The sequence below is a fragment of the Malaclemys terrapin genome, chromosome 2, assembly GCF_027887155.1.
Source record: "Malaclemys terrapin pileata isolate rMalTer1 chromosome 2, rMalTer1.hap1, whole genome shotgun sequence".
Classification (NCBI taxonomy): domain Eukaryota; kingdom Metazoa; phylum Chordata; order Testudines; family Emydidae; genus Malaclemys; species Malaclemys terrapin.
The window spans coordinates 270494339-270566427 of record NC_071506.1 but is presented as its reverse complement, the minus strand read 5'-3'; positions in this window follow the sequence as shown (position 1 = coordinate 270566427).

Below are 72089 nucleotides of genomic sequence, written 5' to 3'. Positions count from 1 at the left end.
TATCTTTGAGGAATGTGCTGGTATCAAGGTGTTCTGGTACCACCTTTCTGGAATGTGTTTGTGTATATATTCTTATGCTTAGCACAACTTAGGAATGTGTGTTTCTGCAATATCAGCCCTGTTCTTGCCAGATTCTGTGAGCAAGAGGCAGGCCCTGCTCACAATTTAACTTTGCTTTATATTAGCAAGTTTTGACCATTACTTTAGCTCAGGTCTCATGCCTCATACCAGGCTCTGATACAAGGGCTTATGTTTCAGGCCCTCTTCCTACTACAGTAGAGACATCAAATAATGTTTTAAACGGCAATTCAGTGTCCATCGCATGAGGATGCCACTTGTGACCCACAACTGTTGTAGTGTAGCGGAATAGGGTAGTATCCTTTTAAGTAGTTTGTGAGGCTTCTCCTGGTGCTTGCCATGTTCTATATTTTAGAAGCTGCCAGAAACCAGCCCGCACAGCAGCATGTATGTAGGTAGGCCTTGCAATGTGTGTATATTGTGTGGTATCAAAATGTGAACTTTCATCCTGATGCCCACCCCAAATCAATGCAGAAGAAGGAAAGAGAGAAGCTCTGTCTGGAGGAGAAAGGGAGCAGTGATCTGAAAGTTGCATCAACCTGTTCCCTGATGAATTGGACTGTTAGCTGCATCTGCTGACTTGTCATTCTTCGCCATACAGTCAGGGCTTAGAAACCTTCTCCCCTGCAGCTCCCTTTCTTCTCTGTCATTGTGCAGACAGCTCTTGACATCAGTATCTCTTTGGCCACTGGTGTGATTCGAAAGCCTAAACAAAGGCAGGAAACTTGCCTGTAAGATGTGTTGCCTTAGTGAGAAGAAATGTGCTGCCCTTTACAATTGAAAATGCCTCTCTGTGTATTGGAGAGTTTCTCCGTGTTTCTGTAGCTTAGGCAATGCTGTGGCTGAGTCTGCAGGGAAATGAGTCTGCATCTGCTAATGTATTTGTAACACACTGGCAGGTTCTCCCGAGTATAACAGTCTACTACTGCTACCTCCTAATGCTTTAGTTCAAGTTGCTGGACTACTGAACGAAAGGAGTGAACTAAATTTCAAGTGGTTGAGGCCTGTGCTGTAGTACTGGTGCAAAAACTCCAAGGTTTGTACCCGGCTGGCAATCCTGTATGGGGCTAGGGAAAGAGGTATTGTAAAATGGGAGTTGACCCTACCCTAGGGTTACCATATCTCATAAATAAAAAAAGAGGACCCTCCACGGGCCATGGCCCCGCCCATTTCCCCACCCCTCGCCCCGCCCCAACTCCGCCCCTTCCCCCACCCTAACTCCGCCCCCTCCTCCCTCCCACTCCCAGCCAGGGGGAAAGGGCTGCCCCAGTGCTACCAGCATCACGGTTTCCCGGGCAGCCCCCAGACCCTGCGCCCCCAGCCGGCGCTTCCCCAGCGCAGCTGGTGCCCGGGAGGGGAAGCGCCCAGCCGGGGGCGCAGGGTCTGGGGGCTGCCCAGCAAACCGTGAAGCCGGTAGCTCTCGGGCAGCCCGGTTCTTAAACAGAGCCTCCAGCGGCTGGGGCTGTGTGTAACTGACACTGGGTCAGTTACACAGAGCCCCGGGGGCTGTAGGCTCCAGCCGCCCCCGCTCTGTTTAAGAGCTGGGCTGCCCAAGCGCTACCGGCTTCGGGCAGCCCCGTGCCTCCAGACCCTGCGCCCCCAGCCGGGCACTTCCCCTCCCGGGCTCCGGCGGCGCAGGGTCCGGAGGCACGGGGCTGCCCGAAGCCGGTAGCGCTTGGGCAGCCCAGCTCTTAAATAGAGACGCGGGGACTGGAGCCTCCAGCCGCCGGGGCTGTGTGTAACTGACACAGTGTCAGTTACACAGAGCCGGGCTGCCCGAGAGCTACGGGCTTCGGGCAGCCCCGTGCCTGGAGACCCTGCGCCGCTGGAGCCCGGGAGGGGAAGTGCCCGGCTGGGGGCGCAGGGTCTCCAGGCACGGGGCTGCCCGAAGCCGGTAGCGCTCGGGCAGCCCGGCTCTTAAACAGAGCCTCCAGCGGCTGGGGCTCTGTGTAACTGACACTGTGTCAGTTACACACAGCCCCGGCGGCTGGAGGCTCCAGTCCCCGCGGCTCTATTTAAGAGCCGGGCTGCCGGAGGGCTACCGGCTTCGGGCAGCCCCGTGCCTCCAGACCCTGCGCCCCCAGCCGGGCACTTCCCCTCCCGGGCTCCGGCGGCGCAGGGTCTCCAGGCACAGGGCTGCCCGAAGCCGGTAGCGCTCGGGCAGCCGGGCTCTTAAACAGAGCCGCCATTTTCCCGGACATGTTCTGCTTTTTGGCAATTCCCCCCGGACGGGGGTTTGACTGCCGAAAAGCCGGACATGTCCGGGAAAAAGAGGACGTATGGTAACCCTACCCTACCCCACCCTCAGTTATCTTGGTGGGATGAGAAGAAAGCCATCTCTTCCTAACCCTGGTGTTATGCAGAAGAACAGGCTGTGTGTGGCTCCCCTCTCATGGGGAGGGGTGGGACACTAATAACTGCAGAGGACTTCCTTTCCCCGATCTGCCTAGTGAGGTTACTCTAGCAGGGCCTTTCCTACTGATTCCCCAGAACACTCTGGGCTTGGGTTTGTGGTTGCAACCCAATTACCCCCCTATTGAGGGACTTCACAGCTGCTGATGAGACTCCGGGACTGAGTCTGAACACTGGAGAAACAGGTGAGGCAGCATTTTGTGCTGTTGCTTTTCAGGTGTACATGTGTGAAACACATTACACGCACTACGCTCAAATGACCTTGCTGTTCGTGTAGTATGACATGGGAGCCATGTCTGCTTAACTGTTAAGTTACAGTGGTGAATTTTGAACTGAAGACTCAAAGTGATAACTATTTGAAGAAAAGCGATTCTGGGGCCTCCACATCTACTTTCAGTGCTGAAGCTGAACAGGAACATAAAGTCAAAGTGGTGAGCTGACATTACTGTGACAGTTATTTGCGGTTTGGATTTTCATTTACAGGTGAACCATCATTTACTCTCATCGACAAGGTTGGGGAGAAACTCTCAACCAGTACAGTGGTGCCAAGTAAATTAAAACGACGCCTTACAAGCAAACATCCGTCCCTTGCCTTCAAGGGCAATTTTTTTTTTTTTTTTTTTTTTTTTTTTTTGGAGCATTTGAAGGATCAAAATGAAAAACAAGTGCAAATGATGATAGACTGTGTAACAGCTTCTGATAAACCACTGGAAGCAAGCTACTTGGTCGCTGACCTTATAGCGAAGGCGAAAAAGTGGCATACAGTCACAGAAACATTGATTTTTACCAGCACGCAAAGAAAGGATGAGAGTTATGTTAGGTGCAAATGCAATGAAATCACCAAAATTCCCATTTCAGATAATGTGATAAGTCACCACATTGATGATGTCAGCTGACATTGAGACTGTGCTCTGAGGAAAAAATCAAATCAAGCAGAAAATTTGCACTGCAGCTTGATGAATCAGCAGATATCAGTAGTCATCCTCAACTCTTGGCCTAATGTCAGGTATTTTGAGGGAAATAGTCTAAAAGAATTTTTTTTTATTTTGCAGACAACTGCCAGATCACACAACTGAAGAGGAAATCTTCAGGATGACAATGGCCTACCCTGAGGAGGGAGAATTGCACTGGAAAAATTAGTGTTTGCACAGATGGGACTGCCTCCACGACTGGCAAAGTGAAGGGGTTTGTAAGCAAGGTCAAAGAACAAAACCCAGATGTGCTTGTGAGCCACTGTTTCCTGCACCATGAAGCTCTCATGGCCAAAAGACTGCTAGAACTTTCTTTAGTGTTATATGGAGCAGTAAAGATAGTGAACTTAATAAAAGCATGGTCCTTAAAACGTTGCCTTTTCTCACTGTTGTGTGAGGAAATGGGAGCAGAACACCAGAGTTTACTTGCACACAGAAATACGCTGGCTCTTCCATGGAAAAGCCTTCTCATGCTTGTATTTCGACTGGGTCTGGGATCCTTGGATTTCCTCTGCAATGGAAAGTGCTAAGAATCTAACACGAATGACTCAAGAGCAACTTGCTGGATTAGGGATGGACCACTCTTTGAAAATTGGTTGGCGACATGTCATTGGACTCATTCTGGTTGACAGTGGCAGACGAATACACAGCAATCTCAGACTGTGCTATATCCTTCTTCTTGCCATTTTCAACAACGTATCTATGCAAGTTAAGATTTTTCAAGCCTGACTTACATCAAAAAGAAACAGAGCATTTGAGATTGGTGGAGCAAGAGGTCCGAGCTGCACTGTCAACATTTCCTGCCAGGATTAAATGACTCTGCATATCAAGGCAAGCTCAAATCTCTCATTAAAAGTAAGTTTTGTTATAATTTAGTGTGGAAGAAGGGTGTGCTGCAGAAATCTTTTATTGAAGTAAGTGTGCCTTACAGCGGAAAAGGTTGGAAAATACTGCCTTATATTACTTCCTACACTCAGATGAAAAGACATCATAAACTAATTACTCTCTCTCTATACCTATATAAATACAAACCCACCCACCTCCCACTTAAGCAATAGCAGTCTCTTCTGTGGGGTGGTGAAACTCGGCTCTTTGGTTTGATAGCCCCAGAAGGGGTGTGTGGTGAGGTTAATGCCTCTCCCACCAGGTTATGGCTTCACTCGGGGCTCCACACAAATTATCACAGCAGAGTCTAGACCATTCTTATTTCTTTTTATTGCAAGCCCAAAAGCTTCCCCTGGAGACCATGATTCGAAAGGTCACTAGATGTTGTTCCACACGAGGTTTGAGAAGACAACCCATCTCCCAAGTGGGTGAATCCACCAGCCAAGTACTCACCTGGGGGAGTGATCCACTCACCCCCTCCTGTAGTCATGGTTGACTGAAAAGGAGAGAAAAAGAGAAAAGAAAAAAACGTCTGTGACATTGCACCCCATATTCTTCATAGCTGTATGATTTTGCACAAGCTATGTTTTGTCAGGTGTCTGGAAAAGTTATGATTTGCTGAATACGATTATCTTATTTGTGTGTAGGTATCACTTTTGCAACTGAAGTTATGAATATTGACTATATATCTGTATTTGAAATGTGGTTATGCCTGGGTAATACCCACTAGGCAAAAGGCTGCCAGTCTAGACAACTGATTGGAAAGGGCCTATCCAGGGCAATGGGCCATTAGGGGAAACAACAGGCCTTAGGAAAAGCTCATCTCCCACCTGGTGAGCCTTCCTGGGAACGCTCCAGACAGCCTGTAAGTAATGGCTGCTATGACTCAGAAAGGACATGTGACCAGATCATATGACACTGAACCCATTTTGATACCTGTATTTTTCCGCAAACTGGCTGGGAACTGATTTTGGGACAAAGGGTTCCCGCCATATGTTAAAGCTATATAAGTTGGGGTGTGACATCATCTAAGGGCCTCACTCCCCACCAAGAGAACTCCTGGAAACACCTGAGGAACAAAGACTGAACTGGGGGGGGAAGTGCTGGTCCCAGGCTAAAGGGATTTCCAGCCTATGTATGGAAACCTGGTGTACGGCTTGTATCACCAGCCAGGGTGAAAAATTGCTAATTCATATCCAATCTTTCTAGTATTTTAGGCTTAGTTTGTGATTTTGTTTATTTACTAGGTAATCTGCTTTGATCTGTTTGCTATCACTTAAAGTCTATCTTTTTGTAGTTAATAAACTTGTTTTTTGCTTTATCTAGATCAGTGTGCCTTTAAGTGAAGTGTCTGGGAAAAATCTCAGCTTGGTTAACACAAGTTTGTTGCATATTCCTCTCCACATGGAGGGAGGGGCGAACTTACATTGTTCAAGCAAGTAACTATGAACTAACTTACATTGCACAGATCCCTGTGCAGGGCAAGACAATATAATTTTGAGTTTATATTCCGGGGGGGTGCATGCCTGGAGAGCAGGGGGTTATTTTGTCTGTAGCCTCTCTATTGTTGGTTCATTCAGTGACTGGCCAAAGCCTGCATGCAACTGCAGCTGGGTGTGTCCCTATCTGTGTGAATGCTGGTGGAAGTGTAGACTAGGAGCGGTCCACAGTTTGTCACAGCAACACAGTGCTGAGAGGGAGCCCGGGCTGGTGAGTCAGAGGGTTCAGTGATACCCCAGTTCCAGGTGGCACACCGGGGGGAACCCGTCACACCATCCTCCAGTGAGCTCCCCTGCCTGCTGTGAGTGGGGACACCATTGCCCAGGCTGTGTACAGCTCACACAGGTTTCTGCCTCTGGACTGGACTGGACAAGCCTCCACACACCTGGCTGCAGTTACCCCACAGGACTTGCCACCTTCTCCTGGGCTCAGGGGCTGCCAGGACCCACCCCCCAGCTGGTGCTAGTCACCACTCCCTGCACGGCTGGTCTCAGGGCATACGGCAGGGGGAAGTTACTGGGCTCCCTCAACTCGCCCCCCCGCTGCCCCACTTCCTCCCCTTCACCAGGGTCTCTGCACCAGGAGAGCATACACCAAAGGCAGAACGAAAGAAATGTGAGTTTTGAGTTGAGTTGGCTGAATTTATTTGCTGTGAATAATATTCCTTATGAATTTTTGTTCCAGAATAAATGTTTTCATTATTTGATCAAATCTGAGGTGAGCTTCAAAGAGGCTCATAAAGAATTCGAGATAAAAAAATAATTAAATTGTTAAACTGGCATATAAAAGAGTATAAAAAGACTGTACTAATACCTAGCTCTCATACAGTGCTTTTCACCAGGAGATCTTAAAGCACTTTACTAAGGACATCATAGTGCACCATCCACTAGAGCAGGCAGCTATCTCCAGTAAACACACTGAGCTTTGTGGGCTAATCTGGGGGCTGGGTGAATCATGGCCTGGCCATCTCCCCTATTCTCTGAAGCACACGAAAGGAGAAGGTCAGGTGCTTGGATGCAATTGTCTCTAGCCATAGTTCAAGGAGTAAAAAGAGCCCTCCCCCTCTAATCTGCGCTCTCTCACAAGGGCGGGGACAATCGGGCCTTTTGTGGGATTTCAGGAGAAAGACCATTTGTTTCATTTATAATTCATGTGCTGAGATGACATCCAGGACTGCAGGCCAGTGCCTGGATTTTGGTTTGGAATACAGAATGCTTTGTGTTTGAAATAGCACCATTTACACTTTCCGGAAACGTCCTGCATGTGAACTCCCTCCCTGTTCCAGCCCACTGGATTTTGTCCAGGATGCTGGAGCTTATGACCCTCTCTACTCTGGGGGGAAAATTGCATTGGGATTTTAATGGGAATCTCTACTCTGCAATAAGAGACCCGTGGCTGGCCTGGGTCAGCTGATTCTGGCTCACAGGGCTCGGGCTGTGAGGCTATAAAATTGCAGGGCTGGAGCCCAGACTCTGGGTATGTCTACACTGCAATTAAACACCCACAGCTGCTCCATGTCAGCTGACTTGGGCTCGCGGGGCTGAGGCTACGGGGTTGTCTAATTGCAGTGTAGACACTTGGGGTCAGGCTGGAGCCTGGGTTCGGGGACCCAACGAGGAGGTGAAGGCCCCAGAACCCAGGCTCCTACCCAAGCCCAAATGTCTACACCACAATTAAGCAGTCCCGTAGCCTCAGCCCCGCGAGCCCGAGTCAGCTGACATGGAGCAGCTGTGGGTGTTTAATTGCAGTGTAGACACACCCAGAGTCTGGGCTCCAGCCCTGCAATTTTATAGCCTCACAGCCCGAGCCCTGTGAGCCAGAATCAGCTGACCCAGGCCAGCCACGGGTCTCTTATTGCAGAGTAGAGATTCCCATTAAAATCCCAATGCAATTTTCCCCCCAGAGTAGAGAGGGTCATAAGCTCCAGCATCCTGGACAAAATCCAGTGGGCTGGAACAGGGAGGGAGTTCACATGCAGGACGTTTCCGGAAAGTGTAAATGGTGCTATTTCAAACACAAAGCATTCTGTATTCCAAACCAAAATCCAGGCACTGGCCTGCAGTCCTGGATGTCATCTCAGCACATGAATTATAAATGAAACCAAATGGTCTTTCTCCTGAAATCCCACAAAAGGCCCGATTGTCCCCGCCCTTGTGAGAGAGCGCAGATTAGAGGGGGAGGGCTCTTTTTACTCCTTGAACTATGGCTAGAGACAATTGCATCCAAGCGCCTGACCTTCTCCTTTCATGTGCCTCAGAGAATAGGGGAGATGGCCAGGCCATGACTCACCCAGCCCCCAGATTAGCCCACAAAGCTCAGTGTGTTTACTGGAGATAGCTGCCTGCTCTAGTGGATGGTGCACTATGATGTCCTTAGTAAAGTGCTTTAAGATCTCCTGGTGAAAAGCACCGTATGAGAGCTAGGTATTAGTATAGTCTTTTTATACTCTTTTATATGCCAGTGGATTGTACAACATGAGGCACAATCTCTCCTAGAGTTCCCTTGGGGCTGGGTGGCTCTGCACCACCCTTAACGTGGCTTGCTGAGTCTAAGGGTATGTCTACACTTGGAGCTGAGGGTGTGATCCCCAGCTTTAGGAGACATACCCACACTAGCTCCAGGAGAGCTAGCACATTAAAGATAGAATACAGCCAGGCAGCAGGACAGTATGCGCCTAGAGTCTCGGATGGGTATGTATTTGGCTAGCCCATCCTGCCACTCACACTGCCATGGCTACATTTTATTTTTAGGTGCTATCTTGAGCAAAGCTAGTGTGTGTACATCTACCCAAGCTGGGACTCACACTTCCCAACTGCCACGTAGACATACCCTAATAGTACTTATGTGTATGCTTAAATGCTTCGCTAAATTAGGGTCTAAATGCTGCAATCTGGCCCTAAAGCAAATTGTAACATGATGCTTCCAGGTTACCAAGCAACAGTAATGCTATCAATGGCCAAGAGTCCTCCTTCAAAAACAATCAGATTATTCCCTTTACAGATGGTTCCTGAGCTTTATCAACTAGGGGCCTGATCCAAAGTCCATTTGAATCAAAGGAAACACTCCCATTGATTTCAGTGGGATTTGGATCAGTCTGTTTTCTCCCTTACACAGATATCCTAGGGGAGACACTTTCAAGATAAGTGGGATTTTTTTAAACAATTTAATTATTTTTTAATCTCGGATTCTTTATGAGCCTCTTTGAAACTCACCTCAGATTTGATCAAATAATGAAAACATTTATTCTTGAACAAAAATTCATAAGGAATATTATTCACAGCAAATAAATTCAGCCAACTCAACTCAAAACTCACATTTCTTTCGTTCTGCCTTTGGTGTATGCTCTCCTGCTGTTATGTCAAGTGTTCTTCCCAGATTTACTAGAGTCAAAGGTACGAAAAGGCTCAGCCAGCCAGTTTATTAAAATAGTCCATGGGTAATAGTTCTGCAAGAGAGAGAATTGATGCAGTTACAGACCAGTCAGAAGGATGTTACAGTAAAAAGGCTGTGTGAATAAACCTTCATCAATCGTTAGACCCACCCATGTTCTTAGAAGCATTTCATTAAATAAATCTAAATGAAAGAAGAGTGATAGAGCATGATTTCTTGGTAAAACAGCATTCCCTACATCAATAGAACGCTGTCAGCATCCATGCCTACAAATAATCCTAGGCCTCATATAGCTACAGATGTTTTTAGTTTAAGGGCCATATTCTATTCACTCCAGACCTAGAACTGCTAGTGACATCAACTCTGATCCTGCAAACACAGACCCTTACAACCCTATGGAGTCTTACTGAAGCCAATGCAGTTCCAGCTCTATACATTCAAACTGTGGTATCTATCTAGGTGGTATATTTCCCATGTGATCTGCCCTTTAAGTGGAAATGACTGACAAAGGGAAAGCTAAACCCCCCTTCCCCTGAGATCTAAGATTGTAATTTTCTCAAATGTATTCATTATTAAAAGTATTTGACATGTTTGTAAATGTTGTTTCCTCTGTGGCATGCTATTCAAACCATCTTGCTCAGTTTGGTCTTTTAACTAGGGCTGGGATTTTCAAAAATTACATGGTCTTAGCTAACAGATACAAAAGTAATAATTAAAATTTTGGATCTATTTATTTTGGCAGCATCTTCTTATAGGTTTAGGGACAGATTCTCCCATCCACTAAGGCCACCTTGCCATTCATAGTGGCCTTAAAGCACCCAAAAAATGCCATTGGAGAATTGCCCCGGTACAGGGGAACTCTCTGGTGGCAGAAATATGGCAAAGGTTGTTACGCTGCCTCCTGCACCAGCCACCCCCAGGGGAAGGAACGGGATGTGTCAGGGGCATTCCAAGGGTATGGCATGGTGAAAATGGAGCTCTGCTATGCCTGATTCTCCACTGGCACAGTGGAGATTCTCCACTCCCTGCAAGTGCTTTTATTTAGAAGCTGCCAGTTAATATATAGCGGGGCTTGGTGGCTGAGGATCACAGGGAGACACTACCATTTCCCCACAGTGCCCCCTGCTCTCCAGGCTCCATGCAGGCAGGGTGAGGAATCTGTCACGAATATTTAGGTTCTGAAACAAAGAACTAACTAAACAAATCACTAATGAAACCCGAACGCCCGGGCTAGCCAGTGGAGTATTAAATAATACTTACACAATGCATTTCTGCCCTTAAAATCAAATAAAAACAAAAACACTTGGTTAAAGATAAACACAAGTTTTAACAGAAGCGGGCTCCGTTTTGAAAGCAAAAAGCAACAACAGCTCAGCTTGCTAATTAGAAATAGCCTGTGGACAGGCCAGACTCCAAAGCACCATTCTTGAAAAACGGACCCCTTCCCATTTACCTCACAACGGGCCATCAAAGACGCTTTTGAAAAGAGATCATCAATATTTGATGCTAAGTGAAAGGAGGAGAAATGGCTGAAAACAGCATTATATACGTAGCCGTAGTTCTAAGCAAACAGCTGCCAATTAGCACCCAGCCCAAGGTAGAACATAAGGCGGCAAGTCCAGTAACTTGGGAAAACATTCTGAAATGTGCAGGGCTATACAACTTAGACACACTAATGGGCCAGATCCTCAATTGGTGTAAACCAAATGCTCAACAGCTGGTGTAGTGCTGCTGAAGTCAAGTACTGACCATAATGCCTACTTCATGGCAAAGTTATTTCTCCATTTAACTACACTGAAAACATGTAAAAGTGCAACCAAGGATCCAAATTCATTAGTATAAGAGTCCAATCCCTTAGTATTATTATGATGGAGGTTGTTGGTAGCTGCTAGCGTGGATGTCTTTGATTTTATAGGCAATCATAGATGTCAGTGATGCTGATGGGCAGGCTAGTCATCCTACCTCTGGCTAAAGGGAAGACACAGTTAAACTGCCTTATGGAGTAAGATACTTGAAACAACAGAAGCTAGAGGCCAGAGCTCTGACCACATGCAAGGCTGAAGCAAGAACTAACTCTTGACTATGGGACTGTTTAATTGTGGTGTAGACATTTGGGCTTGGGTTGGAGCCTGGGTTCTGGGGCCTTCACCCCCTTGTTGGGTCCCAGAACCCAGGCTCCAGCCTGACCTCAAGTGTCTACACTGCAATTAGACAGCCCCGTAGCCTAAGGTCCGCGAGCCTGAGTCAGCTGACACAGGTCAGCTCTGGATGTTTAATTGCAGTATAGACATACCCCCTGAGACCCTACGAGGGGGGAGGGTCCCAGAGCCTGGGCTCCAGCCCGAACCTGAACATCTACACTGACGTTTTATAGCCCTGCAGCCCGAGCCTCACAAGCCCAAGTCGGCTGACCCAGGCCAGCCCCAGTGTGCCACAGTCTTATCTCAGTGTAGATGTACCCACAATGTCTGCAACGCCTCCATTCTGAGTGGCATTAGAATGACAACATCTCTGATGGAAGGGAGCCTTGGTACCATGTTGGGGCATTCAGCCCGTTTATATGGCCCACATCACAACAGTAGCTGAGCACCTTGTGTCACCCTTGTGGCACTCTGTCCCCCTCTACTGGCACTTAGACCAGCTAGAGACTGATGTGCCTGCTACAGCCTTGGCTAATAGACATGTCTTTTAGCTCATGCAGTAGAGCAGGGGCAGGCAAACTTTTTGGCCTGAGGGCTGCATCAGGTTTCGTAAATTGTATGGAGGGCTGGGTAGGGGAGGGGGTCGTGGCCGGCCCCCACCTCCTATCTGCCCCCACCCCGGGACTCTTGCCCCATCCAGCCCCCCCATTCCCTGACGGCCCCTCTGGGACCTCTGCCCCATCCACACACCCCTGTCCCCTGACCGTCCCTGGACCCCCACTGCCCCGTCCAACCCCTCCTCTCATTCCTGACGGCCCTGCCCCATTCAACCACCCCTTCTCCCTGTCCCCTGACTGCCCCCCCCCGGGACCCCTGCCCCCATTCAACTCCCTGTTTCTCCCCCCCACCACCATCCACACCCCCGCCCCCTGACCACCACCCCGAACTCCCTGCCCTCTATCCAACCCCCCTGCTCCCTGCCCCCATACCGGGCTGCCTAGAGCACTGGTGGCTGGTGGTGCTACAGCCGTGCCGCCCGGCTGGAGCAAGGCCATGCTGCCACCGCCACCACGCAGCACAGGGACCGGGTCAGGCCGGGCTCTGTAGCTGCGCTGCCCCAGAAGCTCACAGCCCCACTGCCCAGAGCATTGTGCCAGCGGTGGAGCAAGCGAGCTGAGGCTGCGGGGGAGGGGGGACAGCAGGGGAGGGGCCAGGGGCGAGCCTCTGGGGCCAGGAGCTCGGGGGCAGGGAAGGACGGTCCTACGGGCTGGATGTGTCCCACGGGCAGTAGTTTGCCCACCCCTGCAGTAGAGGCTCATGCATTAAGCTCCAGAAGTCCCAGGTTTGATCCTGGCAGTCGATGATCAGGGTCTGTCGGTGTTACACTAGCATTGGTTCATTCCTGATTCAAAAGCAAGCATATGCTAAAAGATCTGCTCTAGGAATTATTTTGGGGAAGTTCTGTGCTGTGTGTTGTACCGGAGGTCAGACCAGATGATCACTATATTTGGTCCTGCCTCAGCACAAAGGGCTGGACTAGATAACCACCCCAGGTCCCTTGCACCCCTACATTTCTTTGATTCTATGTTTACTTGCAGGATATTATTCAGTCACCAGCTGTATGAGTGAGCATGGCTTTCCAAACTGAGTATAAACCCTGGTGAACAAAGGAGACTAAGCTGAATCCTGAGTTGTGTTGAAGCTTGTTTTTGCCTGTCATCTTACCTGTTTTACTTAATAAATGCTTCTTGTTTAAGAGTGGTATGTTTCCATATATCATAAATGTACCCTTCAGAGTGGGTGAATTTTTCGCCTGAGGAGACTGTATTTCAAAATTACATCCCAATTCCTATCCTTAATGCAACATTCTCTTTTCAGTTTGTTTAATTGCAGTGGATAGCCCAATGCATCTGTTCTACCTTGTTAAAGAAATACTCAATCCTAATGTAAGATTATACATATATGTGAAGTATTTCTTTCCTTCTGGCAGCACCACTGCATTCTTTGGTGAGACTGGATAATTTTGTGTCCCAAGAAATTAAGTATAAACATAAAAGTACAGTTCTGCTGTTATTTTAAAGAGCTGTTCTAGCATTACCCCTTAGAGTTTCCTGATGTAACATTTATTGCAGTTTTTCACACTATTTAGTACCCTCATAAAGAAGAGCAGCCACTTAACGATATTAAAATATTTATGTCAATAGTATGTTCATAAAGAGAAGATGTTTAGTCTCCTTTTATGCAAGTTTTTCCTACTGATGTGCAAACACTTCAGAAACACTGCAGCAGAGACCGACAAAATTAATTTCTTCTAAATAGAAGCTGGGAATAAAGTTAGAGATGGAAAAATAATGCTTTGGTTTAAAAAACATGGGAACAAAAACAGATGTGGGGGAAGCTGCTACCACCTAAAGTGAAATTAGTGAATTTCTAGAGTCTCTGTGCCTGCCCTTTTAGGTTCTTTCTGCTTAAGATGCAAAACTGGCATTCTGACCAAAATGTTTGCAACATCTATCCTTCATCACACCCCCAGCAGAAAAATTACATGCTAACTGGTCCTTGCAAATAACCAAATATTCTCCATACAGCCATCAACAGTGCTCCCTACTCCCCATGTCCTAGTTGCAATAATTTGTGGGAATTGATGGTCCCCAATTAGTTTTGTGGGCTACTAAAGCATTTGGAAGTGTCCTTCTGGCTGGGATGGAGCTGAAATGTGCTTATGGTGAACATGACAAGTGATTAGAGACAGGAACTGAAGGCAACAGGAATAAGTGCACTAGCCACCCGCCAGAGGCTTGAGTAGGCATTCGCTGTGCAATATCCAAAGCTTCAAACTTTGATACATTTCTTGCAGGACCAGAGGCTCCTGTAGCACACAGATTGCCTGCAGCCATATCACATTAGGCAATGGTCATGTCAGATCACACAAAGTAGGGTCTAGCCTGGCCAATGCTTGGCTGGGAGACCTATAGGTAAAACCTGTAGGTGAAACCTAGGAGCCAAGGAAAGGTTAGTCCATGATTCAGCAGTTGGCGTTCATAGATTCCAAAGCCAGAAGCGTCCCCTCATCTGACAGGTGTTTGTTCTTTAAAAACTGCAATGATGGAGATTCCACAATCTCCCTTGACGGCTTAACAAGTTAGAAATTTTTTCCTAATATCTAACATAACATAGGATTGGGAATCTTCCGTCCTCTGCTGGCCAAATGAAGACCATATTGAATGGATGCTTCTTCTGTTGCTCTCTGGGGCACTCAGTTTTAGCATTGATGGGGATGCCCTTTGGTAGTAGGGTGTGCAATTTGTGTAGTGACAATACTGCTGAGAGTGGAGATTTTGCTGACCTATGGGCAAAACATACATTATGGATGTATTTTCATTAGAAATGGGTCTGAACTGGAACCCTGAATCTCAACAACTTGAGACTTTGAGGGTTAGGATTTGATAATTTGGTCCAACTTTCTTGACTTGAATCTGTCTCTAATGAACTAACCTGGAATCCTGAATATAAAGCCCTCCAGATTTTTGAGTGTAGGGCATTATGAAATAAAGACCCCATCTTGGATCTAAATTTCATGATCAGGGACCATATGTAGCTTGGAAACCCAAAATTGACTACCCTCGAACTTTGGGTGGGTGTCAGAGGGAAAACAGGATTGTCCAAAATTGTTCTCAAGTTGACCTCTGAGGTCCATCTCTAACTTAGATCTCTCTTAAATAGCCGCAGCATTAGTCACAAAGCACTGGCTGTGTCCTCCCAACTTTTTGCTTCATTTTTGCATGAAGCTATTCAGAATGCCTGGATGTTTACAGATCATCTATGTGCACACTGTATAATCTATGAACACAGGTTACCATACACCCACCATTATGGGGCATAATTATCCACCCATTTCCCTGCCTGATTACTTCAGTTCTGGCTGGTGTGATCTGTTCCTATTATTTGCTTATCCAAACTAGCAAGAAAAGGAAACATGAGTAGAAGAAAGCTCCTCCAATAATGCAAAGAGAGTTCCGGTTCTTCAGAAACCACTTTGCTATCAATAGCCATGATAGATAAACTACACCAGAATATGGTGCCTGTCAAGTAAAATAAATTATAAGAGCTAGGAGCTGCTGAATAATAAATGCAATGCAACATTTTGGCAGCATTAAAAATGAAGTAATGTTCCGAGATGTTTAACTACCAGTGAGATGCAGTGTTTCCTTACAAGCAATAAACTACATGAATGAATCAAGTCACTTACAAGGGCAAAGGCTGGTTATGCCTCCCACATGTGACACACTTTTTGGTCATCTCCATTGTGGAATTAGTTCTCAGAGCAGCTAAACTATTGCTCATAACCATGGTTCCAACTCCAATCTCAGCTACGTTGGTATATGTCAGGAGCGACCCTTTTTATACTCAATTTGTTAGTATACCTAGCGTGTTCATCAAAAGAACTGCTGAGCAGAAACTAAGTTAAGTGTGGAGTTTTCCAGCCTGCCAAGCAGGGAATTTTCCATCAGTTAGCCAGCTCTATTTCACATAGCAATAGTTAACTATTGCCAGACTTTCCTGCTTGCACAACTGTATACTTCAGTTAAAAGCTCAAGTTAGGAGGGCACAGGGTCATGTTTACTCCTTACGGTCACTCACTTCCCCCTCCCCTCCTGGTCTGTTAGTTGTGCTAAGGCTTCAGAAACAGCCTTTCTAGCTGTTTTCAGCAGTGAGCATAACAGTTGGTATTACTGCTGTGGGCATTGGTCTAGGCATGCTACTGGGCTCTGGGCTACCAAAAATCTTCCCCTCCCACACTAGCACCATTATTTAATGCAGCAGGATGATGGCAATAAAACCAGAACCAACTGTTAGCCAATCGTGTGGCCTCACAAAGGAGCTAGACATTACATTACCCACTATAATTTGTTAACTTGTTGTTGCTGTCATAAAAGATGCTGCAGGTGGAGGATCTGAGTCTGCTTTCACTTAACCCTGGTATAAATCAAGAGTAATTGCATGGAAGTCAATGGAGGTACAGTCAAACTGGTGTGAGCACAGAATTGGGCCCAGAACTCCTGCTTTTGGTCAAATAGGTGCATAGGAATGTCAGCACCAAACTCATCAGTATAATGCCAAGCTGTTATTTCCATGCTCTGGAAAGAGATGTTGAAGTAATCCTGGTCTGCAAATGAATTACTCTTTCATTTATTAATTGATTTTTTTCTTTCTGTTCCTGACAAACAAAATGGTCTAATGGGCTCTGTGGAAAAGAAGGCCTCACTCTGAACGCTTTCTGATTACACTATAGATGTGTGTGGTTAAGATACTAAATAGATCTGCATGATGATATTCTGGTCTACCATTATGGCAAAGTTGGATGACAGTGATAAAAGCTCTCATCAGACTGACATAGCTCGTGAATGGGAAGGAGAGTTCAGATGCAAGGGAAGAGGCTGAGAGGGAAATGACCATAAGAGGGAAGGAGGGATGGGAAGGGGGAATATATCATCAGAGAATTCGGCAGGAAGGGAATGGTATTGGGACAATCACATGGGCTGGATGACAAAGAGGGTACAAATCAGTATAGTTTCATTGTAGAAGCAGAAACTCCTGCTGTTCCAAGAATTCCAAAAGATGAATTCTGCTTGCATTCCCATCATTCATCATGGACATTAGAAGAGGTGGAAGTGTTAACAACAGAGTTGCATCTTGCCCATTGTGGAGAGGCTAAATGAATTCTTTGCATCAGTCTTCACTGCAGAGGATGTGAGGGAGAGAGGATGTGACCCATTCTTTATAGGTGACAAATCTGAGGAACTGTCACAGATTGAGATATTAATAGAGGAGGTTTTGGATCAAATTGATAAATTAAACAGTAATGAGTCCAGGTGGTATTCACCCAAGTGTTATGAAGGAACTCAGATACAAAATTGCAGAACTACTAACTCTGGTATCAAGTATCAGAGGGGTAGCCGTGTTAGTCTAGATTTGTAAAAAGCAACAGAGAGTCCTGTGGCACCTTTAAGACTAACAGATGTATTGGAGCATAAGCTTTCGTGGGTGAATGCCCACTTCGTCGGATGCATGTAATGGAAATTTCCAGAGGCAGGTATAAATATGCTGGCAAGAATCACGCTGGAGATAACGAGGTTAGTTCAATCAGGGAGGGTGAGGTCCTCTGCTAGCAGTTGAAGTGTGAACACCAAGGGAGGAGAAACTGCTTCTGTAGTTGGCTAGCCATTCACAGTCTTTGTTTAATCCTGATCTGATGGTGTCAAATTTGCAAATGAACTGAAGCTCAGCATCAGAGGGGTAGCCGTGTTAGTCTGAATCTGTAAAAAAGCAACAGAGGGTCCTGTGGCACCTTTGAGACTAACAGAAGTACTGGGAGCATAAGCTTTTGTGGGTAAGAACCTCACTTCTTCAGATGCAAGTAATGGAAATCTCCAGAGGCAGGTATATATCAGTGTGGAGATAACGAGGTTAGTTCAATCAGGGAGGGTGAGGTGATCTGCTAGCAGTTGAGGTGTGAACACCAAGGGAGGAGAAACTGTTTCTGTAGTTGGATAGCCATTCACAGTCTTTGTTTAATCCTGATCTGATGGTGTCAAATTTGCAAATGAACTGGAGCTCAGCAGTTTCTCTTTGGAGTCTGGTCCTGAAGTTTTTTTGCTGTAAGATGGCTACTTTTACATCTGCTATTGTGTGGCCAGGGAGGTTGAAGTGTTCTCCTACAGGTTTTTGTATATTGCCATTCCTGATATCTGACTTGTGTCCATTTATCCTCTTGCGTAGTGACTGTCCAGTTTGGCCAATGTACATAGCAGAGGGGCATTGCTGGCATATGATGGCATATATAACATTGGTGGACGTGCAGGTGAATGAGCCGGTGATGTTGTAGCTGACCTGGTTAGGTCCAGTGATGGTGTTGCTGGTGTAAATATGTGGGCAGAGTTGGCATCGAGGTTTGTTGCATGGGTTGGTTCCTGAGTTAGAGTTGTTATGGTGCGGTGCGTGGTTGCTGGTGAGAATATGCTTAAGGTTGGCAGGTTGTCTGTGGGCGAGGACTGGCCTGCCTTCCAAGGTCTGTGAAAATGAGGGATCATTGTCCAGGATGGGTTGTAGATCACTGATGATGCATTGGAGAGGTTTAAGCTGAGGACTGTAGGTGATGGCCAGTGGAGTTCTGTTGGTTTCTCTTCTGGGCCTGTCTTGTAGCAGGAGGCTTCTGGGTACACGTCTGGCTCTGTTGATTTGTTTCTTTATTTCCTTGTGTGGGTATCGTAGTTTTGAGAATGCTTGGTGAAGATCTTGTAGGTGTTGGTCTCTGTCTGAGGGGTTGGAGCAGATGCGATTGTACCTCAGTGCTTGGCTGTAGACGATGGATCGTGTGGTGTGACCGGGGTGGAAGCTGGAGGCATGAAGGTAGGTGTAGCGGTCGGTGGGTTTTCGGTATAGGGTGGTGTTAATGTGGCCATCGCTTATTTGTATGGTGGTGTCCAGGAAGTGGACCTCCCGTGTAGATTGGTCCAGGCTGAGGTTGATGGTGGGGTGGAAGCTGTTGAAAGCATGGTGGAATTCTTCCAGGGTCTCCTTCCCATGGGTCCAGATGATGAAGATGTCATCAATATAGCGTAGGTAGAGAAGGGGCATGAGTGGACGAGAGCTGAGGAAGCGTTGTTCCAGGTCAGCCATAAAAATGTTGGCATATTGTGGTGCCATGCGGGTGCCCATAGCGGTGCCACTGGTCTGGAGGTATATATTGTCACCAAATTTGAAATAATTGTGCGTGAGGATAAAGTCACAGAGCTCAGCAATAAGTTGTGCTGTGTCATCATCAGGGATACTGTTCCTGACAGCTTGTATTCCATCTGTATGTGGGATGTTTGTGTAGAGAGCCTCTACATCCATGGTGGCTAGGATGGTGTTTTCTGGGAGGTCACCAATGCATTGTAGTTTTCTCAGGAAATCTGTGGTGTCACGGAGATAGCTGGGAATGCTGGTGGCGTAGGGTCTGAGTAGGGAGTCCACATATCCAGACAGTCCTTCAGTGAGAGTGCCAATGCCCGAGATGATGGGGCGTCCAGGATTTCCAGGTTTGTGGATCTTAGGTAGTAGATAGAATAACCCCAGTCGGGGCTCTAAGGGTATGTTGATTTGTTCCTGTGTTAGTGTAGGGAGTGTCCTGAGTAGATGGTGCAGTTTCTTAGTGTATTCCTCAGTGGGATCTGAGGAAAGCGGCCTGTAGAATTTGGTATTGGAGAGCTGTCTGGCAGCCTCCTTCTGGTAGTCAGACCTGTTCATGATGACAACAGCACCTCCTTTATCAGCCTCTTTGATGATAATGTCAGGGTTGTTTCTGAGGCTGTGGATGGCATTGTGTTCTGCACGACTTAGGTTATGAGGCAAGCGATGTTGTTTTTCCACAATTTCTGCCTGTGCACGTCGGCGGAAGCATTCTATGTATAGGTCCATACTGTCATTTCGACCCTCAGGAGGAGTCCATGTGGAGTTCTTCTTCCTGTGTTGTTGGTGGGAGGGTATCTGTGTATCAGTGCGCTGTTCAGTGTTATCATGAAAGTATTCTTTGAGTCGGAGGCGGCGAAAGTAGGCTTCCAGATCACCACAGAACTGTATCATGTTCGTGGGGGTGCTGGGGCAAAAGAAGAGTCCCCGAGATAGGACAGACTCTTCTGCTGGGTTGAGTGTGTAGCTGGATAAATTGACGATATTGCTGGGTGAGTTAGGGGTACCCCTGTTGTGGCCCCATGTGGCAGGTAGGATTTTAGACAGCTTACGGTCCTTTTTCCTTTGTAGAGGGGTGAAGTGTGTAATGTAGATCTCCTGTCTTATTTTAGTAAAGTCCATTTGTGTGGAGGGTTGGTTATTTATGAAAGTCTCCAAGTTGGAGAGCTCTTTCTTGATGTTTTTCTGTTTGCTGTATAGGATGCTGATCAGGTGGTTCCTCAGTTTCTTTGATAATGTATGGCATAATCTCTCACTGTGGTCTGTGCAGTATGTAGATAGCAATGGATTTTTCACCTTCAGTCCATTTGGTATGATGTCCATCCGTTTGCATTTGGAAAGGAAGATGATATCTGTCTGTATTTGTGCAAGTTTCTTCATGAGGTTGATAGATTTCCATTCCATACGGCTAAATGCAGTGCCTTGCATGGTGTCAAGTATCAGAGGGGTAGCCGTGTTAGTCTGAATCTGTAAAAAGCAACAGAGGGTCCTGTGGCACCTTTGAGACTAACAGAAGTACTGGGAGCATAAGCTTTCGTGGGTAAGAACCTCACTTCTTCAGATGCAAGTAATGGAAATCTCCAGAGGCAGGTATATATCAGTGTGGAGATAACGAGGTTAGTTCAATCAGGGAGGGCTCTCCAACCTGGAGACTTTCATAAATAACCAACCCTCCACACAAATAGGACACACAAACATCCCACATACAGATGGAATACAAGCTGTCAGGAACAGTATCCCTGATGATGACACAGCACAACTTATTGCTGAGCTCTGTGACTTTATCCTCACGCACAATTATTTCAAATTTGGTGACAATATATACCTCCAGACCAGTGGCACCGCTATGGGCACCCGCATGGCCCCACAATATGCCAACATTTTTATGGCTGACCTGGAACAACGCTTCCTCAGCTCTCGTCCACTCATGCCCCTTCTCTACCTACGCTATATTGATGACATCTTCATCATCTGGACCCATGGGAAGGAGACCCTGGAAGAATTCCACCATGCTTTCAACAGCTTCCACCCCACCATCAACCTCAGCCTGGACCAATCTACACGGGAGGTCCACTTCCTGGACACCACCATACAAATAAGCGATGGCCACATTAACACCACCCTATACCGAAAACCCACCGACCGCTACACCTACCTTCATGCCTCCAGCTTCCACCCCGGTCACACCACACGATCCATTGTCTACAGCCAAGCACTGAGGTACAATCGCATCTGCTCCAACCCCTCAGACAGAGACCAACACCTACAAGATCTTCACCAAGCATTCTCAAAACTACGATACCCACACAAGGAAATAAAGAAACAAATCAACAGAGCCAGACGTGTACCCAGAAGCCTCCTGCTACAAGACAGGCCCAGAAGAGAAACCAACAGAACTCCACTGGCCATCACCTACAGTCCTCAGCTTAAACCTCTCCAACGCATCATCAGTGATCTACAACCCATCCTGGACAATGATCCCTCACTTTCATAGACCTTGGGAGGCAGGCCAGTCCTCGCCCACAGACAACCTGCCAACCTTAAGCATATTCTCACCAGCAACCACGCACCGCACCATAACAACTCTAACTCAGGAACCAACCCATGCAACAAACCTCGATGCCAACTCTGCCCACATATCTACACCAGCAACACCATCACTGGACCTAACCAGGTCAGCTACAACATCACCGGCTCATTCACCTGCACGTCCACCAATGTTATATATGCCATCATATGCCAGCAATGCCCCTCTGCTATGTACATTGGCCAAACTGGACAGTCACTACGCAAGAGGATAAATGGACACAAGTCAGATATCAGGAATGGCAATATACAAAAACCTGTAGGAGAACACTTCAACCTCCCTGGCCACACAATAGCAGATGTAAAGATAGCCATCTTACAGCAAAAAAACTCTGTAACTCTGGTATGTAACCTATCGCTTAAATCAGCCTCTGTAGCAGATGACCGGAGAGTAGCTAATGTGATGCTGATTTTTAAAAAGGCTCCAGAGGTGATCCTGCCAATTACAGGCCAGTAAGGCTAACTTCAGTACCAGGCAAACTGGTTGAAACTATAGTAAAGACTAGAATTATCAGACACATAGATGAACACACTATGTTGGGGAAGAGTCAACACGGCTTTTGTATAGTGAAATCATGCTTCACCAATCAATTAAAATTCTTTGAGGGGGCCAACAAGCATGTGTACTTGGGACCACAAGCAGTTGATATAGTGTACTTGGACTTTCAGAAAGCCTTTGACAAGATCCCATACCAAAGGCTCTTAAGCAAAATAAGCAGTCATGGGATAAGAGGGAATATCCTCTCATGGTTAAAAGATAGGAAACACAGGATAGGAATAAATGGTCAGTTTTCACAATTGAAAGTAGTAAATAGTGGGGACCTCAAGGATCTGCATGGGCATCAGTGCTGTGCGACATATTCATACATGATCTGGAAAAGGGGCTGAACAGTTAAGTGACAAAGTTTGCAGATAATACAAAATTATTCAAGCTAGTTAAGTCCAAAGCTGACTGCGAAGAGTTACAATGGGAATCTCACAAAACTGGGTTGGGCAACAAAATGGCAGATGAAATCAACTATACATAAAAATGATGGAGTCTAAGTTAGCTGCTACCACTCAAGAAAGAGATCGTGGAGTCATTGTGGATAGTTCTCTGAAAACATCTGCTCAGTGTGCAGCTGCAGTTGAAAAGTTAACAATTTTAAGAATCATTAGGAAAGGGATAGATAATAAGACAGAAAATATCATAATGCCTCTATATAAATCCATGGTATGCCCATACCTTGAATATTGTGTGCAATTCTGGCTGCCCGAACTTAAAAAAGATATATTAGATTTGGCAAAGATACAGAGAAAGACAACAAAAACGATTAGGGGTATAGAACAGCTTCCATCTGAGGAGAAATTAAAAAGCCTGGGACTGTTCTGCTTAGAAAAGAAATGAGTAATGGCAGATACGATAGATTCAAATCATGAACGGTGCAGAGAAAGTGAACAGGGAAGTGTTATTTACTCCTTCATATAACGCAAGAACCGGGGATCTCTCAATGAAATTAATAGGCAGCAGGTTTAAAAGAAGCATAAGGAAGTACTTCTTTACACAATGCACAGTCAATCTTTGGAATTCATTGCCCATGGATGTTGTGAAGTCCAAAAATAAAACTGAGTTTAAAAAAAATTAGATAAGTTCATGGAGGATAGATCCATCAGTGGTTATTAGCCAAGATGATCAAGCTCACAATACATGCTCTGGATGTCCTTAAATCTCTGACTGCCAGAAGCTGGGACTGGATGACAGGGGACGGATCACTCTGTAATTGCCCTGCTCTGTTTATTCCCTCTGAAGTATCTGACACTGGCCACTGTTGGAAGACAGGATAACGGACTAGATGGACCAGTGGTCTGTTTCAGTGTGGCCATTCTTGTGTTCTTATGCCCTGGTTGTGACGTTGCACCCCATAATGCTTTATAGAAATATGCTTATGAATGTAAATATGACATAACTTGAATATGTTTTATGCTAGATATGCCATGTAACATATATTTGCAAAGGATATGATCTACTGAATATATTCATCCTATTTGTATGCGTGTATCATTTTTATGTCTGAAGTTATGAGCGTTGGCTCTATGCTTGTATTTAAAGTGTTTGCTGTAGGAAGCACATAAGGCAGATGTGGCCAATATAGTGTGAAGGGGTTATTCAAGTAATTAGAAACACTTAACTGACAATGGACTTTGAGAGACACCAATCCACATCTGAGCTTCCCTGAGAATGTTCAAACTAACATGTAAACAATGGTATTGGCCTGCAAAAAGCTGACTCATTCATAGACATGTGACTTGCCCAAGTTACTACAGACTCCATCTTGTTGCTGTGATTTTGCACAGGATAACAAAGGGGTTTCCGCCCACAAGAGAAAGAATATAAAAGGCCCTGGAAACCATTCCATTTTGTCTTCAGCAGGTTCAAAAGATAGCCTCTCCACCTCAAAGAGATGCCTGAAAGAAACTGGAACAAAGGACAGTAACTTCGGGGGTGTGAGTGATTGCTGGACTCAGACTAGGAAGGAGTCTAGTCTGTGAAAGAAGCTTATTGGCACATCTCTGAGGGTGAGATTTACCTGCATTTAGTTTCCTAATGTATTAGGCTTAGACTTGCGTGTTTTTGTTTTATTTTGCTTGGTAATTTACTTTGTTCTGTTTGTTATTACTTGGAACCACTTAAATCCTACTTTTTATACTTAATAAAATCACTTTTTGCTTATTAATTAACCCAGAGCAAGTAATTAATACCTGGGGGAGCAAACAACTGTGCATATCTCTCTATCAGTGTTATAGAGGGCGAACAATTTATGAGTTTACCCTGTATAAGCTTTATACAGAGTAAAACGGATTTATTTGGGGTTTGGATCCCATTGGGAACTGGGTATTTGGGTGCTAGATACAGGAGCACTTCTTAAGCTGTTTTCAGTTAAGTCTGCGGCTTATGGGGGACGTGGTTCAGACCTGGGTCTGTGTTTGCAGCAGGCTAGCATGTCTGGCTCAAGAAGACAGGGTACTGAAGTCCCAAGCTGCCAGGGAAAACAGGCTCAGAGGTAGTCTCAGCATATCAGGTGGCAGTCCCAAAGGGGTTTCTGTGACCCAACCCATCACACTGGTAATGTTCTAATTAATTTAATTTAATCTTTATGGTACATTCTATAATCTAACATGTATGTAAGTCCCAAGTACATTAATAAAGCACCAGGGAAGGAATTAGAAATCCTTTGCTTTATCTCTCTCCAATTATCTGATGGCAGAAAGTTTGCAATTCACAAGTCTTTAATCCTTATCACTGTCTATTCCCAGTAGCCTTGTGATCCTTTATTAATTCCTTCACTGCCTTTAAATGAATATTCATCCTGCTCTGGTTTCCACTCACCCTTTGTTACTTTTAGATGGCTGCCATTCACTTTAGTGTGACTTCCTACAACAAAACATAGGGGCTGGTGTGTAACTGATCCCTGTGTGGGTGTGCAAGTGTGGGAGTGTATAAAGATCCTGTGCACAGGGTTCAGGCATAGCTTCAGCCCAGGTGTTCTCCAGCGAGCACCCCTCCTGGGCCATAGCCACTTCCCTTCTTTCCTCTGCACCATCCAGGGGAGCACACTGCATCCTTTAAAAGGATGATACAGTAAGAGCACTCCTCCTGTGAGCCCCCAAAAGGTATTCCAGCCTCCTCAAGCATAATCCCTCCCCCAGACCCCCTGGGGCTTGTGCCCTACCCCTGAACCACACTGCTACTAGTCTTAGGTGCTGTATGGTATAGGAGGGCACAGGGACCCAGTTCTCCAGTATGTTGGGGCCACTTGCTGTGCTGCTTTGGTCCCAAGCTGCCCCAATGTTGATGCAGCTGCCTTACAGAATGACACCGAGCAGCTCCTACACCAGCCTCATGTCAGACACCAGTGTAGGGGCACATCCAAGCCTCCCTTATGCCTGGGTGATCCCGAATGGCTATTCCATCCTCTGATGGCAGCCAGTGCACATTTATTTCGGGGACTAGACTTGTACCTGGACAGCCCCAGGGTAGGGAGAGGGCAAAATGGGCTTAGAGTCATTTTTGTGCCCTGCCCCCTCCAGTCCTTAAGCAGCACCATTCTCTCTTCTACTGCAGCTGAAGGTCTGGTTCAGTATCTTCATCCTATACAGTTTAAACTTATGTGATATGTATGTTCTTTAGGATCCAGAATGTGTCTTGCCTTTTGTTTGTAAAGCATAGTGTACATTTACATTGCTATCAGTATGTTATTCATAATTAGGGCTCCATGTCTGTCATGGAGGTCGCGGAAGCCACAGATTCCGTGATTTTCTGTGACCACCGTGACTTCTGCAGGGGCCAGTGTGGCTAGGGTCAGTGTGGCTGATCCCACGGCTGCCCAAGCAGCTGTCTCTGGAGCCACACCAGTCGCTGCTCCGGTGACCCCGGCAGCGGGCACCGGGTGGCCGGCCAGAGAAACCGCAGCCCTACGCAGTGGTCCCCGGGCAGTCCGTAGGAGCAGCCACGCCCCCCAGCAGCTGATGCCGCTGGCCCCACACGCTCCCTCCTAGCAGCTGGCCCTCCGCTCCCGTCCAGTGTCCCCCCCCCCCCAGGTTTAATCACGGATATTTTTAGTAAAAGTCATAGACAGGTCACGGGCCATGAATTTTTGTTTATTGCCCATGACCTGTCCGTGTCTTTTACTAAAAATACCTGTGACTAAATCATAGCCTTATTCATAATTAATTTACTATTCCGTTTCAATCTGGTTATGAAACCCCACCATAGAGTTCTTTGTAAGGGTTGTGCTGGCTTTGTGTATCTTGTGTTTTGAACAGGTTACAGCTAATGAGGAAAATGCCTATATCGGGACAATGACCTGTGAGAATTAAGACCAGTAAATTCTGTGTGCTGGGATGGTGGCTAAACCACTGTGCAGTTTACTACCTCACTGTCCTCCTTCAAATCACTTCTTAAGATTCTTTCTCCTGTAAAGCCCGAAAACTTGCCAGTGATTAGGCAGCTGGTGAGCTCAGATGACTTGTCTACCACATTGACCAGTATTGTCTCATTGTTTCCTTGTGCTCCCCCATTCATCTGTCTGTATTGCTACCCCGGTTTGACCTGAGTGGTTAGCCAATATTCAGGGTCTTGCAGGTTGTTTCTGTTACGAGAAGAAATTGATTGTTGAGTCAAGTTTTTTTTGATGCAGTCCTATCTGTTTACAAAAAATATACACAAAGTCCTGTTTCCCAGGACACAGTTGAAATAAAATAAGATGCAGGTTCTTTGCTCACAATTCCAATCTTCTTTCTAGACAGACCAGTTCGCCATCTTATCAGTGCTTTCCTTGATGTCTCCTTGGCTGTCCTGCCTGCTTCTGGTTGCTTCTTTTGCTTCTGCTAACAGACACACACACTTGCACCAAACAATCCCCAGCACCCTATCTATCTCAGCTTCCCACCTACCTCCGCTCCTGGCTGTCCTTGCATGTGGCCTATGGTTTGGGTGGTGTCTCCCATTGTTTTAGCTATCTTACTCCAAAAAGTGCTTAAATTTCTCCCCAATAAAGGGTGACCATCACACACCGGCTTCAATGAGGTTTCACCCAACTTCCATTGGGTGAAACCTCATTGAAGCCAGTGTGTGATGGTTTTACAGAATCTATCTGTTGTCTCTTGTTTTAAACTTAGCGTCTGTGGACTTTGGGGCAGGAACTGTCTTTTTGTTCTGTGTTTGTACATCACCTAGCACAGTGAGGTCCTGGTCCATGACTGGCACTCCCAGGTGCTACTGCAATATAAATAATAATAATACTTAATAAATTATGTTGCATTGAGATAGCGCAAATTTACTTTGTGCTGTATTCCTATCATGTTGGATTAACACCGTATGAAATAACAGGGGAGAGCTTGAGATAAATGCATACATGAGGTTTGCTGCTCTGTGTGTAGCTATTTAGGATAGTGGGTAATATTTGCTAATGGGTGGAAACAATGTTAAAAGGACTGTGGAGTATTAAGTTTTGAAATCAATTTTGTTCCTACACTAGTTTTGTTACTAAGAGCACTTTAGAAGCTGAACATTTAATTTAATTTTGTTTGCAAATTATATTTGTCTCTCCATTTATGTAACTCATTTGGCTGGTAGTTACTGAAAAATCTGAGGCCATTTGTGAGCTTCCAAGCTAGAGCATGGTGACATCTGTTCTGTTTGATATTATCTGTGTTACATGCAGGATGCTGAAGCAAGATTTTATGACTGCTGTCCCCTTGGGAACATCAAGAAAATGAGATATAAGGCTCACGAGACTGTCCCAGTGAGCAAATTTTTAAATCAATATACTAGGTTGGAACAATGCTGATTTTTGCCTGAGGACGATCTGACCTCAACTTTTAGACCAGTAAAAAGAAAAGCAAACATCCTTCTGGGATGTATTAGCAGGAGTGTTGTAAACAAGACGCGAGAAGTAATTCTTCCGATCTACTCCATGCTGATTAGGCCTCAACTGGAGTATTGTGTCCAGTTCTGGGCACCGCATTTCAGGAAGGATGTGGACAAATTGGAGAGAGTCCAGAGAAGAGTGACAAAAATGATTAAAGGTCTAGAAAACATGACCTAAGAGGGACGATTGAAAAAATTGGGTTTGTTTAGTCTGGAAAAGAGAAGATTTAGTGGGACAATGATAACAGTTTTCAAGTACACCTCTACCTCGATATAACACGACCCGATATAACACGAATTTGGATATAATGCGGTAAAGCAGTGCTCCGGGGGGGGGGGAGGGCGGGGCTGCACACTCCGGAGGATCAAAGCAAGTTCGATATTACTCGGTTTCACTTATAACACGGTAAGATTTTTTGGTCCCAAGGACAGCATTATGTCGGGGTAGAGGTGTATGTAAAAGGTTGTTACAAGGAGGAGGAAGAAAAATTGTTTTTCTTAACCTCTAAGGAAAGGACAAGAAGCAATGGGCTTAAATTGCAGCAAGGGCAGTTTAGGTTGGATAGTAGGAAAAACTTCCTAACTGTCAGAGTGGTTAAGCACTGGAATAAATTGCCTAAGGAGGATGTGGAATCTCCATCACTGGGGACTTTTAAGAGCAGGTTGGACAAACACCTGTCCTGGATGGTCTAGATAATACTTAGTCCTGCCTTGAGTGCAGGGGACTGAACTAGATGATCTCTCGAGGTCCATTCCAGTTCTATGATTCTATGTTTTTCTAGAAGTGAGAGGGCTGAAGCAGACCAATTGTCCCCTATCCTTGCATGAATCCTTGAGCATAGCTGCTGAAAGAAGGCACTATGAGACAGCAATGGCAGATATTTGTTACACATGTAATCGAAGGAGGACATCGTATCATCCTGTATTATAGCTTTTAATTTTTGTTAATCTTTTTTCTATCCAAATTGAATTTAACATGGAGTTGACCTTGATCCTGAGGCATGGGTTATCCCATAGTGGTACGAGAAGATAATTGGTAAGATCGGATGCTGTAATCATAACGCATTGCAGGATGCCCCATGTAGATGCAAAGATTATTTTTCCTTAAGGGTGTGAGTAGCCTCTTAAGGAATATAAAAGAAGAGAGGGAACCAAATGGCATAACTAAGCTTTTTTTCAATCTTAAACCAGGTCATTGTGTATACAGAGCTACTGGAGGGGAACCCCCCTTACAATAGGATGTATTTGGAATGCTAGATAATAGAGATATAAATCCGGCAACTCCATGACCAGTTGCCCAGGATTTTTTAACGGGTCTATAAACAAGGTTGTTTATTATCCCATATAAATTGCATGATGAGCCTGTTTATTCAAGCAAAGAGCAAAGGAGAGACCTTGAAAGGCAATAGGCTAATGGTAAAAATTATTCTTGGGCAGATATTCATTTTGGCTATTTCTGTTCTGCCCAGATGCCACCTCTCAACATCCTTGGAAATTTCTTTTAATATATAGACTATATTTATATAAACACTTTTGGGAAGATTAGGACACAATTTAAAACCCAAATAAGTTATTTCCTTGCATCTTTGAAATGGAAAATGCTGAAATGGAGAAGGATCTGGTCTTATGGATACATGCATTGCTTGTGATTTATTCCAGTCAATACAAAAACCAGAGATCTTTCAAAAAATATCAACTGTATTCAGTAATGATGGGGTTGATGAGGATGGATTCTTCATTAGTACAAAAATGTCATCAGCATATAAACTGATTTGTATTCTTTCCTGTTTATTGTCACAACTTCAATGGGTGAGTGCTGACATATGTACATTGCTAGTGGTTCAAGAGAGACATTAAAAAGGAGGGGCAAAAGAGGACAGCCCCCCTGTCCCTCTTTCTAGTTGAAATGTTAGAGAAATAATTCTATTAACTGATAATGAAACTATACGGGGAAATTTTGACAGACCAGTGAAAGGCCAGGGACCACTACTGATAGTGTAATATTGATGATCATACTTGTAGCTAATACCCTGTTTCCCCGAAAATAAGACAGTGTCTTATATTAATTTTTGCTCCCAAAGATGCGCTAGGTCTTATTTTCAGGGGATGTCTTATTTTTCAGAAATGAAAAATGCCTTATTATCGGTGGATGCCTTATTATCGGGGAGGTCTTATTATCGGGGGGATGCCTTATATTACAACGAGAGGCAAAACTGTAAGTAGGCCTTATTTTCGGAGGATGTCTTATTTTCGGGGAAACAGGGTAGCAGCCAAACTAGTGGGCCTTTTTGTCGGCCTGAGTAGCATCCTTAGCCTTAGCATGACTAAGACAGGACAGGAGGAGGTTTGAGTGACCACGGGCAGCGAGCCTCTTGCTCAACCTTTGCCTGACCCTGTGCCCCTCCCTGATGAAGTCTCTGTTGAACATGCTGGGGTCTGTCTTTTAGGAGAACAAAAATACTCTTATCTACATTTGCCTTCTGGGATGTGTTTGTCAAGGCCTCAAGGCATGCAGACCCTGCAAGACCACATCTGGCTAATTAGTAATCTGAGGAAACCTCTGGCTTAGCTTTTGAAACTGCTTGCAAACAAGTTTTTTTGATTGATGTGTCATTGTCTTCTAACAAGGTTAAATAAGGGGGGAGAAGTTTGGCCTGGGGGATCTCTTCATGGATGTATCTTAGAGTCTCCACGGCAGAAAAAGATTGGCCACTGGAAGGATGTTGCTGTACCACTCAAGAGCCACACTAAACGTTGGTAATTATTGAGGGTTGGGGGTGTTTTACTAACCTGTTGTGGACATGTGTAAGTGCTTGAGACTAAATAAAGTATAGCTTTAAGTAAGAGCACTCTTGTATTGTACTGTTATTGACAGTCATCTATTGGTCAGATGGCCGTGTCTGTTGATTTATTTCCTAACACCACCTTGCAGAGAGTAAAGTTATCAAGAGTTTTGGGTTGAAAGAACCCCAGCTAACAAAGCAATGGGAGAATTGTATAATACACTGATCCAAATCAGGAATATTGGTCCAAAGCCAATTTTTTTAGGGACAACCATTAGCTAAGGCCATTCAACCTTATCAAAGGCTTTCTCTGCATCTAGAGATAAATCTATGGATGGAACATCTGAGCTTGCTGGATCAAGTGAGTGATTTTTCCTCGTATTATCAGCAGCCAGTTTTCCTTTAATGAAATTAACCTGATCTGTATGTATAATTGTCGGGATGACGGTGTTAGTCCTGTCACTAAAATTTTTGTAATTATTTTGCAATTTGTGTTCAATAGAGATATGGGGTGCAAGTCGTCACAGTTGCAACCATCTTTGTTGTTCTTTAATATTAAAGTAATTAAAGCAACTCTCATGTCATGGGACACGGTTCCTTTTTGGAATGTGAAGGCCTTTAAAAGAATAGAGGATAGTAGATTACAAAATGTTTTGTAGAAATCTGCCAGAAAGCCATCCATACAAAGGGCCTTGCTGGAATTCATATTTTGTATAGCCTGTTTGATCTTTAGTGTTGTGATAGCTTTGACCATAAACAACACTTGTTCTGAAGTTAGGATATTAAAAGGTAGGTCTTCAATGAAACAATCACATTTATTAGAGTCAAACTGGTTTTCTGATTTACATAAAGCTTGATAGAATTGCTTAAATTGATTATTTATATCTGTTGGTTCAAGGATGGCACTCCTGTCTTTTTGTAATAAGGAAGAAATATTGTTGTTGGCTAGTTCCATTTTAAGTCTTCTGGCAAGTAATTTACCTGCTTTATCTCCCTATTCATAATATCTTTGTTTGACCCTGTTGAATGCAAATTCGACTTGGGTGGATAAGCATTCATTATATCAGGGATAGGCAACCTATGGCGCGCGTGCCAAAGGCGGCACGCGAACTGATTTTCAGTGGCACTCACACTGCCTGGGTCCTGGCCACCGGTCCGGGGGGCTCTGCATTTTAATTTAATTTTAAATGAAGCTTCTTAAACATTTTAAAAACCTTATTTACTTTACATACAACAATAGTTTAGTTATATATTATAGACCTATAGAAAGAGACCTTCTAAAAACGTTAAAATGTATTACTGGCATGTGAAACCTTAAATTTGAGTGAATAAATGAAGACTCAGCACACCACTTCTGAAAGGTTGCTGACCCCTGCATTATATTTATATTTGGCATTGATTAGAGAGTGTAGAAAGTTTTCATTATTTGAGTCAGTCTTGTGCGTTCTCCGAAACTTATCTATTTCCTTGTCCAGAGCGTCTAGTAACTTGAGTCTTTTTCTCGTCCTTTGGGAGGCATACTGTGATGGGGAGCACAATCACCTCTCATGAGCGCCTCCTGTTGGCCAGGTGTGGACCTGCACTCTTTCTCTTTCTGGTGCCCCCTGTTGGCTGTTGCCTTTGTCAGGTGGGTCTTTAATGGCTCAGCTCTCCAGCCAAATTACACACAGTCAACATGTGAACGAACAAACCCCTTCTGGGGTGAATGGTCCAACAGGGCCTGTCCCTGTGTTTAGCCCAGTCTCTGAGCTCAGTCCTCTGCCCCTTCTGGGATAGCTTTAAGTCTGTGTCTGCCTTGATATTGAGCACTGCCCTCAGGGCTTTCTCCCTGGAGACTCTAAGTCCTGCCCTTCACTTGGGCCTCTAAACAAGCCTTATCTCCTTCTTGGGGCTTAGGCCATGCTGTGAGTGGCCAGTGGGGGGGACCCAGGCCTGCCCACTACTCTGGGTCCGGACCCAGGGAACCTATAAATAGCAGTCACATGCTGCTTCCTGTAATAGTTGCTGCTGCTATTCCCTGGGCCACTTCCCGTGTAGCCTTTTCCTCTTGGGTTCTCTGTCTGTTCCCTGTTTGAGCAGGGTCTCTCCCAGGCCTCCTTGCCTGGAGAGTTTCTCAATCTTCACAGTCCTATCCCTGCTTGAGCAGGGTTTCTCCACAGTCTCTTTACCTGTGGAGATTCACAGTCTTTTAGCCCTTCTTCACCCTTCTGGTCCCAGCCAGCAACTGAATTGCTCAGACCCTACAGCTCCTTTTCACTGAGCCTGCTGAGCTCTGATTGGCTGCTTCTCTGCAGACTTTCTAGGCAGGCCTTGAGGACCCACCTTCACTGCTCCTTTCTGGGAGGGGGGCCTCAAAAGGGCACAGTACACCCCATCACACATACTTTATTCACCCCTTACTGTAGCTTTCAGAGCCTCCCAAAAGATGGAATCGGAGGTAACTGGGTGCTTATGTTCTTGTCTGATGTTAGAGATAACTGAATCAGCTGTGGAACAAAACTTTGCCTCTTTTAATAGCAGAGTGTTTGGCTTCCACCTAGAAGATTTTAATGATATGTAACCAGCCTCTATGGTAAATATAATTGGAGCATGATCTGAAATTAATATATTTACTGCTAGCTGCTTCTAGGCATGTTGGAATCAGTTCTGAAGACACGAGAAAAAAGTCAATTCTGGAGTAAGATGAATGTACAGTAGAGACATATGTGTAGTCACGCTCCTTGGGATGTCTCAGTCTCCATGTATCTATTAAATCAAGTTCATTCTTCAATAATGAGGGTTGGCCTATTGTGCTTTGGGAACTGGGTCTCATGTAATTGGATTTGTCCAGATGTCTGTCTAGTGTAGTATTCCAGTCGCATCCCATTATTAGAGGAATGTCTATTTTATTAGAAAGAATGTCTGCAATGTCTTTGAAAAATTCAGAATTACCCTCCACTTGGATTATGAATGCTTCCTAAAATTAACTTTTTTTGAGCCTTCAAGAAGAACATATCTGCCATCAGGATCAGACCAAGACCATGTACATTGAAAAGTTATACATTTAGGAATTAAGACGGATGTGTCTCTGTTCTTAGAATTCAATGATAAATAATACTCAGCACCTACCCACATCTTCTTGATTCTAGGGCATCTGTTTCTGCTAGATGAGTTTCCTGCAATAAAGTTACTTGGCACTTTTTTGATCTGAGGTTTCTCAGGATTTTAATTCTTTTGGAAGGTTGATCAAATCCCCTCACATTCCAGAAGCCCACTCTAAGAAAATTCATGGCACAATTTTAAAAGATATATTAAGATATATAATATTAAGATTAATATTTCTCTGTGGATATGGTAACCACATCTTTAGGATATGGTCTGTATTTTTAAATATTAGATACTGGTTAGTTTTGAATGAATTTATGCCTTTGGTTGAGCCTCCAAGGATGTCAAATATACAAAAAGATCTATAGTTAAATTTCATGCATCTTCCAAAGTAATTTGCAACAGAAAACAAACAAACAAAAAATTAACAGACTTAAAACAAGCCAGTGTGGGCATGTTCAGATCCCTAATGGCTTCAGTTCCATCTTCTCCTCCCCTCCCTGTATTATGTAATAATAATCTAAACACCTCTAAATACAAATATATTTTAAGTCAAATATTACACTGTGAATACTATATTAGTGTATATATAATATGTTTTTACCTACAGAAGATTTTATGTATCCATACATACACATATGTATATGCATATACCCATATACAGACTCATTACAAATAAATTTACAATCGATTTGGTAAATCAAATATAAATTAGTACAAAATTTAAATATTAAAAATACAACAATATAAAAATCATATTCATGCACAAATTGAACAACTAGTGATATTCAAAGTTTACGTTACAGTCCACTTTACCTCTCAGGAATATTGACTGTTCCAAGGGACTTGTGGTTACCATAAACAATCCATCAGTGGCAGAGCTAGTAAAGAGATTCTGTCTAGCGGTGCAAGTTATGATGATTAATGCAGCCAATACTTCAGTCAGTATATGGTGCTGTATACCCCAGCTTAGTGCTAAACTGTTACTCTATGCATTGCAGTGCTGTACAGTTGTTGTTTTTGCTCAGTTCCAAAGGCGATCAACAGAAGAGTTCAGTCTAGCTGGTTATCTGCTAAGAGCTGGAAGATTATATGTGTGAACATTATCATATCTACAAGGATACATAGGAAAAGAAATTGATTTTTAAATGTGCTGAGATCTTTTTATGATTAAAAAATAACATTCTGCTATTTTTGTTCAAATCTGGTCTGAGTCTTTGTCGTGTCTGCCAAGCTTCAGAGGGGGTATTGCAAAATCTTATGGATCCTGCTAAATTCATAGTGGTCCCCCTTAATGTCAAATTGCTTTATGCCATTGAATGCAGCCCTCTTTTTGTTCAGCTCAGTTGAGAAGTCAGGAAAAAGAAATTTTGTGGCATTTGTAAAAAATGGAGAGGGATAGCTCAGTGGTTTGAGCAGTGGCCTGCTAAACCCAGAGTTATGAGTTTCAATCCTTTAGGGGGCCATTTAGAGATCTGGGGCAAAAATCGGTCTGGGAATTGGTCCTGCTTTGAGCAGGGGGGTGGACTAGATGACCTCCTGAGGTCCCTTCCAACCCTGATATTCTGTGAAAAGAGTTGCAGCATTTGTTAACATTACTTTATCATTGAACTTCAGCAGCTTGAAGATGATGGGTTGGGCTTGCCAGACCCCTGCCCTCTAGTTCCAGGCATTCAATGAGCCCTTTCAATATCTAATGGGGGCAGATAGGGGTCCCATTTAAGTATGTCAGGGAGCAGCTTTGGAAGAAAACTGATAATATCCTTCCCCTCTAGACCCTCAGCAATGCCTTAGAGGCAAAGGCTGTTTCTTTTCAATCTATTTTCTGTGTCATCCTGTTTTTCTTCCAGTTTGTCTAGTCTAAGCTTTAAGGAGGCAGTTTCTTCTTTTATTTCACTGGTTTTAGTGGCAGTCTTTCGTATTTCATTCTCCAAGTGAGCCATTTGGGGTTTTACATCGCCTAGATCTTTAGAGAGGCCATAAATATCTTTTGAGATCGAATCCAGTCAGTCTGTCAGGAATTCTTTCAGTGCTGCGCAGTGCCGGCTCTAACTTTTTTGCCACCCCAGGCAAAAAAGAGGGGGCGCCGCCCCCCCCGCGAGTGCCGCGCCGCCGTACCCCCACCCCCAAGCATCACACCGCCTGAAGCCCCGCCCCCGAGCGCCGAGCCGCCCGAAGCCCCGCCCCCTCCAAGCGCCGCGCCGTCCAAAGCCCCCATCCTCCTCCGAGCGCCGCCCCGCGCCAGCCCCCGCACCAGCCCCCGCCCCCCCAGTGCCGCGCCAAGCCCCAGCACACCCTCCGAGCGCCAAGCCCCCACCCCCTTCTGAGCGCCGCGCTGCGCCAGCCCCCGCCCCCCCACCCAGCGCCGTGCTGCCCGAAGCCCCACCACCCCGAGCGCTGCAACGCGGAAACAAAAAAAATCCCTCCAGCGCTGCCCCGACGAACCAATAAATAAATAAATAAATAAAAACCCGAGCACCGCCCTGCCCCAAGGTGCCACCCCAAGCACATGCTTGGTTGGCTGGTGTCTGGAGCCGGCGCTGGTGCTGTGATATCCTGGGCTAGGTTCTCCAGTGGCCTTGAGGCTCCACTTTCAGCTGCTTAGGTGATTCAGGCCTAGGTCTTTTATTGCCTCTCATTTTTCCATCAGAATCCATGTTCAACCATCTGAAGTTTATCCAGGGGACAGAAACTTATTATCAATGTGCTAAGAAAGTAATGATTAGAGATGAATTTATATGTTGAGAGTGAGGAGGTGTGGGACTAGGCAGCCATCTTCCTCACTGGTATCATGCCATCCGATTTTTTCTCTCCCTTGTCTAGCCTGATAGAACCCTATGACTACAAGAGGATTTTTTTTAAAAAAGGCAAGTTAGTTTGTTAATCTTCACCATATCTTTTGCAAGTGCACTATACCATTTAATTTTTTTTATGTTTCACAAAAACAGGGGAAGGCAAACAGAGCCTGCCTCAAAGAGCTTACAGTCTACATTCCCAAGCTATGGGCAGAGCCTTGCACCCCTGACAAGCCTTCTGTAGGGGTTCTGAGAAGGGTGAAGGGGAGCAAGTTTGTCTGTGTGGAAGAACTTGCACAAATGGGGCTTAAATTGAGACAGGATACAAGTTAAGGAAATAAACAATAGAAAGGGGGCTGGGGAGAAGCAGGACAAGTATTTGCAGTGCATTGCCTGATTGCCACTGACTCACTGAGAGAAGTACTGGATCTGTGAGGCCTCAGCTCCCATTGGTTACATGGGAGCTGAGGGCACTTGCAGCACTGTGCAGCATCGGGCCCCAAGCAGGAGAGCAGTAATGTGTCAGAGGTGACTCCCTGTTTGTTGGAGCTGCATGGATGTGCTACTCAGACACTGCAGTAATGAGACTGTGGGCTTGTCTATACTTACGCGCTGGTTCGGCGGCAGGCAATCGAATTTCTGGGTTCGATTTATCGCGTCTTGTCTGGACGCGATAAATCGAACCCAGAAGTGCTCCCCATTGACTCCGGTAATCCTGCTCGGCGCAAGGAGTACGCGGAGTCAACGGGGGAGCCTGCCTGCCGTGTATGGACCGCAGTAAATTCAATCTAAGGTACGTCGACTTCAGCTATGTTATTCACGTAGCTGAAGTTACGTACCTTAGTTCGAATTGGGGGGTTAGTGTAGACCAGGCCTGTGACTGAGTGCCTGAAATGGGCCACACGGAGAATGCCACTCTCCGGGCAGACTACAGGAAATAGGACAGACAATCCCCCAAACTGGTGGTGTATTCTATAATTAGATTCACCAAAGCAGTAACACAAGCGTCTGAAGTACCATCCTGGTTAACTAGAAGCCAAATACAGTCCCCTTTAAGCATTCCAGTCCTCAACTCCCATCCAGGCAACCCAATCTAATGTAGTGAGAGGTTATTGAAAACCCATTTCACTATATGTTCTTTCTAATCCCAAAGGATCAGACACCTATCTCCAGGTCAATATGAATATCAGATCTTACCCAAATATCACGCTGCCAGCCAATCCTTAGTAAACTAACTAAAGATTTAATTATAAAAGAAAAGAGAGTTATAAATGGTTAATAGATCATATACATACAAATGATTGCAAAGTCCTTACATTAGGTTTGTAGCATGATGGAATAGACTGCTGGCTAGTAAAGTCTCTCCAGTAACTTCCACAAGATTGGAAGGTCCTCAGTACATAGTTCAAGATGCTGCTTTTTGTTGAAAATCCATAGTCCAGAGAATTAGAGCAGGAAAAGAGGAAACATGGAGATGTTTCAGGTGTCTTTTTATATCTTCTGCTATGTGTGTGGAAATTTACTGACCCAAACAAAGCCCACAGCCCGTGTCTGTGGAAAGTTACTGGACAAGATGGAGTTCAGGGTCACATGAGCATATCACATATCCTTATATGCTTTGCTGGTGGCCATTGGCTCCTTGCTATGAAGCATCCACAGGAAGACCTAGTGTGCAGGTGAGTTTCTTCAATGGCCTATTGTGAGAGCTGAGTGTCCTTGATGGGCCATTAATAGATAGCTGTCTAGCCCTGATGTAAATCCATCTGGTGGGTGTCACCCTGGACTACAACACAGGTTTAAAATACAAATCTATAGCCAATATTCATAACTTCAGATATAAAGATGTACATGGATTTAACAAGATAATCATACTTGATAGATTGTAACTTTTCCATTGACAACTTACATGAAACTCTTTGTATAAGATTTATGGTAATTGTATAATAGTGGTAATATCAATGATATAAATGGTCATCTTTAATCATACAGCATCACAGAGACCATGTCAGTATTTACACAGACTCAACTTTCGGCAATGGAGGGGTGATGTGACATCGGAAACTGCACAGTCAAGGCTAACATGGGAATCATTTTCTCTGGGCTGGTTTACTTTTTGTCCATTACGTCTGTTGCTTTTTCCTTCTCATTGCATGTTGAGGCTCATACTGACCACTGAAAACAGGGCCAGCACTACCTTGGGGAACGTTTCTGCCCTCATTTATATCAGTTTTAATCTAAAGTAAATGCAGGTAAGTCAGTGGAGTTACTCTGGATTTATATCAGCATCAGTGAATGCAACATTTAGCTCTTTATACTTCTGTGTCATAAGATTTACTCCTGCTAGTCGCCTGCTTGGAAAAGCTCATTTGACAACAGCTGCCACTTAGACCTGGTTGCAAAATCAGGTAGGGTGACCAGATGTCCTGATTTTATAGGGACAGTCCTGATATTTGGGACTTTTTCTTATAAAGGCACCTATTATCTGCCACCCCCTGTCCCAATTTTTCACATTTGCTATCTGGTCACCCTAAAATCAGGGGTGGGATGAGGTGGAAAATGCTGGTGGATTGTTGTTGTTTTTTGGGAAAAAAATCACAAACTATAAAATTTCAGCCAGAAACAAAAAAATGTCAGTGGAAAACTTTTGGCTGCAAACCAAACATTTCAATTCAGAAATGCTGCCACAGTGCCTCATGGGAGTTGTAGTTTGGATGCATCATGCCCCTATTATCTTCTAAGGGCTGGACTCTCTGGCCAGACTACATCTCCCAGGATATATCATAGTCTGTTAATGAACATCATTGGCCACAGTGCCTCATGGGAGTTGTAGTTTGGATGCATCATGCCCCTATTATCTTCTAAGGGCTGGACTCTCTGGCCAGACTACATCTCCCAGGATATATCATAGTCTGTTAATGAACATCATTGGCCACAGTGCATCATGGGAGATGTAGTCCAGTTGTGAAACCTGGACCATAGAGAAGAATAGGAGTATAAGGCACCCAAATCACAACTCCTGTGAGGAACCACTCTGGCATTTCTGAATCAATTATTTTTGTTTTCAGATTTTTGGTTTTTCAATTAAAAGCTGAAATTTTCCACAGAAAACAGATACTTTTTGTGAAATTTCGTTTAGCTAAAAATCCAACTTTTTATTTCCAAACAATTTCAGTAGACATATTTGACCGGCCCTGCTACCAATTCAGTCTTGGAAGTTTTTCTTTGTGGCAGGAGCAAATTTCTTTTGAAAGGACTGAGAAATATGTGGATATTAAAAACACAAAGATGTGCTTAGCTATGAAATTACTCAGCTATAGCCTTTTAATTCTATATTAATACATGATTGTGTAATAAAGTGGTAAGCGCATAATGTTTTTGCCTACTATAGCTTCACCTAGCCATAATTTATACTTTAAAGCTCCTTGGCTGTCCTAATCACATCACAGCATAACTGCTGCTCTATCAAAATATGTTTTTATGATTGAATTCTACGTCCACTAGTGATTTAGGGTCTCATTCCATTAGGCAGTACTGAAAGCCCTGGAAATGAAGGTGCTGATTGCAGTTCAGCACAAGGCCTGCATTAGACAAAATGACATCCTTTGTAATGAGGAGGAGATACAAAAGGTGAGATTTGGGGAAAAAGGACCTATTTATAATGAAGGTTTGGCTAATCATTTTTAAGCCCACAAAGCCATCATCTGGAGCTAATACCGAGTTTTTCATTTCATAGATATTCTGATTTTAGAAATCTTTCTAAATACATACCGATCTCCACAAGCTTTAATAGAATTATTTACTCCAACTTATTTCAAATGCAACTGAAACATTCAGTATGGTTTTCTTGGCAACCCCTCCATGCTACCTGTAGATGCAGGTCCCTTTGGGCGTTTATCCTTATTGCTAAACATTTGTCATAGAGACATAGAGGAACATTCTTAGCATTAACTGTGTGTAAAATAAATAAATAATCCAGCCTTTCCCGTAAACCACTAACATTTTCACAGAAGAAGAACACCACAAATGTGATTTGTTTGAGTGTGTTGTTAATGCTGCTGCTGCTTTAAAATACTCTGCTCACAGACCACTGCTTTTTGTATGGGCAAGAAAATTAAATCAAATCAATGAAATGGAGATGATCAAATGATATAGCAACTCTATTTCCTGTCTCTAATGCTAGCCTTTATAAAAACTCCTCCGCTCCATATATTGTTTCTAAAATGTAGAAGATCCACAAAACTAACTCATTATCCTCCTTCAAAACCTTACTTAAAACAACTCCTTTGCTGTGAAGTCGATAAAAAAACAACTTGACAACCATTAGTCCATGGGTATGCTGAGGCCGCTGCTGATCACCCACACCAACACTGTCTCATTGTTTCCTTGTTGGATTATCTGTATCCGTCTGTTATCTCTTTGGGCTGTCCTTTTGTTGTGTGTTTATACAGTGCGTCTTACATTGGGGTCCTGGTCCATAAATGCTATGATAATGCAGATAATAAATAGTGATAATAATAATGATTTAACCAATTTTAAACATAACTCTAGGAAAAGCATAGGACACACATTACCTGAATTGTAAATTTACTAACCTGGCAAATGGAGCAAATATCATATTCAGAAGCTTGGATATATTTGATTATTGACTGCTCTGGGTGATTTATATAGTTCAGCGCTTCTCAAACTTCATTGCACCGTGACTCCCTTCTGACAACAAAAATTACTACACGACCCCAGGAGGGATGACCGAAGCCTCAGCCCGCCTGAGCCGCGCCACCCCAAGTAGGGAGGCCAAATAGGGTGACCAGAAAGCAAGTGTGAAAAATCAGGACAGGGGGTGGGGGGTAATAGGCGCCTATATACAATAAAATTCCAAATATTGGGACTGTCCCTATAAAATCGGGACATTTGGTTACTCTAGGCCCAAAGCCAAAGCTCGAGCCTCACCATCTCACAGGGAAGAGTGGGAAGGGGCGCGCAAAGCTGAAGCCCAAGGGCTTCAGCCCCAGGCAGTCAGCCTGTAATCTGAGCCACACAGCCCAGGGCTGAAGCCCTCGGGCTTTGGCCCTGAACGGTGGGGCTCAGACTTCGGCTTTGGCCCCGGGCCCCAGCAAGTCTAACATCAGCCCCAGAGAACCCATTAAATCAAGGTCCCAACCCACAGTTTGAGAACCCCTGATATAATTGAAAAGCTCCTCCTAAGAGTAAGATTTACATTTGAAAATATACATAAAGTGACACTCTGTTGTCATAGGCCAACATTCTGGATCGCGTCCCAGATACTCCCCTGTTCTAATGGCGGAAGCAGCTGGAAGCCAGTCAGATGTCTCCACTGTGGAATGCAGCTAGTGTTAGGGGAATTCCTCAGTGGCATAGAATAGGCAGAATGACCCCAGGCCACCCTCCATCACATCACAATTTTGTTTCAGAAATGCCACAATGGTTCCCCACAGGAGTTGTAATTTGCGTGCCTCATACTTCCATTCTCCATGGGCCAGGTTCCCCAGCTGGACTACATTACAGCACATGTTTGAAGCACACTACACTCTGGCAGAGAGAACCTTCCTACTGCTGTGGCCAGGACATGAGTAAAAGCAGCCCTCAGGACTCACTTAAGCAGTCCATCCTTATTCAGGAAAGTACTTACCATATGCTTAACTTTAACCATGTGCTTAAGTATCACTGGGACTTAAGTACATGTTTAAATGCGTTGCTGAACTGGAGCCTCAGTGAATATCTGTGATATTTTGATCTGGCTTGCAATGAAATCAACGGGTACTACAGGATCAATCCAAAAAAATTAGCAGTGAGATAATGGTGGCACATATAACACAAACACACCTTTCTTTACAGCCCCTGACCTGTACTGACTATTCCTAGTATAAGGTTCCTCCAATAGAAACTTTTCTCCCAGCATTTTTTTTCTGGGGGCTGGCCCTTTAAATTAGGCAGGAACAAACAGCTGCCAGTCTTAAATGGCCTGCTGCTGGTTTTTCCTCCCTCATGCTAAGGAGTCATAGCTCCTGTTAGGTTTTCCCTTTCTTATTCCTGTGGAGACAGCACCTTCTCACATTGGTCTGCCCAGAGTTTACAAGGTCAGAATTAGGACCCTTGTCTCTTGAATAGCACGGCACTGGATGTTTTCCACTGCATTACTGAGAGCTGGGGAAAGGAAAGGATGGTACCGAGGAATATCATGAGGAACGAATGACAAATATACACACATTCCACAATCTCTTTTGTGTCAACTGAAGTTTAAATTAAATGTGAACTTCAAATCAATGAAATGCGTTTTTTAATATTAAATATCCCATTATCATATAATAGAGCAATAAATAGTAATGCAAGTGTTCCCCGAGAGTAATTCCCAAAAGAGTAATGACTATTTGATTACCGAATGATTTGGCTTTTAATTTACACTAGCACTTAATGAGTTTGTGTTAAATTAATATTTTAAAAAGGGTTAACTCTATCCCCACAAAAAGAAAATGATAAACGCAGACCACAGAATGGACTTTATTATCACTGCTACTTTATTTGGCCACTGTAAGTTTTCTGTTGTGTAAAGGTTTCCAAATCAATATGCAGTTAGATCTGCTGAAAGAAAATTGGAACAAGGTCGTTATAATTTAAATGAGTCATAATAATGAATGGCAGACAGCATGACTGGGCTATAATGCTGGATATATTTAAACATGAGAACAAAGTAATAAAATAGTCTAATTTTTCCCTGCATCTGTTCATGAATAAAAGAGAGAGCTACTCCTTTGGAACTGTAAATTGTAAACACGTAAGATTCAAGGGTAACTAGAACTAACTGGTATTTTAAAGGGGCTCTGCAAACAGGATTAAGAAAATTTTATTAGTTTATACTGAACTCTCCAAATAATGTTAAGATTAATCTTCAGTACGTTCTTTAGACATACTGGGTCACATCCTCTGCTGATGTGAATCATCCTCATCGTAGCTCCATTTTCTTCAATGGAATACTTACCCATTGGTTCTCTCTTTCAAGTCCCATGAGGTCATGAATTACCACACCAGATCCCAGTGTATTATGGTGACAGTCCATTGAACATGGAATTCCAGTTACAAGAAGGTAAGTAACTTCCCTTTCAGTGTGCTTAAGCAGAAGAGGGAGAATGTGTAACTTCTCCAGTTTGATCCCTCCAGAACTCCTGCTTGTCTCGGACTGTTGCATGGCTCTCCTCTGCAACCTGCAAACATCAGTCAGCCTAACGTCTGAGGAGGCATAGATGTGAATTTTTGGTGAACCAAAATAATCAGAAAAAAACTCATTTTGGGGTAGAATAAAACATCCTATTTTGTTTTGGAGCTTTATTGATCATTTATTTTTTAAAATAAAATGGAAGTATATTTCAAAACAATGTATTGAATAACAAAATTGAAATATTTTGCTCAGAAAATATCAAAAGAAAACTTTTCCAGAAATTTTTAAAGTTTTTTTTTAATGCACTGAGATAATTTGGCAAATTCAACACCAATTCATGAAACGTTTTGATCAACCTGCATCTGTGTTTTTTGGTGAAAATAAGTTGTGGATGAAAATTTCCCCCCAACTTTAATCACGAGTTACTGTGGTCCAGATTCTGGTAACTGCACTCATTTTGAATAGTCACTGATTTCATTGGGGCTATTTGATGGGTGATGGTGGCAATCTGACCCCATGCAAACCCCTCCGTGCAGAGAAAGCTTTACCTCTCCTGCCATTGTACTTTGACAGATTGCTCAACTAAATGCAATACTGTGGAAAAAGTTTGCTTATCCTATTCATGTACATAACTGTTCCTTTGAGCATACTCTCGAAATAGGATGTGGGGAACAGCCCAGCAGAAAGTGGCCAGAGTCATATTTGCTGGCAAAACTTTGAAGAGTGTGTTTATATGCTTAAATCTTTGATTCTGTAGCATACTAAATGTGACTGGCTAGATCTTCAACTGCTGTCATATTTTGATTTATGATTTTATTAAGCCATTGTCAAGCGGTGCAGTGAGATGGAGTAATAACCTGAACTAGTTGGTTCCCATCAAAGTATGTAGAGCATGGCTAAGAAATATATGTAATAATAGGGGTAAATGCAAAAAAGGCCTTAAAGGTTATCAAAATCTTTGGATAATGCTTGTGGGTGCTTTCTGCGTATGCTGTAATTGGACCAGGTCCTATTCTCAATTAAACCAGCATTAATGCAGAATAATTCAAATGAAAGCAACAATTCAGTGAGGTCAGCTTCACTAGAGTGAATCCAGGCATAGGCGCCAACTCTGTGGGTGCTCCAGGGTGCTCAGCACCCACTATCAGCCCTACAGATCAGTGCCTCCCCCTCCCCCGCTGCCCTCCTGCCCGCTGGCGGCCCTGCCGATCAGCTCATCCCCCCTCCCTCCCAGCACCTCCTGCCTGTCACAATAAGCTGTTCCGCAGTGTGCAGGTGGCATGTGGGGGGAGAGCTGGAGGCAGGAAGAGGCAGGGCAGGGGCAGAGTGGGGGTGGGGTGGTGGCAGAGCGGGGGCAGGAAGAGGCGGGGGTGAGGGATTGGGAGAGGGGGTGGAATGAGGGCTGGGCCTGGGGCCCAGCAGAGGTCGAGCACCCTTTGGGAACAGAGGAAGTCGGCGCCTATGACTCCAGGTTTGTACAGGTGTAGCACAGAGCAGAATTAGGCCTAACAATGATACCCTGAGCTAAATAACATTGAAGGGCCAAATTCTTTCCTTGGTCACTGCAGTGCAGGTCCCCTGAAGCCAACGGAGTTTCACTTGGCAGAATTTGGCCATAAAGTTGGTGTGTGGTCTAGCCCCAACATATGCATAATTACTTAATTAGGTTAAATATATTTGTTTTTTAACTGGAAGAGATGATGAAACTCTTTCAGTCCAACCCTAAATGAAATATTTCATTTTGATTTTCCCAATGGAAAAATAAAATTTAAGCAGCAAAAATTTATATTTTCTCATGGAAAATTTTGACTTTGTGGAAACCACATTTTCCACAGAAAAAAACATTTTGACAGAAAATTCCCAACCAGCTCTAGTCAGTAACCACACAGCAGCCCTGGCTCTGAATATTTGCTTAAGGAATCATTTCAATGTAAAATACAGTATCTCAATTCTGTCTCAGCATCAGATCTCTGTCTGAGATGTGTCAGCGCTCTATGAAATTAATTCACTGTTGTAAATCAATGACCGCTTTAATCCCCTTAGCATTCAAGATGTGGCCAGTGAAGAAATCGATAGAAAATTGACATCTCAGAGAAAAGGAAAATAAAACTTGTCACATTTTCATATTACAAGATATACATAAATACAGTGGTTACAATGTCCCTGCTAAAGCTAACTGCACTTAATTTACTATGGATTTCCTAGCATACTGGTACCTGTCGCACATTCACTACCAAATGGTCATTAGGAATTGCTCTCCTGGCATCTTAACATGTTATTGCTAAGATCATTGTCTTATGCTACGTCTACACTACGGGGGGCGGGGGGGATCGATTTCAGATACACAAATTCAGCTACGGGAATAGCTGTGACCCGCTGTGAGGACGGCGGCAAATCGACCGCTGCGGCTCCCCTGTCAACGGTGCTTACTCCTACCTGGGCTGATGGAGTACACGTGTCGATTCGGGGATCAATTATCGCGTCCCGACGAGACCCAAGAAATCGATCCCCAAGAGATTGATTTTCTACCGCAGATCCGGGTGAGTTGTGAAGACTAGCCCTTAGTCTACTGGTCTGACCCACCTCAGCTCCTTTGACTCCTTGTCCTAGTGAACAATCTCTAGTTTATTTTTCATGCACCAGGCTCTTTGGGTTCTCCCAGGGCACAGTATTACTCCATGCCCATGTATCTTTGCCGCACATCTTTTCCTACCTCCTGTCTTGGTCCTTTCATCCTTTTCTCCTGCTTGTGGTATCACTCTTCCTTTCATGCCATTCCTTTCAACTTTGGATAATTTTCTTGTGTGATAATCTCCCTCCCTGTCCTTCTGCAAAACTGCTTTCTTTCAAAGGGTTTTAGATTGGGCCTATGAAATCAATGGAAGTTTTTCCATTGACTTCAGTGGCCTTTGGATCAGGCCCACTAAGCTTTTCTTTGCTGATATCTTTCTTGATTATCTCACTAGGACTCCTTACATGTGACCTATCATCCTGTATACTGTATTAGTCTCGTTTGGCCTCCAGTCCTGCAACCTTTAAATATGAGTAATTTTTACTTGTGTGAGTAGTTACACTGTAGTCAATGTATTGGAGTTAACTGAATTGTTTTCGTGAGTGAGGACTGCTCATGTAAGTAAGACGGTTGCAGGATTGGCCTTGTCTGTAGAATCCTTGGGACAGAGCTCTTCGGTCTGATTCTGCTCCTTGATGCTTCTGGGAAGAGGTGGGGTCCACCTGACTGAGAAGGGAAAGAGCATCTTTGTGCACCAAGTAGTTAACCTAGTGAGGAGGATTTGAAATTAGGTTCAAAAGGGTCAGGCAACAGAACCCAATAGATAAGCATAAAAAAAGGTGAATTTAATAGATGTTGGGAGGAACATGGAAAATTATGATAGGGTCATAGGAGCAATAAGAAGGAAATCAGTGGTGGAATCTGCTTATCTCAGAAGTCTATCTACAAATCCAAGGAGTATGGAGAATAAACAGGAAGAACTGGAAGTATTAGTACGTAAGCTAAATTATGACGTAATCTAAGGAACTTTCCCGGGTTGAGGTGTCAGTAGAGGAGGTTTTGGAACATATTGATAAATTAAACAGTAATCAGTCACCAGGACCAGATAGTATTCACTCAAGATTTCAAAAGGAACTCAAATACAAAATTGTAGAACTACTAACTGTGGTATGTAGCCCATTGCTTAAATCAGCGGCTGTACAAGATGGCTGGTAGATAGCTAATGTAATGCTGATTTTTAAAAAGGCTCCAGAGGTGATCCTGGCAATTACAGGCCAGTAAGCCTAACTTCAGTACCAGGCAAATTGGTTGAAACTATAGCAAAGAACAGAATTATCAGACATATAGATGAACATGATACGTTGGGGAAGTGTCAACATGGCCTTTGTAAAGGAAAATCATGCATCACAAATCTATTAGAATTCTTTGAGGGGGTCAACAAGAATGTGAACAAGACCACATCTTCTCTGCAACTCTATACCATCAGAGACATTTGATTGCTGAATGTTAGGTCAGTGGATAGAATGTACTTGGACTTTCAGAAAGCCTTTGGCAAGGTCCCTCACCGAGGGACCTTAAGCAAATTAAGCAGTAATGGGATAACAGGGAAGATCCTCTCATGGATCAGTAAGTGGTTAAAACATAGGAAACAAAGGGTAGGAATAAATGGCCAGTTTTCACAGTTCAGAGAGGTAAATAGTGAAGTACCCCGGGATCTGTACTGGAACTGGTGTTATTCAACATATTCATAAACGATCTGGAAAAAGGGGTGAACAGTGATATGGCAAAATTTGCAGATGATACAAAGAGATCTCACAAAACTGGGTGACTGTGCAACAAAATGCTAGATGAAATTCAGTGCTGATAAGTGCAAAGTAATGCACATTGGAAAAAATCCCAACTCTACATAAAAAATGATGGGGGGGCTAAATAAGCTGTTACCACTCAAGAAAGAGATCTTAGTGTCATAATGGACAGTTCTCTGAAAACATCTGCTCAATGTGCAGCAGCAGCAGCAGTCAAAATAGCTAACAAAATATTAGGAACCAATACGAAAGGGATAGATAGTAAGACAGAAAATGTCATAATTCCACTATATAAATCCATGGTACACCCACACTTTGAATATTGTGGGCAGTTCTGGTCGCCCCATCTCAAAAATATTAGATATTAGAGGAAGTACTTCTTCACACAATGCACAGACAATCTGTTGAACTCGTTACCAAGAGATGTTGTGAAGGCCAGAAGTATAACTGGGTTCAAAAAAGAATTAGATTAATGGAAGATAGGTCCATCTATGGCTTTTAGTCAAAATGGTTAGGGATGCAACCCCATGCTCTGGGTGTCCATACAACACACCTACAACTGCCAAAAGCTAGGAATGGATGACACTCAAAATTGTCCTGTTCTGTTCATTCCCTCTGAAGTATCTGGCATAGTATCTCATATCAGAGATAAGACACTGGGCTAGATGTTCCACTGATCTGACTCAGTGCGCCCATTCTTATGTTCTTTTCCATTGTATGACTTTTTCTCCTGGAAAACGTCCCTTAGAGTTCATTTCTGTGCTGTTGCTTTTCATATTAGTCCCGACCACTTTAGAATCATTCTAGCACTATACAATCCAAGAAACTACTTTAGTAACAAGAAAAGAGTTTGGGAAATTATTAGCATTCTTGCTGTCTCTAGAAAATGAACTGATGTACTTTCTCATATCAGAACTTCATGATTGTAACACAAATCTACGTGTCCAAAAATATCCAATCTAAAAATAGAAAAAGAGCAATAAACAATAATAAGAATAATATGTGATTTGCTGGAGTTTGCTGCAGTACAGTTGCAAAATAAGACTCAAAAGCATATTCTAAATTCCTTGTTTTCTGTATTGATCCATAATATATTATTTCTTTTGCATAAGAGACCATGGCCTTAGAGTGGCTCTATTTCAATAGACTATAGCCTTAGGTTAGGCGCTGAGACTAGCTTATCAAACCTAGAGTGAAGCAGTAAATCAGACAGTTTGAATTTAGCTCACTTATGAATCTCCTTGCCAAGATTTTAGAATAAAAATTGAAGATATTTTAAAAAATGGGAATATAATAAAGTGAAGAAATGTACAGAAGCACATTATGAACCTGCCCTCCAGGCAAAATTCTGATTCTTCTTGTGGTTAGGGTGACCATATTTCCCTATGCTGAATACGGGACAATTGGTAAAATTATTTGTATTCAAGCGAGTTCAATGGCAATCATACAAACGTTCAAATTAACATAAAGTTGACTGAACCCCTCTTAAAAAGAAATACTGCGTAGTTGGATTCTGTTTATTTACCTTCTTACCTTTAAGGCTTTAGAGTTCACACTGGAAGGGGTGACACACACACCACTACCCCCCCCCCCACACACGCGCGCACAGGGAGAGGTGACACACACACACACACACACTCCCATACACCTCTCTCACACAGCAGGGGTGACCGACTGACCTGACCCTCCCTGCCCGGTGTTCTCCACCCTCCATGCCTGGCTGAGCTCCCAAGATGGACTGCCTCTCCTGCTACCTAGCACTGTGTCTTCCTGAGGCAACATGTGGGGGGCATGCAGGGTCACATGCCCCCCTCCCCAGATTTCTGCCAGAGTTCACACCACAATGTGGCAAGCAGCAGCCTTTGCGGGAGGGAAGGGATGGGAGCTGCTTCCAGCCGCAGAGGAGGAGGAGTGGGGGAAGAGATGACCTGGCCAGGAAGGGGTTAAGCCCTAAAGATGCATTGTGCACCAGGGGTCAGGGAACCTGACTGCAGAGGCTTCAGCAAACCCAGCCAGAGAGGTGGCTCAGCAGAGGAGGGTGCCTAGGGGACAGAGCAGCCCCACGCTCCCTGGGGGCAAGACCTGGGAAGAGGGGTGGGTGAAGAGGTTGCTAAGCCCCTGCATGGGGGCTACTGTTGAACCCTCAGGTTTGGGGTGTGATCAGGCTAGAAATTGCTTCCTTCCTGCCACTCCAGATTCTTCCCTGTGCCAGCGCTCTGTGGGGCTTTGGCACATGCAGTGCTTGGCTCCCCCTGGCCAGCGCCCCTGACCAGAGGATCTTGGGCTTTCCTGGGGCACCAGCCCAGCCAGAGGCAGTGGGGGAAGGAAGGAGCCTGCCAGCCAGGCTGTTGGTGAGCTGAGCGCTCCGACCAGGGGCTGGTTCTCCACACAGTGCTGGGAGCCGGAGGCGCCCCGCTGGGGGGGATATGGAGGAGCAGCAGGATTTGGGGGGGAGGGCGAAAGGGCGAAGACGGCAAGAGGAGAAGCACGTAAAGGGCCGATAGGTGGGCAGCAGAGATGACAAACTGTCCGCCATCTGGCGCCTGCCCACACTCACTGACCACCGCAGTTCACAGCGCACAGCCAGTGCCGGCCGGAAACGGGATGAGGGGCAGGGCCCTGCTGGCCCAGAGCAAGCACCCAGCGGGGTTGCGTTGAAGGACCAGCAGAGGGAATGGCATAGTCGCCCCCCCACCAGCCTTGCACATCCACCCCCATCGTCGGCCACTGGACCCTCCCATTCAGCGCTGGGGGGCAAATGGCTGGTGAGCAGGGATCCGGCCAGCAGCAGGACCCGCCAGTACTGATGGGGGAGAGGGAGAAGACAGAAAATACAGGACAGTTTGCCCGTTTTTAAGAAAAAGTCGGGACATCTGCAGGAGGGCTTAGCTACGGTACTGTCCCTTTAAAAATGGGACGTCTGGTCACCCTACTTGTGGTACCTCTAAAGATGGCATTTCGGCTGTATTTGAGGTGCAGATCCACACAATAATTGAGTTAGTATGCAGCAAACATCAACTCTTGCGAAAGTGCATTTCCTGGCAATACAAGGACCTACCAGCTAGAACTAATGTTACACTTTATTACCTTATTCATTATAAATCTGTAGTAACAGCCTCTCATTGCAAAGAATAAAGAGCGGTGGTTATAAAACCCAGGACACAATCTCATCATAAATGCAACAGCTCTTTTTCTCTTGCATCCAGTGGACTCCGTGTGAAGTTGGGATCAATGCTCACAAAGGCTATGGGTCTGTAGAGTGAAATAAAGTCATAGGGCTAGATCTTCAACCGGTGTAAATTAACCTAGCTGCACTAAAGACAATGGAGCTACATGAGTTTACCCCAGCTGAGGATCTAGCCCATAATACAGCTGATATTAGAATAATAACACTTAGTGTCTATATAGTGCTTTGCATGTTCAGTGCACTGTACAGACATTAACTAATTTTTGTAGTACTCCAGTAAAGGAGGCTGAATAAGCATCATCATCTTTATAAACATGGGGAAATTGAAACTGAGGAGCAGTAAAGTGTGTCTCCTTTCTTAGGAGATTTCAAAGATGGCTGATAGGTTGATGATAACCTATTAGCAACATGGAGTGTTTAGTGCTATGGTGGGTAGAGATTTGCGCATAGCTCTACCCTGTGACTCCCACTGTCATTGTGACTCTGGCCATGTCAGTGGGAACTCACTAAGCTCAGTCAGGTCTCTGAGGCCGGATAGCAGGATTCCATGGTTGGGTGTCTCAAATGTGGAGGAAAGGCCCAGCAATGTGAGAGTGCTTTAATGGCATTTGTCCAGGCCCACAAGGAGATCATCCCTCCGTGCCACCAGAGCAATCCTAGGAGAGTCCAGGATATTAGATGGAGTAAGAGGCAATTGTTGGTGAACTTCTCTTTTAGTGTACTAAGGAACAGGAGGTTAGATACTGAATGGTAAGGAGGTTATTTGCAACAAGTGCTGGTTTCGTAAGCATTGGCTGGATTATTGGCTGTAGGGTAAGTGATCAGATTTCCTTTTTACAGGAGGTGTTAAAGATCTCAGCTTGTAGGAGTCCCACGTGCTCTCAACTCTCCTTCACTAGCCAACACATGTTCAGCATGGATCAGAGTTGCAGAGGAGAGTTTGGTTTTGCCGCAGTGCTTAGTACTTTCTTTCTGAATTGGCTGGACTCAGAGAGGGCACAGATAATTGATCTTTGGTGTTCTGAAAGGCCATGCTTAGCTGCTGAGATACAGGCTGATAGTTCCTCACAATGAGATGTACTGGGCTCCAGAGTTGATTTGAAGGCACTAGGGTTTATCAGGTCACTCACAGACTAGAATATTTCTTCAGGGTGTGATTTAGCATCTGCTGTTGTGGAAGAGAGGTGGGATTCCTTTGCTTCTCCCACAGGGAATAGGCTCTCAGGAGGAATTCAAATTGCTTTGCACTATCTTGGTAATTAAGATGATGTTTTCATTAGTTTCAGTTCACATGGTATTATTTTAATCTAGATATTTAAAGAAAGTGATTTTAGCAGATAATGGAATGTGGGCAGCACAATGCAAGCCTACGGGGAGCTCATTACCCTTTTCTCAGTTTACTGTAATTTCATCATTCATTAATTCTGCTTAAGCCTCCTTGCTGCTAGCATGTACAATGGGGCTACCTCTATTTTTCATCTTCATCAACAGGCCACTTTCCTTGTCTATGAAAAGGCAAAACATAATTATTGGTAGTATTGAATGATTTGAAAAAGTGAAAAGGAATGGAAGGACTCCCCAAGGAGGACACTTTCAAAAATGACTGAGACAGCAAATAACGGTGCAGAGGATGAAGAAAAAGATCAGAGTTGATTCTCTTCTCACTTATGTTAGTGTAAATCAGTTGTAACTTCAATGGAGTTATATCAGGTTAAAGTTGGGGGGGGGCGGGGAGAATCGAGCCCTACGTGTCCTAAAACATCCTGAATGCTGATTTGATTCCTAGGCAGAGCTTTAGAATACTGAGTATGACCCTGATTCATCAACCCTTTATGCATGTGCTTAGCTGTCCTACTGAGTCCTACATTTGTCATCAGTACGTTGCACTCATGAGAAATATAGTTGTCTGATCTTCAATCCTTTCCCTCCTGACAAAGTGTGCTTCAACTCATATGAGCAGCTGATTCTACCATTAGGTCAAGGCTGGATATCTTTTTAAAAGATATGCTATAACTCAAACAGAAGTTCTGGTATTGATGCAGAAATTATTGGCTGGAGTTCTTTGTCCTGTGTTAGGACAGTGTAGGTCAGACTACATGATCGTAATGGTCCCTTCTGGCTTAAAAATCTACTAATCTCTCCTAGACTAAGTAAACCAAACCTTTCCTTCAACATCCTTCTGAAAATGCCCCAAATCCAGGTTTTGGGGTGCTTTGAACATCAGACTCCTGATCCCAAGATCTACTCTTGGGAATTGTAAACCCAGTTAGCTTGCTGTCCATGTCAGTATGCCAAGGAATTTGAGTTTAATGAGCTTCTTCCTCTGGAGTCCTGAGACTATTGGTTTCTGAAGTGGTGACATTGATGATGAGTTCTGTTTGCCAGATATTTTTAGAGTTGTCCTGATGTCCATAGGACCCAATTCTCTACTGCCTTGAACCAGGTGTGGTTATTCGTGCTTGTCCAAAATGAGTGTCAAAAACAAGCCCCTACATAAGTGAATGGAGAGTTCTGGGTAGGTAGCATTTTACACCAATTTCACACACATGCAAATGACTTCATGAAGGTGCGAGGGAGAGGAGAGACAGGCCCCATACATGTTATCCATTTTAATAGTTATTGTTCCTAAGATAGGTCACATGTTGAGTTTTGTCTCTTGGTTAGCTTCGAACACAGGAAATCTATGGATCAGCCTGGTGCTATTATTAGTTCTTTAACAGGTGCAATGTGACATCAGGGTGATATGATTTCTATGTAGTGATGCAACAAGTAAACCCTAGATCCATTCAGGTGCCAGGAGAGTGTGTAAACTAATGGCTACAGGAGGGGGAAGACCTCTAGGGCTGGGGAGCTCTGACAATTGGACCTTGGTCCCCATGAGACTCACATGTGTTGGCCATTACTGGATTTTACTGCAACTGACAAGTGAATTTAGGGAAACAAAATAATGGTGAATGGTATTAGAGGGACTGGGTTTGAGGACTGACAGGAAATTCCCTCCAGTTTTGGGTTCAATTATATTATAGATCCTTAGAGGAGGCAAAGGAAAATTACTTTGACTCTGCAATAGACATCACAAAGGATCACCTACCTTGCTTAGCTGCTCAGAATAGCAAGCAATCTGTTTCACTCAGATTATCTCTCCCCTGAGGCAACCTTGTTTGTACATTATGGGCAACTTTCTATCATGCCCAAGAAACTCAGTCATACTAGAACCAGCCTTTCTTCACCACAGGAAGATGGTGTCAACAGGTGAGTGCTTGAACATTAGTCTGTGTGATTAATGTTTTTTGAATGATGGATGCCAGACAGCTTTCTGCACTGATGACAGCAGATCTATCAACTCTTCTTGATATCAGCAATCATGAGAGAGATACTGGACTAGCCAGATTAGGCAAGATAATTTACAAGTAATTCTGTTAGTTTCTCTTAGGTAGTTTTCCGTTGCTGGTGATTAGTAATTACTCGCCCCCTAGGGACTGCTACAGTGGTCGTTTTTATCAGCATTTCTGGTCTATGGCAATGTCAGTGTTTTAAAAACGTGTGGCTCAAATTCTGAAAAGCGCATGCATAATGTCCATATGCCAAGTATATTCATGCAAATGCTTGGATGGTAAACACCACCCCAGCCTATTTGCATGCACTGGGGGATTTGCGCACCTACGGCAATCATGTGCATGGCTGAAGTAAATTGTGTACAGTTGCGGTGTCTTTTAGCTGCACAGATGATTAAATGACTTATTTTTCTACTATTGTTTATGTCTGTTTTGTGTCTCATTTGCAGTCAGTGGGATGAAAACATGTCTGATAGTACCATTCCTTTCAACTTCCTAGAGAAAAATAATGGCTCAGAACTAAGGAACGTAAGTCAAGTTGCTAAAGTCTGTGTTCTCTTGTTAGTGAGATAGCTTAGCTGCAAATCTGCTGAAACTTGTAAGTGGGTGGTATCAAATAACTGCAATGGTCCCTTAGATCTGCATCTTGTTTCAATGTCAATATGATGGCACAAATCCATGCATCCTGTTCCTCTTCTGCAGCAGGGATGTTAATTTTTGATTCACTCCCTTGCAGTGTATATGGTGTAGAGACCTAATTTTCAGTTGAAATTCTCCATCAGTCACAACCAGGTTTGCTCCCTTGCTGGAATCATAGGACTGGAAGGGACCTCGAGAGGTCATCTAGTCCAGTCCCCTGCACCTGTGGCAGGACTAAGTATTATCTAGAACATCCCTAACAGGTGTTTGTCTAACCCACTCTTAAAAAGCTCCAATGATGGAGATTTCACAGCCTCCCTAGGCAATTTATTCCAGTGCTGAACCACCCTGACAGTTAGGAAGTTTTTCCTAATGTCCAATCTAAACCACCCTTGATGCAGTTTAAGCCATTGCTTCTTGTCCTGTCCTCAGAGGTTAAGAAAAACAATTTTTCTTCCTCCTCCTTGTACAAACTTTTCCATATTTGAAAACTGTTATGTCCCCTCTCAGTCTTCTCTTTTCCAGACTAAACAAACCATTTTTTTTCAATCTTCCCTCATAGGTCATGTTTTCTAGACCTTTAATCATTTTTGTCGCTCTTCTCTGGACTCTCTCCAATTTGTCCACATCCTTCCTGAAATCTGGCACCCAGAACTGGACACAATACGCCAGTTGAGGCTTAATCAGCGTGGAGTAGATCGGAAGAATTACTTCTCGTGTCTTGTTTATAACACTCCTGCTAATACATCTCAGAATGATGTTCGCTTTTTTTGCAACAGCATTACACTGTTGACTCATATTTAGCTTGTGGTCCACTAGCTGCAGATCCCTTTCTGCAGTACTCCTTCCTAGGGAGTCATTTCCCATTTTGTCTGTGTGCAACTGATTGTTCCTTCCTAAGTGGAGTACTTTGCATTTGTCCTTATTGAATTTCATCCTATTTACTTCAGACCATTTCTCCAGTTTGTCCAGATCATTTTGAATTTTAATCCTATCGTCCAAAGCACTTGCAACCCCTCCCAGCTTGGTATCATCCGCAAACTTTATAAGTGTACTCTGTGTGCCATTATCTAAATAATTGATGAAGATATTGAACTGAACCGGACCGGGAACTGATCCCTGAGGGACCCCACTCATTATGCCCTTCTAGCATGACTGTGAACCACTGATTACTACTCTCTGGGAATGGTTTTCCAACCAGTTTTGCACACATCTTATAGTAGCTCCATCTAGGTTGCATTTCCCTATTTTGTTTATGAGAGGGTCATGCAAGACAGTATCAAAAGCTTTACTAAAGTCAAGATCAGATACTAGGCTTGTCTTCCACTTCTCCCCTATCTACAAGGCTTGTTACCCTGTCAAAGAAAGCTATCAGGTTGGTTTGACATGATTTGTTTTTGACAAATCCATGCTGACTGTTACTTATTACCTTATTATCTTCTAGATGTTTGCAAATTGATTGCTTAATTATTTGCTCCATTATCTTTCTGGGTACTGAAGTTGAGCTGACTAGTCTGTAATTCCCTGGGTTTTCCTTATTTCTCTTTTTATAGATTGGCACTATATTTGCCCTTTTCCAGTCTTCTGGAATCTCTCCCATCTTCCATGACTTTTCAAAGATAATCGCTAACAGCTCAGATATCTCCTCTGTCAGCTCCTTGAGTATTCTAGGATGCATTTCATCAGGCCCTGGTGACTTGATGACATCTAATTTGTTCAAGTAATTTTTAACTTACTCTTTCCCTATTTTAGCCTCTTCTGATCCTACCCCATTTTCACTGGCATTCACTATGTTAGATGTCCAATCACCACCAACCTTCTTGGTGAAAACCAAAACAAAGAAGTCATTAAGCACCTCTGTCATTTCCACATTTTCTGTTGTTATTTCCCCCTCCCCTGCCCCTGTCCTTGATCTTCCTCTTCCACAGAATGTTTCTGTGTGATAAAGGCTGGGTTTATCATTCGCTGTATAAGTTTTTATCTATGGTCAAAGGAATACCAATGTAATTCTTATGCAGAATGTTTGTTTGTCCATAGGCTGAAATGCATGTAGTCCAAATTCTGCCCGCAGTTATGCCTGTGCATAAGATTCCCCTGCCTGGTGAGTCCTCTCTCTGGCTAGTGAGGCAGAGGGGGTGTTGTAGAACTAGAAGAAAAATACTAGACTGGGGTTCAGGAGAAGTGGGTTCAATTTCTAGCTCTGCTACAGACTTATGATGTGATCTTGGGCAAGTCACTTTCTCTATGGGCCATAGTGTTCTTATCTGAAAAAGGGGGGTCCTATACAGATTAGTGTTGAGGATAAAATTCATTAATGACTGTAAGGTGCTCACATGCAATGGCCATAGAAGAACCTAGAAAGACAATCAGCGAGCGCTCTCCCTCTGTTTGTAGTTTCCATACTCCCAAAGTTATTATAAACCCTGGTAATATCTTTTGGCATGAGAGACAGACACACTGGTTGGGACATTATATTACAAGATAAAGTATCGTCAGATCTTGACTTTGCAACCGACCTCCCAAATCCACAGGGAGTGCTACAATGGAAATGCTGAATTTCACTCATTTGCAAATGATCTTTGAATGAAAGGGGAGGAAGTGAACATTGATGGTTAGATTGTGGTTTCAAGCCACGGACACCAGGATTACAAAAGCTTTGGAGAAACAAGATGATATTTATCTGAAACACAGTTTCCACACAATTCTAGTGCCAGAATGTGCCTGGAATATGTTAAAGTGATGTTTGCATTAAATGCATGTTGGAGTGAGTTGAGGAGGGAATGCTGGCTCAGCCCAAACTCTTTCTGGGGTTCAGGGCAGCACATGCCAGAGTAGCAACTTCATCATTTGAAAGGGTGCAGTGACCACTTCCCTCTTCTCTGGTTCTGCTTTGCTTACTGATGCCAGTGGGTGGGCAGCGCCGGGAGACCAGTCAGCATGCTTATGGAGTGCAAAGACTCCACAGGGAGGAAGATCCATGTACCCTCTTCTCCAACCCCATGCAGGGGAGACAAAGGCTATGTCTACACTACCGCAGTAAGTCGACCTAAGTTACGCAACTCCAGCCACGTGAATAACGTAGCTGCAGTCGACATAGCTTAGGTCGACTTACTGTGGTGTCTACACCACGCTGGGTCGAGGGGAGACACTCTCCTGACGACTTTACTTACTCCTCTTGTTCTCGGTGTAGTATCGGGGTCAACCAGAGAGTGCTTTGCTGTCAATTTAGCGGGTCTTCACTAGACCTGCTAAATCAACCCCGGTGCATCGATCGCCTGAGCGTCGATTCCACGGTAGTGTAGACATAGCCAAAGATGTGCACTTAATGGGACTGAGAAGAAGCAAAGACATAACCCAGTTATCAAACCCCAGCTCTGGGAACCTCTGACTTTCCTTGCTTTGTTCTTTTTTGAGCTGGAACTGAACTGTATTTGAGGGTGCACACAATATTTATTTCAGATGTCAGGTCTGCAGGTCTTCATCCACAAGCTTCAGCTAAAGATGAAGTCCTACAGTCATTACTTAGGAGAAACTCCCATTTTGCCTGAGCAAAAGACTGCACAATGTGGAGCTTAGCGTGCACTTCCAAGTTTTGGATCTGAGCTGGTGAAAACACGTGTTCTGCCATTTCCCCCCTTTACACTATTTCAAATAGCCAATAGCAACTTCTTAGGGCCAGATCATGGGCCAGCTGTATGCAGTCATGCAGGGACATTTGAGGAAGTAAGCCCTCCCCACTTGTGTTACCACATTGCTTGGAGGCACAAGGAGCAGAGCAGGGGCTGTGTGCCCAGTAGTTCTCCTACCTCCTTGCGTAAGTGGCTGGAGAGCAGATGGTAAGGGGTGGTAAGTGGTGGATCCATGGCTCTACCCTCTAACTGCACCAACCAGTATAAGAGTCAGTACCAGATATTCTAACTCCGCTGGGATGCTCATAATGTGTCACAGCTTGGTCACGGCTAGAAGCAAAGAGACCATCTAGAATAAGTAAATTAAGGCCTGTTGTAAATCAGCACTTGAGCTGGTTTGCACAGAGAAGAGTATGAAAAAACTATACACTATCAAAAAAGCTGAAATATAAGCACAGCATAATACTATAATTCACAGACCATATTAGGCACTGAAATTCTTATAGCTCGTTTCCTTGACAAATGACGCGACAAGAGCAGAAAATGGCTAATATGAATCTTGTTTCATGACTGCGGTTGCAAAGGTTATAGGACATGGTGTAAATTTAACCCATTCTTGTTGTGGAGTGCTGTCCAGGAAGACTCTGTCTGTAGGAGCTGCGTGCAGCAAATGTAGGATTTGTTAAGAAATGGGTCTTACAATTTTTGTTCATAAATTGTTTTCAGGCTTTTTGTGTAGCAGGTGTAATGTGCAATGTTCAAGGTTATAGAACATGAACATTTCTGCTTTCACGAAACATTGACAACCCTGACAGGCCCCAAAGAAACAGATACGGGTTTCAGAACTGCCTGCCTGTTGTGGGATGCGTGTGAAGGGAGAGAGCTCACTCAGGTGCATTGGAAACATAGCCCTACTTTGTAGAATAGGCCTGTGAAACTTTCAAGAATCTGACACTGCTCTGGGTTTGTAATGAAAACAGCTGGTGGGATATCATAAAACCACTGGATCTGTTTAAGGTATTTATATGGCTCCCCTTACTGAAGTACGTGAGCACCTCACAGCCTTTAATGTATTTTACCTCACAACACCCCTGTGAGAGTAGGCAGTGCTATTAACCCCGTTTTACAGCTGGCCATAGAGAGTAAATCAATGGTAGTTAGGTGCCTAAATAATGGTGAGGATCTGGGCTTGAGTGACTTTCCCAAGGTCACACAGGGAGGCTGTAGCAGAGCAAGGAGTTGAATGCAGCCTCTCAAATCTCAGGTTAGTGCCCCAACAACGAGATCATTCTTTCTGTCATCAGCTGCTCTGCACTTTCACAGCTCCACTGAAATCAGTGGAACTACGCTGATTTATACCAGGAGAGGATCTGGCCCAGTGTGAACAAACATCTGTTTGAATTTCAGTAGCCTGTTCAGTGTGACCATGTTGACGAAAGCGCTATTCACAGTCTATTATTTGTTATATTCCCACTCAAAGTTTCAGCCATCCAATCAGGGAGAAGAAACAATATCATGTGACTTCAGTGACCAATGAGTAAAAAATAGCTGAAGTGAAATTCACAAATAAGTCATGGACTGAAATCTGTCCATCCAACCTCTGTTGGTGAATGCTTATGGATAATACCTACATTCACACCAGTCAGGATTGTTTCATGAATGATTCATGAACAGAAAAAGGACTGAATTCCTCTGATCACTTATTTGCAATGACTATTATGACCATATATAGGACCAACCTGCTTCTGAGATTGTTGAAAAATTTTGCACGGCTCCATGTCAGTGTGAAACTGCAAGCAAATTTATAAAGGCAGAACATAATTGCTCAAGTCAGGCCAGGACAGTAACCTGTCTATAATGTACTCTTAGTATTGTGAAATGCAGTAAGAACTTTAGTTTTAAATCTCATCTGAAAGATGCTGCATCTGAAGGCATGCTGCGGTATTGGTTCAGTATGGACTAATAGGGAAGACTACCCCCTGTGGATTCATCATCCCCACCCCCTGCAGCACTTACCTTTCTCTAAAAAGCAACAGAGGGTCCTGTGGCACCTTTAAGACTAACAGAAGTATTGGAGCATAAGTTTTCGTGGGTAAAAACCTCACTTCTTCAGATGCAAGTAATGGAAATTTCCAGAGGCAGGTATAAATCAATATGGAGATAATGAGGTTAGTTCAATCAGGGAGGGTGAGGTGCTCTGCTAGCAGGTGAGGTGTGAACACCGAGGGAGGGATAGCTCAGTGTTTTGAGCATTGGCCTGCTAAACCCAGGGTTGTGAGTTCAATCCTTGAGGGGGCCACTTGGGGATCTGGGGCAAAATCAGTACTTGGTCCTGCTAGTGAAGGCAGGGGGCTAGACTTGATGACCTTTCAAGGTCCCTTCCAGTTCTAGGAGATGGGATATCTCCATTAATTATATATTAAAAAAAATTAATTATAAGGGAGGAGAAACTGCTTCTGTAGTTGGAAAGCCATTCACAGTCTTTGTTTACTCCTGATCTGATGGTGTCAAATTTGCAAATGAACTGGAGCTCAGCAGTTTCTCTTTGGAGTCTGGTCCTGAAGTTTTTTTGCTGTAAGATGGCTACCTTTACATCTGCTATTGTGTGGCCAGGGAGGTTGAAGTGTTCTCCTACAGGTTTTTGTATATTGCTATTCCTGATATCTGACTTTCTCTAGAGAGGCTTCCTGCCTAAGTATGGATCTGGCCCAACCTAGCTTAACTCATGAGCTCTGACAAGATCACATATTGTAGTAGCATGGTTGCTGTGCTGGTTGGCGCTTGTTGGAAGCAGCGCCTAGTGGTTATAGGGCCAGTCCCTTCTTATTGCAAATAGAGGTTTGTTGGGGAGCCTGGGCACTCTCAGTCCACCAGGCTCCAGCCCAGGGCTCTGTGAGAGTTACCAAAGGTCCAGTACCCAAGAAGATCACTTTAAGGCTGCCCTCCCTGGGCCACTTCCTACCCCCAACCCTATAGTCCAAGTTCTGCAGTCTGTAGCAAAAAGGTGCTAATTGCACCTTCAGTCTGTCTGGGCCCAGCAGGTAGCTCCTCTTGTCCAAGAAAGACTGATGCAGCATCCCTTCTCAGGTACTCCCTGGGCAGGTCCCTCTCCCTGCCTTATCAGCCCCCTTCTGAGATGACTCAGTCCTGGTGCAGGGTTTATACACCCCACCACAGTCGCCATTTCAGTTATTTTATTTGGCATACAGGTGGCGTGGAATTTTAGAAGCATCACATATTGATGCATTTAATATAAATGTCACCTTATGGTATATTTTGGTTTATTCAGGTTATGTTCTGGCATTAAAACTGTGTGTAAGGAAATTGTGTTTCAGCCAAATATACTCCTTTCTCCAATGCTTTCAGAGTGACAAACTCCCTGGAAATAAATGCCACGCTACATTAGTTAAAATGCATGAGCCTAGAGCCTCCCTTACACTCTTTTTTGGATAGCAAAACAACTGAGAAAATAACAACAGGAGTGAGACTCACTTCCTAATAAAGCTGGTTTTATGAGCAATTTCCTTTACACTGGATTCTGTCAATGTCCTATACTACATTTCAACACAAAATGAATCAAGTTCTGATGCTTGATATTGTCAGGACAATACCCTGGATCTAATTCACTCCATGTAGAAACAGTGTTGCCATTTAACGGGGGGTAGTGGTGGTGGGGAGGGGGGAAGTAAGTGCAACATGAATATATAATAAAATGTTTTATATTAAAATATTTGGTTTTCCTGATGATTTTATGCATAATGCAACAAGTAAGAATACCTTTAATTTTCCTATTTAAAAATCCATTTTCTAAACTCTGTGGATAATCAGAAATAGGCACTGGTTATTCCTTACAGTCATTATTTTGAAGATTATCCCAGGTTATTAGGTTTGATTAAAGGATTTCACGGTTGGCTTGCTTGAGAGCTGAGGATTAAGCACTAAGGAGCTTTCTCATGTTCTCTATCTTGGAGCTTATCGTTTCAATACCACAGGGCTCTGATTATTTACAATTTTTGTAAACATCCAGATTTTGTTCATTTACAGCTTTTAGCTCAGCCAGAACTATCAAGCCTGCTAGGTGATATATTATCTGACAATTTTGTTATACACTAGAGTTGTACTATTCCTCCTGGGCCTGAGCAATGTATTTCCTTTGACAGATTAAAGCATCCAACTCACCTGGCTTATTATTACCTATGTCTAGCACTCAACTACAGTTTTTGTGGGTAATTGGGCAACCTGACATGTTTGGTATCTGTTGCCTCTTTGGGACCTAAAGTTGTCTTTCCTGGGATGTCAGAATATTTTGTCCCACAAGAGCATTCTTTAGTTCTTTTTGCACAATACATCCTTTTGCCTTCCCGGCTCAAGGGAAATAGGACCATGGTGCTATTCAGACTTGTTAGGTAGTGTCCAGCACTGCAGCATGGTTGGAGTTTCCAAGGCACGTGCAGAGTATGTGGCTACATAGGACTAGAGACTCTATTTTGGAGACTTGTGCCCATACACTTTGAAAGATGGGGCCAGATGCTTTCTCATTTATCTGACAGAGAAGGACTCTCTGTCCCCAAACTCCGTCCAGCTCCAGCACTGATGCTCAGAAGGCTTGGGCCCTTGGGTGGCTTGCTTTCTAGGGGAGTCTGTCTGAGGTTGCTACACATCTGACTTTGCACAGGACCCTGCACTATCTAGGGCTTGCCTTGTTCTATGTTGCCCTTTTGGGGAAAAATCCAGTCCTCTCTCCACAGCTACAGTAGTCCCCCGGCAGCAGAGTCAGTGCATTTCCACTAAATGGAGGGTGGAGGTAGAAAGAGGATGTGAGTGTGTGTACAAGGAATGTGTGCATCTTCTGTGCAGCATTGATACCTGCTCAGTAAGGGCTCCCTCTGTGTCGGTAGCCAGGTCCTGACTGAGGGGGAGAACTGTTATTCACAAATCATCTCCTTGTGGTGGACATGCATTGGAGTCACCAGTGGCTACTGGAGGCATTGGGCTGACGTAGCCTCCGCAGAGCAGATCCACAGCTCCTCTGCAGCCATCTGATGGAGCTACCCGGCTCAAAAGCCACTTCCCAGGTTTTGCTGCTTTATGAGCAGTATCTTCACTCTCATCAGGCAGAGCTCAGGGCACGTAGTGGGCAGCAGTGACTCTGTTTGGGCAGATGGTCCATAGAAATAGTGCATGAGAGTGGGGACCATAGGATTGGCCATGGAGACATGAGCAGGCCATATTCTTCTCTGTTACACATCCACAACCCTAATGACTTCAGTGGGGTAGCAATGGAAATGAACATCCATTATTGCCTATGAGTCTCTCTGTGTATCTTTAATTTTTGTGGCAGGCAGAAAGCCTGTGGCTGTGGAATAAGGAGATCACATTTCACGGTAATAGAGACATAGGGAAATAAGATGTCTGACCTTTTAAATGATCAGATCACTGCATTCTGGATGTTCTCCTAGGCGCCTCGCCGATTCTGGATACCCAAACAGCCATGAAAAACATCCTTTCCCATTCCTGGTGGGTAAGAAGGCTGTTCTCTACCCTGTTGGTTTTGGCCTTCTCCACAATGATCCATGCATTTGTGAGGTCCAGGCTTTGAATATTGTAATTAATCCTTTGCATCTAGAAGTTAAAGCTACAGTTGGTTCAGCAGGACAGGCTGTTGAAAACACATCACCCCATGCTCTGTCTCTTCAATGGCTCTCTGTTAAACAGCCAGGTTAAACTCAAGGTTTTGGTCTCTGTCTTCAAAATCCTACATGGGATTGGCCCAGATTATCTGGGGGCTGACCTGACTTTATCCTGTACAATTGTGACCTCCCTTGACAGCTGTATTCCAGCTGTCACTACCAGAGTGAGACGTGTGTGCAGGACCCTTCTCAGCAACCAGCCCACCAATCTGGAAAGGATCAGGACAACTATGGACCACAGAGACTGCAGTGCGACATGCAAACCTCACTCCTTCAACTTAATCTTTCCACAGCACAACCACCACCCAAACATCCCAGAGTCTCGTCCCTGCATCAGTGTACCTCTTGGGATCTAACCACTTCACGCACCCAGCGATAAACGGGCATGTTCTTTAAGCATGTGGTTGGTGGCTGTTCTGAGAGTTAAAGTTAGGTGTATGGAAGCAGATAAGTATAATGTCTGAGTCTTTATAATCACTAACGTTTTTAATTGTTACTATCCCATCTGACATGATGTTTCCAATTTGGTATAAAAACTGGACAAAGTTGGAAAAAGAAAATCAAAGAGCTGAAAACTAGACCATCTCCCCATCCCTTTCCTTCTGTTCCCTGAGGTCAGTTCATAACTTGTGCCGCCTATTAATTTTGTGTTGCATCATGCTTGGCTTATCTTCTTCAAACAACTCATTTGCAGTAGTTGCAGTAAAATCTGGTTATTAACATTCTGGTGCTAGTTTTAATTTAAAAAGGCCTGAAGTCAGATTCAGCATAAAATAGCCTCAGTGGCTGATAACCCATGGGAGCTCTGTAAGCCTTCTGGACTGCACAGCCAGAGGCTACTTATTACTCCAAAGGTGCATAAGGTGGCTAGGGCAGGAGGGGAAATAGCCTCTCTCTCTGGTGCTCATAGGAATGCCAGACTAGGCATAGAAGCTTTATCTCAACCCAGCCTGATCACTCAGACCTGAACATTATCCCCATTCGTCTGCAAAGCAGTTGTTGCTAACTGATAGATGAGCAAGAAGGACCGACAGCAATGATATAAGCACTGGGATAGGAAGGATGGCCAAGTGGTATGGCATTGGGCTAGGACTGGGGCTCAATTCTTGGATCTGCCACAGTCACCCTATGTGACATTGGGCCCATCACTTAGGCTAACCTGGGCCTCGGCTCCCCATCTGTAAAATGGGACTACTGCTTGCCTACCTCACAGAGGTGTTGTGAGCATGTACTCAATTAATGTATGGTGCTTAGAGACAATGGTGATGAGGTCTGTGTACATATCTAGAGAGAGAGAGATTAGACAGGTGGGGAAGGAGAACCAGGAGTGAGAATGCATTAGTCTTACAGGCCTGTTGAGGAGGACATAAAAGACAGTGAAACGTTGTGGGAACTTGTCCCCCTTCCACAGCAGCTGCCTCACTAACCTGATGGCTGATTGGAGGCCAGACCTGAAGCCATTCGTGTCCCCGTACTGTGAACTGAGGGCCATGAGTTCTCCTTCCCCTAGAAGACTACACGATGCACTGTCGTGGGCCTGGAAGGGTTATTTTATTGGTGCTAGGGAGAAAGTATGCTGGGTCTGTCAAGCTGCTTGGAGTGGCTCACGAGCGTGAGTACCAAGCTCAGGGCACACTATGAAGAAGCAGGGCACAAACCTAAACTGGATGCGAGTTCTATACTTAGATTTCAGCAACCAAGTATCAAGTGTGAACGCCTCAAGTACATAACAGCCTTAACATGGACTCATAGACAGTCCCCTTGAGTACTTCAGTCTACCTTGCCTCCCACGAAAGCTTGCCTTTGTGATCCCTTACACCCCAAATTACAAGAATTCTCAGGTTACTCCCAGTCTAAAAGGACCAGTCACTTAGCCCAGGTCAGTTGCATCTTAGATCCTATACCAAATGCATGTAGCCAATCCTATAATAAATTAATTAAAGCTTTATTAACTAAGAAAGGGAAACGAGAGTTATTTACAAGGTTAAAGCAGGTAAACATACACACACACGAGTTACAGTCTTAGGTTTCAAAAAGTAAGACACGTTTCTATGATAAGCAAGCTCTCTGTGTCTTTTAGGGCTAACCCAGGCTGAACAGCTGGGGATCCATTGCTTATGCTTAGAAATCTTCACCCTTCAGAGTTCAAGCAGCACAGAGATACAGTGCCTTGTCAGAGATTTTTATTTCCTTCCCCCCCAGAGTTTAAGCTGATGGGATGAGTCCACCAGCATGTCTCTTCTCATGAGTGTGTGGGGAAGCAATCAGCAAAGTCTTTGTCCTTTGATGTTTTTCAATGGCCAATTTGGTTTCAATGGTTTTACAATAAGCAGGACCTTCTGTAGGAAGCCAGCATTTTACATTAATTGATGCTCCTTTCCTGTTTGATGACTTACACAAATTACAGAGATTTACAATGCAAATACTTTATATAACGTTATAACATGGGGTACAGATGTTATAAGTAAGATTAACACATGCTGTGTCCTACAAGCATTTCAGAAAGTCTAAGCACTGAACACATTCTTATAAATCCAAGACCTATTCTAACAATACTAACACCAAGGTGAGCCAGACTGGTTTCCAGCTAGGCATTTGTCAGTGTTCAGCAAGGCCTAAGGGCCTTGACATGAGTTGGCACCTGGCCTGACAGTATCACAGGGCCTATTAGAACTAGTGCATAAACAGACACACCCTCAGGAAGACTTACTTCTGTATGATGGTGACTCTAGTGCATAACATTCATCCCCCACGCCACCCCCAGTTGCCTTCTCATCTCCGTTGCAGCCTGTGACTTGGAAGCCATTTTGTTTGCAAAGGGAACGGGGAGATTTCTGGGTGCTGTTCATCAGGGACCACGTATAATCCCTCCTTCCCCTTCACTTATTTGGTGTTCATTGCAAGGCCTCCCTTGCTTGTCTATACACCAGCACAGGGATCACCACTTCAGGCTAGGGATGGGACCATAAGCAAAATACTGGTTCTGTTTTGGGATTGGCAGTGTAGCTCTACCTATACACATTTGGGATGGGAGGCTCCACAATCTTCCCTAGCAGAGACTGGGGAAGTGAGAACATTACCCTGGACCATAATTTCAAAGACCTTCTGGCTGAAACAACTGTTGTTTTTCTTTTGATCACCCAGGTGAATGTATTAAAATGCGAATTGTAGTCTGAGATTAAAATCTCTTCACCTGAAATAGCTTGAAAATAGAACCATTTTATTAGCATTCGTAAAGGCTTCTGATGAGAAATAATTATGATGAATCATTAATATATATTTTCTGCTGCTTTAAAAATTAAATCTTTGTGCCACAATGTGTTCTACTATTTTATAGCTATAATATGAAGCCCCTGGGGTTGTTCTCATAAAAGGTAATCCATAAATTTTATAAAGCCTTGTGCTGCATTATATTTTATTGCAATAATCCAGCTTTTCAAAAAAGCTCCAAGGCATCATATTTTTTCCAGAGGTCACTATGCAGGGGGAAGACATCAGAACGTGTGTTGGCAATTTCTAGTGAAAACACCATACCCAGTTGTATTCTCTGTTCCCAGCGTTACTGAATTCTATCTTTTCGAACTTTGCAAGCCATAGTGAAAGAGATATGAAAGGATCTAGAACTGCGGGATTTTTCCATAAACATTTTCTTCCACTGATCACATTTTATTTTGATTTCCTTTCTCCAGCTTCCTTTCCCTCCTATCCTTTAGATGCTCACATAGCCCCTACGACACAGTGTCTCTTCACATATTCAATGCACTGTCAGGACCACAGCATTAAACTCAGGCCTGCAGGGTGCAGCCTTACTCACAGTCCCATGGTGGTGCACTGAACTGCTACCCCTGGTGAAAAGCCTTAGTGTTAAAGACCTATAGCCCCACAACAACCATGCCTTGGGCCCCTGACTGGATGGACATGCAGCACTCTCATTGGGTGCCTGGACTATATAAAGGCCCCAACAGGAAGCAGCAGCTGTCTGAGTAATAGACCATTGGCTGCTGGTTGCTGCCTGACTGCCTTACCTGTCCGTGCCTGCCCAACACACTGACCTGGCCCCTTGGATATGATCTGCTGGCTACTGATCCCTGTGAGAACTCTCACCACTGTCCTCGACTGCCTCTGATACAGATTGACCTGCTGGCTACCTGATCACTTGTGCACCCTTGACTACAGCTCCCTAGCTTGCCTGGGCCATGGGGCATTACAGGCAGGGAAGTATTATTATCTCCATTTTTACACTCTGGGGTTGAAGTGCAGAGAAATTTGAGACAGGAAGCCTGAGGAAGAGCTTCCATTTCCCCACCTTTTGTCTGTCTTGTCTATTTAAACTAGATAGAATTTAGGAGACCAGGGTTTAATTCCCTGCTCTGCCACAGCCTTCCTGTGTGACCTTAGGCAAGTCACATAGGATGGGGTCCATGAAAGTAGAAAGGTGCCTAAGTCCCTTTTTTAGGCTCTACTGAGATCCACAAAACTCCCGCTGAACCTGTAGGTACCTAAACTCACTTGGCACTTAGGGAGCTTTTATGCCAACAAACTTAAATGCCTATGTTTCAGGTTCTGGGCACACACACTGCTGCCTCACTCTAGGTGTCAAGACACCTGTCTCTGCCTAGGCCCCAGAGTGATTCATGGAGCAGGGAAAGACAGGCGTTCGTCTGTCTAAGTTGCATGCAGGGATCGATCTGGTAGGGGCACTTGGAGGCCACCTCCTGCATCAGGTCCCCTGAAAAATTCAGTGGTGGTGACAGCAGTGGTATCAGCAGGCGGTGGTGGTGACACCTTCCACCTTGTAGGGTGACCAAATGTCCCAATTTTATAGGGACAGTCCTGATTTTAGGGTCTTTGTCTTATATAGGGTCCTATTACCCCCCACCCTCCTCCTGATTTTTCACATTTGCTGTCTGGTCACCTTACCACCTTGTCACTTTTAGCTCAGTGGTTAGAACACTCACTTGGGATGTCAGAGACCCAGGTTCAGTTTCCCCTTCTCTGGCCCAATGACTGTTACAGAAAAATACTTAGTCATTGAGACAGAGCATGAGCGTGAGAATCACTTTATAGGCCAGTTGGTTATGGCACCCACTTGGGCGATCGGAGGCCCCAGGTCCAGTCCCCTTGCTCCAACCATTCTTTTATTATATAGCCAGAGGGCAACTGTTTCAAAAGTAGAGACTAAGGGTGCCATGTGTCAGAATATTCCATAGCTCAGTGGTTAATGCACCCTCCTGACTGAGAGATCCCTGCTCAACTCCTCTTTCTGCCTCTAGTGGGGGGAGGGAAATTGAACCTAGGTCTGAGTGCTCTAATCACTGGTGGCATGGGCTAGCTTAAGCATCTCCTTGCCTAGCATGCTGGATTTTGTGGGCCTCACTCTAAGGTGCCTATCTCTCCCCATTCATTGTATGGGAGCCTAGGCGCCTAACTTGGCTTTGTGGATCTCATTGCTTGCTTTTGAATATATTGGCATTCTTAGATGCTTGTCTTCCCCCATTCCTTGCACGGGGATGCAAGGTGCCTAACTCAGCTTTGTGGTTCGCGGCAGCATTGTTGGATTTTCTAGGCATCTAAAAGTTGGGTGGTGTGATGCTCAGGATTGCAACACCTCAGCCCCTTTGTGGATCCCACCCTTAGTTTCTCCATGCCTCAGTTTCCAGTCTGTAAAATGGGAATAACAGCATTTCTTTTATTCACTGAGAGTAATGACTAACTAGCCCTCTTGTTCAAGGACTAACTTGTCCTTGTTCAAATGCTAGGATGGCTAGTAGGAAGAAAAGCTATTCCCCAACTATTTGTGCAAACAAAATCCCATTCACTCAAATGTTTAGCAGAGTAAAAGAGGCCATAAGCATGGTCAAACTGACTAGGCTATTGAGATTCAAACAAATATTTGTACACAGTGAGCCATTTCCCCTTATGGACTGTGTCCAGTTGTGTGTGAGGCAGCATCTCTGAATTTTAGATCAGGGGCAGTGCAATACATTCTTCTCCATTCAAAAACTGGTTAAAACGTGGCCTAATTTGAAACATGAACACATAACAAACAACAAATTCATTTGGAGGAGGATTGAAAACACCCTAATTTCTTGCCATTCAACTTCCACAGTTCTTCGCTTGAGTTGCTGTTGTGTTAAGTACAGCACTGTTCTTAATGCTTTAGTAAGCCTATTTGTATTCATACTATCTGCTATGTTTGATTCTGTTCATTAGGATTTTCCATCCTAGTCAGCTATTTTAATCAGAGTGATGAAGCCAGATTAAAACTATTTAAATATGCTAATACTCTGACAGGCAATTGAATGGCTTCTTATAAATGATTCAAAATCAAACATAGCTTCCTGGGCCTTGCACAGCTGCACCTTGTTAACTTTGCTATTTCTGCTTGTCAAATACATTATATTGCCACTTATTTCCTTTGCTGTCTGACTTATCTTCCTGATTACTGTATATTTATTTCATATTCTTCACAAATGGCATTCCTGCCTTTCTGCCATCAGAAAGGTGGCTTTGAAAACTGCATTGCAAACTGCACCTAACTGTATTTCTCATGCTTTACACACTGGAGAGACCTATCGGAGAAACCTGTCATTGTGTAACAGTTTGCAATCTATCAGTGAAAGCACTTAAATTATAAATCAGCAATTTCTAATGTTTCATATCCATTTTGAAGCTAGAAAGACTGAAGGTTTAAATTCAAGACTTGGGAGGTATTGAATAATTGAGCAGCAGTAATAGTAGTAGTATTATGGTACCCAGAGCACCCAATCAGGGATCAAGGCCCTATTGTGCTAAATGCTACCCCCCCAAAATGAAAAGAAAGTCCCTGCCCCAAAGAGGTTACAATCTAAGAAGTGCTGCCTTTTTTGTGCGGTGTTTGTAATTTTGGCAAAGGGAGTAAAAGAGGAATAATAGAGGGGGGAGCAATATGGAAAGTATTAAAGGGAGAGAGTAAAATTTATCAAATTCTGTTGTTTTGCTTATTTTAAATGTCCATCCAGTGCTCTGAGCACATGAACAGAATTTGATAAATTTTATTCTCTTCCTTCAGTACTTTCCATATTTCTTTACTTCCATAAGACAGTAACAGAAAATGCAGCAAGGGACAAAGTGTTAAATGCCGTTTTTGTTTCAGTTTTCACCAAACAGTTAGCAGTGATGGGACAACTAACATAGTGAACATCAATGTAACTGGGGTGGGATCTGAGGCTCAAAGAGGAGAATAACAAGTTAAGAATTACTTACACAGGTTAGACGTCTTCAAGTCGGGAAGGCCTGATGAAATACATACTAGAATACTTAAGGAACTGGCTGAAGAGATCTCCGAGAACTCATGGAGGATGGGAGAGATCCCAG